The sequence below is a fragment of the Theobroma cacao genome, chromosome 7 (genome assembly GCF_053813885.1).
Source record: "Theobroma cacao isolate CCN51 chromosome 7, ASM5381388v1, whole genome shotgun sequence".
NCBI lineage: Eukaryota > Viridiplantae > Streptophyta > Magnoliopsida > Malvales > Malvaceae > Theobroma > Theobroma cacao.
The window spans coordinates 8,886,145-8,958,233 of NC_142645.1; the positions used below are offsets into that span (position 1 = coordinate 8,886,145).

Genomic DNA, 72,089 nt, shown 5'->3' on the forward strand with positions numbered 1-72,089 from the left:
TGTGTATGAGCATGAATCTTACCACTTCATTAGTACAATGAAGACTAGCAAGATCAAAATCAGAAAGAGTTGACTCTAATTATATAATTTACAGTCAACGTAATGAAATTTCTTAATGTAAAATAACATACGAGATCCAATCATCCAGTAAAATTTTTGCAGTAATAAATCATCTCAAACTTCCCTCTGCGTTGGAAGCAATAAGAAGGAAATGAGAAAGCAGAGCCCAACACCAATACTTTCAAAAGGATTTCTACCGGTACATGTATAACTTTCCATTGACTGGATTATGGAACAATGATAAACGATGATAAACCTTCAAGTTTGCTCCGTATTGATCACCTACACTTGATTGAATACCGGTTGGAAACTCTTTCTGGAAGTGGCTCATCAAGAACCAATAGCTAGTTAGAAAACGATAGTAAGGAGGCTTTTTTTTAATAATAAAGTGGGGTCAATTAAAATCTTTATTCTAAAATAATATGATACTTTAACCATTTTTCCTTTTTACGAAATGCTTTTCTCTCTACAAAGGTGTATGAAGAATTAAATTATATCTCCAGTCACTAACTTTCCATGATTTTTTTGCCTTATATATATATATATAGCATCAAAAACATGTATGGCTGCCTAACTTTCCATGATATTTTGTTTCCTTTTTGGGTATGGGACCAGGCGGCCAAACTTTGTGTGTTCAATCTCAAGTCTCTAGTTTCTGGTTTTTTAAAATTTGCATCCTATCAACGCTGTACAAACAACGAGGAGAGAAAAGAGAAAAAGAGGGAGTGGGGCTGTGGAGGAGCAGAACATGATTGTCAAAGCCATGTCGGCCAAAACATGATTGCATGGACACCCACCAATAAGTTCTCTATTCTTACGAAAAAACGATGCAATGTTGACAACAACCTAGAAAAAGAATCACCTAATTAAACAAGGAAAATTTTGCAGAGCTAAACCCTGATATTTGTAGAAAGAATACCAACTCACGTACTAATTTTGTACCGTAACCATAAACCACCTTGTTTTTCCTTCAAAACAGGGATTTACTGCCTTTTGATCATGATAATCAGGTAAAGATGTTTGAATTTTTTAGGGTAAATTTCACTTATCTTTTTAATTTTTTATCATAATTACACACTGATTCATTAATTTTTAAAATGAAAACTCCACTCTAAAAAAATATTTTATTTGGACGCATAAATTTTTCATTAATTTGATGACGTAACAATTTTTTTACTATAATTTTACTATTCATTAATTTTAAAAATTACCATTATATAAAATGCAATTTCTCTCTATCCAACATTCTCTCACCTTCTCTCACTAAATTTTCTCTGCCACGGATAGCGATGACAGCAGACGTTCTTTGAACCAATTCGGCTATAGGAACATTGGATTTGGCTAGAGAACGCCATATACAACATTCTTGCGATGCCGATAAGCATTGGAGGGGCTCCCCAATGTCAGGGAACATCGGATTTGGTGTTCCCTTGCTAGATCTAGCCACAGGAGCGCTAGATCCAATGTTCCCAAGTTTGTATCTAGTGGGGGAATGCCAGATCAAACGTTCTTGCAGTGTCGACGAGCATTGGAAGGGCTCCCAGTGCCGAGGAATGCAGATTTGGCATTCCCTAGCTAGATCTAACTACAAGATTGACAAGCATTGGAGGGGCTCTTTGACCAAATCTAGTGTTCTCGTGATGCTAGGGAGCCTTGGCAAGTGAAAGATGGTGCTGGGGTGAGGAGCGTCGTCAATCACTTGACAGAAAGAAAAAAAGTGGAAAAAGAAGAAAAACATTTTAAATATTTCACATTTAGACATTAACATCGTTTACAAGTTTGGGATAGAGTGTTAAATTTGAAAACTAATGGACTCGTATGTAATTATAACCAAAAGTTGAGGGAATTAATATATTTTGCTTCAAAAAAAGTTGTATCGCGTCTTATTAAAAAAAAGTTGTTATATGTCATATTAAAGAAATATTACAGTCATCTCTTAAGGCCTTCACAAACAGTAAAGAATATCTTTCCAGCAAAGTTCTTGAACATTTTCTTTACAAAATCATTAGGAAGTGACAAAAGGTTTTGTGATTCATCAACAAAATCATCTAGCAAAAACTTTTTTAGAATTTTTTATGAGATTTACCAAATTAAAGATGGATGGAAGTAACCAAAACACAAAAACCGTTTTCTTCCTTGTAGTTCTTTTTCACCTTCTTCTTCTTTCTTTTTTGTTTTTCACTTTCTCTTTATTTCAATTTTGCACCAAATTTGAAAAAATTGGAACATTTTGTTTATTTCAAGAGGGATGGAAAATCTTGAAACATTCCTTTCCTTTCCTTTATTTAAATTCTTTTTATTATTAAGATTTTTGGAAAGAAAGATGAGCAAACCAAAAACATCATTTTGAATGTTTAAAAGGCATGAGAGAGATGGATGGGCAGTGTTCTGGATGGCGTGAGAGAGAAATCAAGAGCATCTAAATTTGTCTCAAAGGGTTTTAAAGGTATTTTTGTCTTGTCCTAACCAAAGTTCAATAAAAACAGTTTACTTTATATTCAAAATTATTTTTGAAATGAGCTTATAAGGTTGACTATTTTTCACAATTTACTCTATTTTTAAATTTCATATTTTGACTGCCTGGTATGGTATTGCATCTGCATGCTATATCTGGAGATGTTGACTATGTGTAAGCAAGGGAGTTACCTTGTGCTATTTTGAGTTTTTCTGGTGTCTATATTTTAAGTAGCCCTGTGTGGAATTTTCCTTAGTTGCTATTCTGGTGGGAGCACATTACACTAGAACACTACAAAAAATCCTTGTATTTCCAACGAATTTGCAATGGATTTCCAACGGAGTATAGTTAAAATTTTTAATTGCTTGTTCCGACGGATTTCCAACGGATTTATATTGAAAATTTGACTTGTACAATATTTCCAACAGATTTCCAACGGAAATTTCCATTGGAAATTTCCAACGGAATATTCCGTTGGAAAACCGTCGAAACTGTAAAATAAAAAAAAATGTGTAATATTTACAGTTTCCAACGAAATTTTCTGTTGGAGAATAAAACTTTAAAAAAAATTTTACAATCTTTTTACAGTTTCCAACGGAAATTTTCGTTGAAAATCCGTTGGAACATATAAAGAGTCGATGATATATTAAAAATGTAACTTTCCAACGGAATTTTCCGTTGGAAATAATAATAATGTTAAAAAATTATATAATTAACATTTTTTAAAAATTTAAATTTTTTTTTCGAAAAAATTTAGATATCTCTTTAAGCAAATACATAGTTATTGAAGTAAAATTTTGGGCTCTGTTTAAATATGTTTTCCTTTGAGTAATTTTGTATAATTTTTTTAACTTGAATGAATCATACAATATTGATTAATACAACCAAATTACGGTAATATTATATTACTCCAAAATTGAAAAAAATTTCTATGTAAGATTTTATATTTTATAAAAAACCATGATAAGATATAAAAATCATATTAAAAAGTATATATTACTTTATTTACATTTTAATTGTAATTAGCTAATATATGTAAATTAAGATTGAAGTTTTATAATAAACTTATTAATATTTGTGCTTAAAAAATATCATTTTATTATATCTATGTACTCATGCAATTCTGACCGAGAGCTATAGAAATTAGTCTTGATGTATATATATATATATATATATATAAACAATTATGATTTAAGAAAAAAATCGATAAAAAATATGAGATATATTAAATAAGGGTCTATATATATATGTGAGGATATAATTTATGTAAGGTTATAGTAAATTGAAGTTTAGATGATTAATGTAATAGGATCCAAATCGCATATATATATATATACACACACTTTAGAGTTACTATAACTTGTAATGTCTTTTAACACACACACTTTCTATTATATATTATGTTACTATAACTTGTAATTACTATTATATAAATGAGTTACTAAATAATATATATACCTTTGTTTATATAAATTTACAATATATGAAGTTAATTATCTTAAAAAAAGTTGTGAGATTATAATAGTTTTGAAACTGAACTATTTTTTTAAAATTTCATGTAACTAAGAGCAAATTCATATAATTAATAAAATTGTAAGATCTTTTAATATCTATACTTTATATACATTGGGTTAATTTAAAAAGAATATAATTACGGCTTTCGTATATACACTATAATACTTATAATACATATACTTTATAATATAAAACTTATAATGTCTTTTAACACATACATTTTATATTATATATTATGTTTATTTATAAAAAAATATAATTACTATTGTCTTATAAAGTAATTACTAAATAATATATATACTTTTGTTTATATAAATTTTTAATATATAAACTTAATAATTTAAAAAGAAGTTGTGAGATTAGAATAGTTTTTTTACTTAGCAATTTTTTTAAATTTCATGTAAATAAGGACAAATTAATTCATATAATCAATAAATTTATGATTATTAGTTAAATTATAAGGTCTTTTGATAACTATGTTTTATATAAATTCGATTTATTTAAAAAAACATAATTACTATTTTTTAGATACACTATAAACATTTTAATATTTATTTATTTTTTATTTGATATTAATATTATGAAAATGATAATTTTAATACTTATAAAATTTATATAGCAAAATGTGTTTTTAGCACATTAATCCAAATGTTAAATATTTATGTAATAGTCTTTTATGTTAAAATAATTAAAAAAGGAATAAAAATTAAAAACCCATCCCACCCCCCCCCCCCCGACCCTTCTGTTTCCTTTTTTTCTTTTCTTCTATTCGGGTGTCACTCCTTCCCTCCTTCAGTCGACTCCTTCACCGGATGTTCTTCCCCGACCTACAGCTCTCTCTCTCAAGGCCTTCATTTTCCAGCCGGTGACACAAGGCTGAAGCCCCAGCTCTCTCTAGAACCGAAGGCACAAGAACCTAGATCTGGTCCGCTCTGGCTTCTTCCTTTTTCAGTCGACGACACAAGCCCGAAGCCCCAGCTCTCTCTAGAACTGGCGGCACAGCAACCCAGATCTTGTCTCTCTCGCTTCTTCCTTTTCCAACCGGTGACACAAGGCCGAATCGCCTCAGCTCTATCTAGAACCGACGGCATAGCAACTCAGATATTCTCTCTCTCGCTTCTTCCTTTCATCGGAAGCAAACCTGATGCCCCAACACTCTCTCTAAAATTGACGGTACAAACCCCAAACTCCCTAAACTCCCACTGATGGTTGGCATCCCTTCACCCAAAGCTCTATTTCTCTATATATATATTTTTTTCATATTCAGATTTTTTTTGTATTGTTTGGTATTATTTGGTTTGTGGATTGAGGTTTCTGGCTGCTAGACTAGGGAATTGATTTTGGCTTTGTGTGTTTTTGGGTTGCTAGGGATTTTTAGGAATTTTTACAATTGAGTTTTTGGCCCTCGGATCCCCTGTGCTACACTTGTGAATTTTGATGGGTTGTGGTATGTGCAAGGCTTCGTTCCACTACTCTGCCAGACGCGAATTTTGTGCATCTCGCATTGTAGTGGTGATATTGGTACTGGCAAGGCGTCCGTGCCCTAACAGTATTTTTTTTATTTTTTTATTAGTTAAGTATTATTGTTATTAATTTTTTTAACATAAAAAATATGGTGTTTACAGCTAGCTGCCGGCCTACCACGCCAAGCTCGGGTCTTTCATCTATTGATCTGCCTTTTCTCTCCAACAGCCCAGCCACAGCCAAGGTCTACCGACTGCGTGGGTGTCTCCCCAAGCTCCACGCCCTTGTTCTTCCCTAGTTGCTGGCCTACCACGCCAAGCTCGACTCCTTCATCGGTTTATCTGAATTTTCTCCCCAGTTGCCCAGCCACAGCTACTCCCTATCGGCTGCCTCTGTGTCGTCCCAAGCCCCATGCCATTGTTATTCCCCAGCTGAGATTTTGGTATAGGATTTTGTTAAACTAGGTTCATTCTTAATAATTGTTATGCAAACAAGATTTGATGCTTCAACCATGGCTGTATGTTTCTAAAAATTGATACCCTACAAATTAATTTTACATGCCAATGTCGATGTTGTCCTTAGTTTATGAGAGAGTTTTTCATTACCCCAGATTACAATTAGTACTTTCAGACTTGTGAATTTGGTGATAATGCTGTTGTCTGGTTCCCCATATATTTATTTTTAGTTATTTAATTTTATATTATTTAATTTTAAGTTTAAGATATTTCTTTTTGATTATTTAAATTTTAATTTAAATTTTTTTATGGAAGAAAAATTAATGTGTAGTTAATTTTATGAAATACGTAGATAAATATTATTGTATATGTATACAGATTCGGGTATACATTGAGAAATTGTATAAAGAAGATTTTAATAATTTTTTAATATAATCAGATTTTTAAACGGGTTAGAGTAATTATAAGGTAGTAAAAATGTAATAGGGTTAGGGTTCGGGTTTAGGAAAATTATAGGGTACATGAGCCGTTGACATTCCTAGCCCTAGGGGTTAATTTTGTACATCTTGTTTATTTGATGTTTATCATGATTTGTTTATCAATTGATGCGCCCTATGTATTTTTAATGATGTTATTGTGTTTTAATTATTTGATTTATGGTTACAAGCCTAAACGTTTCATTGCTTTAACTTCAGTCAAAGGCTAAGGTCGGCTTTGGAAGCATCAAACCTGTGTTCGGTCTACTTCAAAACAAGATTGGGTTTTGGTTTAATTTTCGAGGTGAGTAAGATAAACACACAAGCAATTAAATGTTGGTATTTGAGAACTGACCACCCCCGTTAAACTTCAATTTTATATATAAATGATACTAGCCTTTCCAACGGATAATAGTACATATATTTTGACCCATCCGCAATACTCATGCTGTTCAATCTGATGCTATCCTAATAATTATAAACCATTTTCCTAGGTTTAACGGATAATTCATGTACGCAATAATTTATACTATAAGGGATACTTTGCAAAATATATGTAATTTTGAATATATACATATATATATATATATATATAATACATATTGGAATGTAAGGTTTAACAAATTGTTCTGTTTCCATCAATACAAATTAGTCTTAATAATGATATTCTATGATACTTAGGATTATAAAATGTCGGGAGATCGCTCTTGGATGTACCGTCGATTACAGAATGGATTCATTACAGCTGAATTTGTAAATGGAGTTACTGAATTTATTAATTTCGCATGTTCGAAGACTACATTTATGTGGAAGAATAAAATTAGATGCCCTTGCACACGATGTAGTAACAACAAGTTCTTAGATAAAGATAAAGTCACAGAACACATCCTAAACCGTGGTTTTACTAGGGCTTACACAATTTGGAGTTTACATGGGGAAGATCATGTTGGAAAATCATCAAGAAGTAGATCTAGAGTTGAACCATCCCTTAGATTTGAGGGAGATGCTGCTTTTCGAGAACCTACATATGAAGATGAAATAGAAAATCCATATACTAGAATGGTTAGGGATGCTATGCGTCCCGAAGTTGCTTTCAACCATCGTTCTGAAAATGACTCTAGCTTTATGGAAGAAGATCCCAATCCAAATGTGTCTTCCTTTTACTCTTTGTTAAACAATGCAGAGGAACCTTTGTGGGTAGGTTGCACAAAGCACACAACGCTTTCAGCTATGTCGCAACTGTTAAATGTTAAGGTGGAGTACAATTTGAGTGAATCATGTTTTGATCGACTGTTGGAGATAATAAAGAATATGTTGCCATCTGATGAGAATTTACCTATCGACTTTTATAGGATGAAGAAGAAGGTAGCAAAGCTTGGTTTGGGATATATCAAAATTGATGCTTGTAAGAACAATTGCATGTTATTTTATGAGTGATTCGCTACATTTGAGCAATGTCAAGTATGTGGACATCCTCGGTATAAACAGAGGAATTCAAGTGTGAGAAGGCATAAGAAAATTCCTTACAAGATTTTGCCTTACTTGCCACTTATACCGAGGCTCCAAAGGCTTTATATGTCGTGTAAAACTGTTGAACATATGACGTGGCATGCACAACACCACAGTGATGATGGACTCCTTAGACACTCTGTTGATGGTGAGGCTTGGCAACTCTTCAACCGCACACATGAATTCTTTGCAATGGAACCTCGAAATGTAAGACTCGGGTTATGTGCTGACGGTTTCAACCCTTTTGGATCGATTGCCAAGCCGTATTCTGTTTGGCCAGTAATGCTTTGTGTGTATAATTTAACCCCATGGATGTGTATGAAACAACAATATATATTTCTTAACATGGTTATCTCGGGTAAGAAAAGTCCAAGTCAAAATATAGATGTTTTCTTGAGGCCTCTGATTGATGAGCTGACTTTATTGTGGAGAGAAGGTATTCTGACCTATGATGCATATAGGAAACAAAATTTTCATATGAGGGTAGCATTATTGTGGACAATTAATGATTTTCCTACTTATGGTATGTTGTCAGGGTGGAGTACACATGGACGATTATCATGTCCATATTGCATGGAACATTCTAAATCTTTCATATTGGAACATGATAGGAAACCTTGTTTCTTTGATTGTCATCGGCAATTTTTACCAACTAATCATCCTTTTAGGAGGCAGAGAGACAAATTTATTAAAAAAGGAGTTGAATATGACTTACCATTTCCTCGATTATCAGGCGCAGAAATATTGACACATTTGAATGAGCTTCCTCATCTCCCATTCGGAACAAAATGTGGTGAGCGAAAGAGTTCAAGATATGGTGTTTGTCATAATTAGGTGAAGAAGAGTATATTTTGGTCTCTACCTTATTGGCATACGCTTCTTATTCGTCACAATTTAGATGTTATGTATATTGAACGTAATTTTTTTGAGAATATACTCAACACAGTGATGGATGTTAAAGGAAGGACAAAGGACAACATAAAGGCACGACAAGATTTGAAGGTATATTGCAAGCGGCCAAAATTGGAATTGGTGGAAAATAATGGAAAACTGTACAAGCCCAAGGCTGCTTACACATTAAATAAGGAGGAAATAAGAAATGTTTGTGCTTGGGTTAAACAATTGAGATTACCAGATGGTTTTGTGTCGAATATTTCTCGGTGTGTTAATGAGATTATTGAAAAATTTTATGGGATGAAAAGTCATGATTGTCATGTTTTTATGCAACGATTGCTCCCAATTGCATTTCGTGATATGCTGCCTCAAACAATTTGGGATTCAATTACTGAGATATCTCAATTTTTTAGGGATTTGTGCACAACTGAAATACCTATTGATCATATGGAAACATTGCAAGGAAAAATATGTGAAATTATATGCAAACTAGAGAGGATATTTCCTCTAGGTTTCTTTGACTTGATTGAGCATTTGTCAATTCATTTACCTTACGAGGCCAAGGTTGGTGGACCCGTCCAGTATCGATGGATGTATCCATTTGAGAGGTAAAATAATTAATATTTGTTTTCATATATTTATTTTGAAGAGTTAAAAGTACATCATAAGATTGATGAATATTGTGGTTGTTAGGTTTTTGCAACAGTTGAAGAAGAAAGTAAAAAATCGTGCCTCTGTTGAAGGATCTATATGTGAGGCTTATGTTATCAAGGAAGTTTCCTCATTCTGTTCATGGTATTTTGAACCTACTGTGCGAACAAGAGTAAATCGAGTGCCACGTAATGATGATGGGGGATAGATGGACTTTATGGGTCGTCTTTCAATTTTCACTCACCCGGGGCGAGCTTTTGGTTCATGTGATAAATCTCGATTTTTAAATGACGATAAGTTTTATGCTGTGGAGTTATATGTTTTAATGAATTGTGAAGAGATGCTGCCATATATAAAGTAAGTACCATTACTTTTTTAACTTGTTAATATCCTATAATAAGATTGAAGTTAATCACGTAGTCATGGATATTATGATAGGATATTTGATGAAATTGTGAAGGGAGATGTTGTGGAAATTTCGGAAGAGGAATTGGAGAAAGTATGTGATGCGAGATTCGTTAAATGGTTTAAAAATTATGTAAGTTTCCTTAACATAGAAGTGAACTTTTAATTAATCCATTTCTTTTTTATTATGTAATTTATTATTTTATTCTCTTGTAAAATATCCTTGTAGTTTGCAAAGCATAATGAGGAAATAGACCAACGTTTAATTGAAATCTCTTATGGTCCCGGACGGATGATAAGGTGTTATAGTGGATATTTTGTAAATGGTTTCAAGTTTCACACCTTAGATTACGGCCAAAATCGTAAGACAATGAATAGTGGGGTTTGCATAAAAGGAAGTTTTTACAATGATCATGAGCATGACTTTTATGGCATCTTAGTGGTTATAATCGAGTTGGAGTATTTTGGTATAGGGAATAGAGTTGTTCTATTCAAGTGTCATTGGTTTGATACTGAAAAAGGAATAAAGGTAGATCGATTACATGGTCTTGTTGATGTCAATTACAACTCAATACTGGCTAGTAATGAACCATTTGTTTTAGCTGCCCAAGCTCACCAAGTTTATTATAGTAGTTATCCATCAAGAATAAGAGATCGACGTGATTGGTGGGCAGTATTTAAAACAAAAGCTAGGAGTAGATTTCAAATTCCTATTAGTGGTGATAGAGAAAATCAAAGTGATTTGAATGAAGGAGTATACCAAGAAGATGTGTCCAATTCAATTACTAGTACTCAATCAGAGGAAGTTGATTTAACAGAGTTAGCGAGTGGTGATTATGAAGAGGTTAATCTATCGATTGAGGATGAAGAAGATGATATCGATAAAGATAAAGATGAAAAAGACGACATGGAAAGAGAAGATAATGAAGATGATGATGAAGATGAAGATGAAGATGAATACGAAGATGAAGATGAAGATGAAGATCATGTGGAGCACGACGATTGTGAAACTTATAATGATGATAGTGATAATAATGTAGAACATGAGTTTGATTAATAAGGAAGTGAATGATGACTGTAGCCACGTAGGATATTGGTTTAATATTTTATTTTTACGGTATTGTTGAACTTAAATTTTACAATATTAAAGTATTTTGACATGATGTAAAATTAGAACGTTTGAGTTAAAATCGAGATTTAAATGTTGAAATTAGTTAATATATAATTGCTGCTTTGCTTCTAAATTTTAAGAATTATATGTGTCATTACTGTGAATTGATATTTTTATTCTGTTATAATAATAATCATATTAATAATAATTGCTAATGGGATTTTAACAATACGTTGGAAATTGTAGGAATGATGGTTAAAGGGAAGCAATCAAAACTGAGACCTAGGTCTTCATATGCAACGGGAAGTATGGCTATGCTTACAAGTTCCCAAGCGTGTGATGATATATCCATTCCACAACAGGTGCAGCAGCAGAATACTGATGCGCCATTTGAGACACAGTCTTTGTACGATGCATTTGCAGAGCAAGTAGAAAATGAGACATCTACACATGATATTACAAGATCCCCATCTATTGATCTTAGTGGAAATGCAAATGAGGAATCGTCAAGATCAAGAGGTAAAGGACCCAGTGTAGGACTACAGACTCCTGTAGATCCATCGAACAGACTGCGTATAACTCCTATTGGGAATAGGTATGTTATCTTGTTAAACTTGTTATATTTTTCAACTCAATTTATAATTTTTTTAATTTTAATATATACAATTATTTAAAATATTTTACAAGCACTTTTTTTTAGAGAGGGGTCACATCTACAATAACAAGGATCATCAAAAATCACTTTCATGGTCCATGGTCGACATGGAGGAAAGTCCCTAATGATATGAAAGAGTTAATATTTAGAAAATTTCAGGTATTATGTTTGTTATATATTTGTTAAGCGTACACTTTTCCATTAATTTGTATAACTTTGTTAAATTATTGTATTACATTATGTTGTAGGAAAAGTGTGTTTGGTCTGCAAATAAAGATGTTGTAGTTCGACGCATATAGGAAACAATTTGTTCCGATCGATTAAGAGACATGCTTTCAGAAGAAAGGCATAAAGCAATGACTGAAGCTAAAACTAACAACATTACAGAATGCAGAGGCATGTCGAAGGAATGGATCACAAATGAAATATGGGACACCCTGATCGATACAGTATGGGGTACAGAAGAGTGGTAAAACAAATCACGAAAAGTAAGGCAAAATTGTTTAACGCCAAAAGAAGGAAGCATTCCAAAGCACACTGGCGGTTCAATTCCATTTGTGGTTCATGCAAAAAGGATGGTATGAATTAATGTTACTCAGAATTAATATGTATGTTTTCCCATGAATTTCATTTAAATTGTTTACATATATATTGGATTTCGATTTTTCTATACATGTTATATATATGTAGAATAAAAAATATATATATGTATATATATATATATATATCGATTATGATTGACTAAATACAATTGTTAATAAATTCAGGCAATTGGGCTGAAACGAGATGTTACCTTCTTGGAAGTTTTCAACCATACTCATAAGCGCTCAAGGGGTCATGGTGATTTTATTGATAACAAGTCCAAGTCTAAAAGTGTAAGTAAAAATTCATTAATGTTGACTATTTCTTCTAAGTTGATGTTCTGCTTCAATATTAATCATTAATGATGGTTTTTATGTAGGAAATGTATAATTCTGTACTATCGCAGAAGTATGGCGATGAGTCATCTTCTCAGCCGGAATTTGATCCACATGGTTGGACTGAAGTAATTGGAGGGAAGGAGACTACACGCACTCATGTGTATGGGTTTGGCACTCGTGTCCCTGCGACAGCTTACTAACTGGAATACAATCCAATATAGCAACATCTGAGTCTGCATGTGGCCCTCTCAACTCAAACTTTAACAGTCCTGCAAATGCATTGGAAGAAAAAATGGAAAATCTTGCACAAAACTTGAATAAGATACGTGAGGAAATATGTGGGGAAATACGTGAAGAAATGAGAAATGTGATGGCGGAAGGCATGAGTGAATTTATGGCACGTATGGAAACCATGTTCATGAGTAATGCGCGTTCAACCCTTGGCGATGCGGGACCTTCAAAACTTGACAAGTAAGAAAAAAACTTCCCTCACATGATGTATAATTTTCAGAGCAAACACTTGGATAAATTTTAAGGATGTTATATTTAATATTCATATGTATCAAACTATATTATATATTGTGTGTTAAGGATAATTTATAATTAGATGTTAGGACTTGAATCTCAATTTTGTAATGTGTTTTTATTTAATATATTTTACAGTTGAATGCGGAATTAAATTTAGTATTGGAAACAAAAATGGTAATTTTTTCAGAAAATTTATTATAAAAATAATAGGTCAAACTATTACCAACAGAAAATTCCGTTGGAAAGCATATTTCCAACAGAAATTTTCGTTGGAAATGCCAACCGAATTTTCCGTTGGAAATATGTTTTCCAATGGAATTTTTCGTTGGAAACTTTCCGTTGGAATTGCCTTTTCCAACGGAAATTTTGTTGGAAATTTTCAACGGATTTCTAAAAAAAAGGGCAAAAATTCAAATTTCCAATGGATTTTCAACGGATTTCCATAAACATTTCGTCTGTGGGCTTCTTTCTTGTGAAGGTTTCCATAACAAGAACACCAAAACTATACACATCACCTTCTGTAGCAATAATTTTGGTGTAGGATAAACTAAGAACATAAGAATTTACGTGGTTTGATCTTTTGATGACCTATATCCACGGGCATAGCAATAAAAAAAAAATCCACTAAGAGAAAAATCCGGAGATTACAAGAACAATCTCAAACTCTCAACCCTTATCCCATGTACACTCAAATCACTCTCTCTAAATCTAAGTGATGATTATTCTTTAACCTCATAGGGTTCTTTTATAGTACAATAATCTTTATCCTAATATAATTAGGAATTGTTATTCTAGTCTAACTAGATTTAAAGACTATTTAATAAGGTATATTAGTTTAATTAGAATTAAACAATCCTAATTAAATCACAATTCAAGACTATCCTAACAATTGTCAAAGCTATATCTGCCAAAACATGATTGCACGGACACCCACCAGTAAGTTCTCTATTCTTAAGAAAAAACGATGCAATGTTGACAACAACCTAGAAAAAGAACCACCTAATTAAACAAGGGAATTTTTGCAGAGCTAAAGCCTGTAATTTCTAGAAAGAATACCAACTCACGTACTAATTTTGTAACGTAACCATAAACCACCCTGGTTTTTTTTTCAAAACAGGGATTTAGTACCTTTTGATCATGATAATCAGGTAAAGATGTTTGAAATTCACTTTTTTTTAATTTTTTTATCATAATTATACATGAATCTATTAATTTTTAAAATAAAAACTCCACCCTAAAAGAATATTTTCTTTGGACACATAAGTTTTCCGTTAATTTGATGACGTAATGATATTTTTAGGATAATTTTACTAGTCATTAATTTTAAAAATTATCACTATATAAAATACAATTTCTCTCTACCCAACATTCTCTCTCCGTCTTTCACTAAATTTTCTCCGACATAGATGGCAGTGACAGCAAACGTTCTTAGAATGAATCTGACTACAGGAACAACAAATCTAGATAGAAAATTCCAGATTTGGCATTCTTGCAATGCATATGAGTGTTGAAGGGGCTCCCCAGTGTTAGGGAATGTTAGATTTGGGGTTCCCTAACTAGATCTAGCCACAGAAGCGCTAGATTCGACGTTCCCAAGGTCGAATCTAGTGAGGGAATGCCACATCAAACATTCCCGCCGTGTTGACGAGCGTTGGAAGGGCTCCTACTGCTGAGGAACGCGGATCTAGCGTTTTTTGTCTAGATTTGACTACGAGAGTGACGAGCATTGGAAGGGCTCCCTGCCCAAATATAGTGTTCTTATGACACCAGGGAGCCTTGGCAAGTCCAAGATGGTGCTAGGGTGAGGAGCGTCGTCAATTGCTTTAGAGAATGAAACAGAGTGAAAAAAGAAGAACATTTTAAACATTTCACATTTAGATATTAACATCGCTTACAAGTTTGGGATGGAGTGCTCAATTTGAAAACTAAGGGACCTATATGTAGTTATGACCAAAAGTTAAGGGGATTAATGTATTTTGCTCCAAAAAAGTTGTATCACGTCCTGTTCAAAAACAAGTTGTCATATTAAAAAAATGTTGCAATCATCTCTTAAGGCCTCCGCATATAGTAGAGAATATCTTTCCAGTAAAGTTCTTGAACATTTTTTTTACAAAATCATTAGGAAGTGAGACAAAGTTTTGCGATTCATCAACAAAATCATCTGGCAAAGACGTTTTTAGAATTTTTAATGAGATTTTACCAAATTAAAGATGGACGAAAGCAACCAAAATGCAAAACCATTTTCTTCGCTATAGTTCTTTTTCACCTTCTTCTTCTTTCCTTTTTTCCAATTTCTTTTTTTTTTTCAATTTTGCACCGAATTTGAAAAAATTGGAACATTTTGTTTATTTCAAGAGGGATGCAAAATGTTGAAACATTCCTTTCCTTTCCTCTATTTAAATTCTTTTTATTATTAAAATTTTTGAAAAGAAAGATGAGTAAACCAAAAACATGGTTTTGAATGTTTAAAAGGCATGAAAGAGCTGGATGGCTAGTGTTTGGGATGGCATGAGAGAGAAATCGAAAGCATCTAATTTGTCTTAAAGAGTTTTAAGAGTATTTTTGTCATGTCATAACAAAAGTTGAGTAAAAACAGTTAACTTTATATTCAAGATTATTTTTTAAATAAGTTTATGAGGTTGGCTATTTTTCACAATTTACTTTATTTTTTAATTTCATATTTTGACTGCCTTTTATGGTATTGCATCTGTATGCTATATCTGGAGATGTTGACTATGTGTAAGCAAGGGAGTTACCTTGCCCTATTTTGAGTTTTTCTGGAGTCTATTTTTTAGTAACCCTGTGTGGAATTTTCCTTTGTTGCTATTCTGGTGGGAGCACATTACACAAGAAGGGAGGTTATTTTTGCTTTGCCATTATTAGACCTTTTCTGTCCTGCAGAGTCTCGAGCTGTTAATGTCTGTTATGGTGTTGTCTTGCTGCTTCATTTAAATTTCTGAGGAATGATGTTATGTACTGTAGTCATGTGTATGAACTGAGTATTTGTGCAAGGTGGTCAAATCCCTTTGTCTTTTCTCATGGTCTGGCTCTTTGCCAATGACCAATTTCATGTATCAATTCTTAAATACATAATACAATTTACTTTTGGCTGAGAAAAAAAAAATTCTTTACTTGCTTTTGTGTAGTATGCAAATTTTTTTCAAACTATTCAACATCATTTTTTTTTGTTTGTCTTAATTCAAGCCAAGTATATATTTAACCAATCCACATGATGCTTACAGACATTAGACATACACACACATATATATATCTTGACGAGTAGCTTACAGACATATATGACAATAAGAGAAACATGCTGGGAGATATTATCCCCAACTTTGTGACTACTGCACTTGTCCAATGCTTTATCTGAGTTCACATGGAGTGAAAAAAGAAAAAATACCTTCTTTATATAAATTGCATGGAAACTAGAAACCCTATTTGTGGACTTTTATTAATTAAATTTTTTTAACTTCTTGTAAGAACGTGACTTTGATTTTCATCAATCTAGCAACAACTTCTTTCATATCAATCCTCTTCTCTGGTACCTCCGTTGAACATTCCAGCGCCAATTGCAAAATGGATAGCGCACACTCATTCGCTGCTAAGCTTTCACTTTTTCCATTATTCAGCAAATTAGTGTCTACAACATGAACTACTGCATATGGTAATGACTCTTCCACCCAACACTTCAAGCTCGTCTTTTCCATAAACATTTCGTCCGTGGGCTTCTTTCTTGTGAAGGTTTCCATAAGAAGAATACCAAAACTATACTCATCACCTTCTGTAGAAATAATCCCTTCTGATCCATATTCTGTTTTGAAAATTAATTTAAATTCATCATAAAAAAATCCATTGTTTTTGCAAGATAATGAAAAAAATACTTAAAATTTAGTGATGAATCTAAAGACAACATATACACATGCATGTTCATGTAAACAATAAGAGGAGAAATATAAATCATCTAAGATTGAGAATAAAATAAAACCATCACCTGGTGACATATATCCGATAGTTCCTAGCGTCATGGTTTGAATTAAACCCTCTTCTCCTAAGAGTTTTGCAATGCCAAAATCACCCAAATGCGCAATCATATCTTTATCTAGGAGGACATTGTTAGGCTTTAAATCGCAATGAACTACAGGAGGGGTATGACCATGATGGAGATATTCCAATGCCAATGCGATGTCTATCATTACATTCAACCTTTGCGAAATATCCAGAAAAAAGTTGTGAGAATATAACCACTTCTCCAAGCTTCCATTAGGCATGAACTCAAGTACCAAGGCTTTAAAATCAATGTTAGAGCAACTACTGATGATTTTGACCAAATTTCGATGACGAATACTGCGAAGGACCTCACACTCAACATCAAAACTTTTAAGGGCTCTATCTACATTTACATTAAAGACTTTTACCGCAATGCTCATACCATTTGAGAGAGTCCCTTGATATGCTGACCCAAAACTCCCTACTCCAATTAAATTGCTTTCAGAAAATCCATCTGTAGCTTGATCCAGCTCATGATAAGAAATTCTTCTCCATTCAGCTAATACTAGCAAATTTTCTTCAGTTGGCACTTCAGCTTTCCGATTTCGACTTCGTAAAAAAATTATAACCATGGCCAATATCAATATTGTTGAGCCAATTGCTGGTAGAATATATTTTAAAAGCTCAGTACCCATCTTGGACCTTCTAGAGGGATTCGTTTTGCAAGGTGGGACTTGCAATCGAGGTGAACCACACAAGGCTTTATTCCCCATAAATGATTGAATTGAGTAGTTGCCAAATGATCCTCTATTAGGAATTTCCCCTTCTAGTCTATTGAAAGAGACATTGAAATATTTGAGATAGGAAAGTTGCTCCAAGGACTTGGGGATCGTTCCTGACAGATTATTTCTTGACAAATCCAAGAGTTCCAAACTTATTAACTCACTTACAGACTCAGGAATAGAACCCTGTAAGGCATTACCAGATAAGGAGAGATGAGTTAAGTCTTTGAGATCACCAATGCTGCTTGGGATAAAACCTGAGAACTGATTATCTGACAAATTTAAATTGGTCACGACCTTCCACTTTCCAATATCTGGGAGAGAGCCGCTTAGAGAATTTGAAGACAATTCCAGGAACAAGATACCATCAAGTCTTGTCAAGGTTGACGGTATTGAGGTAAAATTATTGGAGCCTAAGAAAAGATTTCTTAGAGAAACGACATCACCTAAGCATGATGGAATCGGTCCAGATAGTTTGTTACCTGTGAGAGTCAAGTACGCCAACTCCTCCAGATGACATAACTCAAATGGAATGGATCCTTCAAGCCTATTGTTTCCAAGATTGACATCTTGCAAATCTCTCAATCTTCCGATTGTAGTAGGTATTTTTCCAGTCAAGTCATTGTGGTCAAGACCCAACCATAACAACCTGGTTAAGTTACCAATTTCTCTTGGGATGCTGCCCTTAATGTTGCAAAGAGAAGCAAAGAAAAGGGTTAGAGAAGCAGATAAATTTCCAACAGCAGCTGGAAGTTCGCCTCTGATTGAGGGATTACCATCAAATATCAACGCGTTCAAATCTTTGCAGTTTGTCAATGATGGGAGAAATCTCAATTCTGGAGATGAAGGAATGCTACTTAAATTGTTATGACTTAGGTCGAGGCGTTTTAAATATCTTAGATTGCCAAGGGTGTCAGGAATAACTCCAGAAAAAGAATTATTCAACAATTGGAGAAAAAAAAGCTGAGAGGCATTGGAGATAGAGATCGGGATTGGCCCACTCAGTTCATTTACTGCAATGGAAAGCTCTTGCAGTTTGGGAAGTCCAAGGCCTGTGGTTGATGGGAGCTGGCCTGAGAAGCGATTGAAATCAAGACCAATAGACTTTGCAGTTGAGATGTTAAAGATTGATGGAGGGATGAAACCAGTGAAGCTATTATTTTCCAACAGTAACACTTCCAGATTCTGTATATATACTATTATTACAGGCAAAGCTATTATTTTCAAAGGTTCTCATGTGAACATAATATCTTACATCACTTAAAAGTGGGATGTATATATATATAAATATACTCATTAACTTAGACTTTTTAATTTAAATAGTGACCGACATGTATGTATGAGTTTTTTTGGTGCGCTGCTCATAGTCTTTTTGAATTTGTCCTATTACATAGCTTTTAAACACATTTAAAATCAATGAAACTGAATATTCTTATTTGAATCCAAATTAATACAAATATATTTTAATTTATAATTTTTATTAATGCTCTCCTCTTTTATAATTAGTGTGTAAATTGAATGTAAACTAAAATTTAATCTATCAAAATGATTAAAGAATTTACAGGTAACAATTAATATTTGAAATTTTAATATAGAAACATTTCTCTCAATAATAGATACATATATTTTCTAAATAAAGAATCAAGCTCAAAGTTTTTTTTTTTTTTTGAATAAAAAAATCTCAACCTAAAAGTTTCAGATTCAAATATTACTCTGAGGAAAGTATGGGATATACAGGCTAACCTTTCACAGATTAGTCCATGAGTCAATAGAATTAATGAAATAACATAGAGAGATATTGTACCTGACATGCTGCTAGACCGAAAACTGAGGCGCTTAAGAAGTGTTAAATTCCCAATACTTGAAGGAATGGGTCCTTCTAAGTTATTTTTTGAACAGTCGAGGCTCTCTAACTTTAGAAGAGAACCAATCTGCCATGGGATTTGACCTGTAAAATATACTTAACCTCTTTAAATTACAAAGGAAAAATAGAAAATGGCAAAAAGTTTGGGCTTCTAGCAAGCCCATTTCTATAGAAGTTTAGTTGCTATTTATAGACAAAAAAATTTAAGAGATTAACAATGTCAAGCAACTTTTTTTCCTTTTTTCTTAAAAAAGAAAAAAAGTTCATTCGATGGATAAATCATGTAATTTCATCCTACAAAAAATAAGAAGGAAAAACAGAGGCCTATTCAGAAAAAACAAATCTAAAGACATACTCCAATGCATACGTACCTTTGAGATTGATCTCCTCAAGCAGCAATTTCTTAAGCATAGTCAAATTTCCAATTTCCAAAGGCAAACTTCCATCAAAATGATTATAAGATAAGGTCAATTCCATTAACTCTTTGCATTTGAATAAACTAGTTGGAATTTTCCCCGTAAGCAGGTTCCCACCTAAATAAAGCCCTTGCAAATTAGGAAATCTATTACACAGATCTGACGGGAGATTACCACTGAGAAGATTAACGGAAAGGTCAATGAGTTGCAGCGAAGAAGTGTTGACTGGAATGGACGGTATCGAATCAGAGAGTTTGTTGTTACTTAGATCAAGTACTTGCAACGAAGATAAGTTGAAAATTGAGGGAGGTATGGAACCCGAAATCTGATTATTTTGCAAGACCAATCTCTCTAATTTGGGTAAAAAGCACAAAGATGATGGGATTACACCTGTGAAGTTGTTATCATACAGATATAAGTCTTGAAGTTGAGTAAAGGAACCAAACCATGACGGAATTTCTCCACTGATGTTGTTGTTGTTGAAATCTATAAAGTTCAACCGGTGCAAATTCGCCAATTGGTTGGGTAATGAGCCAGGAAAACTATTGTTTCCCATGTTCAGCCGGGAGAGGAAAGATAGATTTCCCAAATGAGGTGGGATGGTGCCTATTAGACCCATACCAGAAAGATCTAGAGCTGTGACCCTAAGATGCCGGGTTCCGCAAGTGACACCGATCCAATTGCATACCGATGTAGCAGTCGACCAATTGGTCTCCAAAAGGTTTTGAGGGTCAAAAGTTACATGGGATTTCAATGCAAGAAGAGCCAATTGGTCTGTGGTGATATTGGGTGATTGTGCAGACAAAGAAGTAACAAAATTATGAAACAGAAGGACAACAATAAGAGGGAGGATAAAGCGAGCATTTCTCATGATGAATGGGGAATGGAATGGAATTCTCAAGGCAACTGCAATTGGTCACGTATGAATTCTTGGTTGCGAAGAAGCACTATGATGTTCTCCTAGTTTTATTGTTAACCAAGTCTGCTTTTGAAAGTCAGTGAACTAATTAAACCCAAACTGTAAAACACATTTAACACAAAGCCTGCCATAGTGCTCGTGGGTGATTTTCCAGGCAAACAAGCAAGAACGAATAAAATCTGTGTCCAACCTATTGGTAGTGAAACAAGCAACCCATTGGCATAGACTTTGACAGACTCATACTTCATGGGGAAAATGGTGCGGTGTTTCTTTCTCACTTGTCTTCGTTCGAAAAGTCAGTCAAGTCAACTAACTAAAGCCAACCACTTTAACACAAAGCCAATCATAGCTCTTAGCTGATTTTCTACTCAAACAGAAATAAGTGAAGAAATATCGTATGCAACTGTTTGATAACGAAACTGCCATAAAAGGAATCTTACTTCATAATTTGTCTAAGTTGAGAGATTAATATAAGCCTCCAATAAGATATAAATAAAATCACTCGAGTAATCCAATAAATTCATTGTGTAGTCTTAAAATTTCACCGTCTATCTATTAAGTCTAAAAGGACTAATCAGTCCATATTTTAGATTTTTTTTATATGTATAAAAAGTTTAAAAAGAAAGATTAAATAAGAACTAAGATAATCTTATCTTGATTGCTCTGCTTATGGTTCTGTGGCCGCAAATGAAAGCAAATCTTCCTTTGAAAATTCAATAAGCTAAAGTCTAGAGCCAAAGGGAAAAAACTCACTACAATAAATATGGTATTTAATTTTCTTAACTTGTGTTATTAAAAATATTTTAATTAGGATAGAACTTTGCAAATTACTTTGGCTGCTCTATACAATCTTTTATTAGAAGTTTTTTGGACAAACAACATGCATATAGAGTGACAAAGACTGCACTTTTGTAAAAGCTGTTAATTATATACGAAAATGAATTGCACCCCAAAAGTTTAAACAACTAATACTATAAACATACATACATAAAAATATAACATTAGATATAATACATTTTCTTTGTAAAAAATAAGGGAAAACTAAAATTCACATTTTCTTGCAATTTTTTATACGTGCGGAAATGATTCATTTCATCAGAGGTCGCATTAAGGGAAATAGAGAAGTAGCAGAAACAAAACAAACCAAGGTAGCAGAGAGAATCCAAACACTAAATGCAGAAAAAACTAAATACAGAAAAAGCAATCGACTTAAGGGCATCAGATTTAGCAAGACCACGATGTAGATGAGGAAGGCCGATTGCCACGTGTGCGGCGAGAATTTTTACTATATTTAGTTGACATTTCCAGAGAAGGAAGGCTTGGGAGGCATTTCTAGGAGCTCAACTTCACTTTCAAGCATCTTCAAGACTTTGCTTATTGAAGGACGATCTGTGGGCTTCATCTGTACGCACCATAAGGCTACTATTACCATTTTCCTCATAATTTTGTTTTCAATTTCTGTCACATCTCCAAGCTCCATGATATCTCCTTCGTCTAATTGATCATAAATCCACGATAAAAAATAAATTTGACTTGAATGTTCGGTAAAGATATTCAAATTTTTTCTCCTTCTGATAATTTCCATTACCATTGTTCGAAAACTATAAACATCGGTTTTACATCATATACCTCCGGTATTTTTATAAAACAATTCAGGAGCCATATATCCTAATGTACCTTGTGCTGCTGTGAGAGAAATAATATCATCATCCACTGAATACAATTTTGCAAAGCCAAAATTTGAAACTTTTGGAGTAAAATTCTCGTCTAGAAGTATGTTATGTGGCTTGATATCAAAATGTAAGATTTGCATTTCACAGCCTCTATGTAATATTCAACACCGTGAGCCACTCCCAATGCAATCTTAAACATTTTTTGACAACTCAAAGTGTTATTTTCAATTGAAAATATAATTTTATCCAAGGACCCATTCTTCATGAAGTCATATACAAGAGCTTGTTTTGATCCCTTCATGCAAAATCCAATAAGTCTTACCACATTAACATGATGAATCCTTCCAATAGTTGCAACTTCATTGATGAAATCTTAGCCATTAGCTTTTGATTTGTTTAACAATTTTATCGCAACAAGTTGACCACTTCAAAATTTTTCTTTAAACATAGAATAATATCCTCCTTGACCTAATTTATTCTTGAAGCCATCCGTCATTCTTTTTATTTCAGAAAAAGAATATCTTATAGGCATTAAATTGTTTTGATTTTGAAGAAAATTCTCAATCTTGTCATCCATCGATAAATACCTCCTATTTATCGTGTATAACAAATACAATCAAGCAAGTTATCCCCAAAAATGTTCTTAATAATATAATTCCTGTTTCTCGAAAAAAAAAAAAGAGAGTACAAAACAAATATATAAATCAATTAGTTGGACAACAAGATTGTAGAATATGTGCATGCTAGTTACTAATTTAATTTGTGTATATGCTGCCAAATTTCACAAGCAAACTTCATAAAAAAATTTGAGATAAGGTTCAAATTTATCACCACCGGACCTATGGTAATGGATCAAATTTACTATTTATTTTTTCAACAAGTGTAATATTTATCATTGTACATTTTCGTTCATTTTGTAACTTTTGATCACTTTTAACAAATTTAAAAGTATATTGACAAAATTGTATGCATTCAAGTATGGTGATAATTTGGTTCATCACCCAAAGTAAAATGATAAACTTGGACATAATTTTTATTTTGACCAAAAAACATTGTAGCAACATAAAAATGCCTAACTGAAAAAAACCCAATGAATGTAGTTCAATATTATTCATGAATTATTTATAGTATATCATCTCTTATTTAATAATTTTATCCTTTATTGGAATCTCTTTATACATACATATACTTTATATACAATACTCATACAAACTATATAAATTTGAGGGCTCAAGTTGCAAATTAATTAAGTTTTACACCTTTTTATAATTTCATATACTATTCGTACTCATCATTACATATAAAATTTCAAATCAATGTGATAATCCATATCATACATATACAACGTCAATATCTCTAACTTGGGTAAAAAGCGCAGAGATGATGGGATTACACTTGTGAAGTTGTTACCGTACAGAAATAAGTTTTGAAGTTGAGTAAAGGAACCAAACTATGATGGAATTTTTCCACTGATGTTGTTGTTACCGAAATTTATAAAGTTCAACCGGTGCAAATTCGCCAATTGGTTAGGTAATGAGCCATGAAAACTATTGTTTCTCATGTTCAGCCTGGAGAGGAAAGATAGATTTCCCAAGTGAGGTGGGATGGTGCCTACTAGACCCATATCAGAAAGATCTAGAGCTGTGACCCTAAGATGCCGGGTTCCGCAAGTGACACCGATTCAATTGCATACTGATGTAGCAGTCGACCAATTGGTCACCAAAAGATTTTGAGGGTCAAAAGTTAGATGGGATTTCAATGCAAGAAGAGCCAATTGGTCTGTGGTGATGTTGGGTGATTCTACAGACAAAGAAGTAACAAAGTTATAAAACAGAAGCACAACAATAAGAGGGAGGATAAAGCGAGCATTTCTCATGATGAGATTATGTGGTTTGAGGAATGGGGAATGGAATTCACAAGGCAACTGCAAAAGGTAAAAAGTATCAAATATATGGCATTTCCAAACTTCATTCCATTCACACGCACGTCCCATTTTTCCTTTTTCTTTTCTTTTGTTACGTCTTTCTTTTCTATTTTTTTTTCTTAATTGATTAACTAAAATTGTGACTAATTTTGGTGGATAAGACAATCAAAAATATCTATATAACTTTCAGGGTTGCGTTTATACACCGTTTGCTTAGAACCACACAGTAGGCAACCTAAAAGTTACGTGTAATTAATGACACCACCTACAGCAGAGAGAAAATGAAGAGATGGAATATATTTTCTTTTAATGCGTTCGTGCCCACAACCTATTGTTCCACCTACCCACCACGTTATCAATGTTAAATCTGTAAAGCGACTTGATGAATCCAAGCACAACGAAAGGTTCAAGGCGGTAATGCACACGGATTCCATCGACTGCTATTGTAGTTCCTTTAGATATTTTTTGGAATGTCTCAACATATCTTTAATCTATTGCTATATTCATAGTAGTTACCATTTATATCGTAATATCAAACTCATTGAGGAAAATGTTGGTGATTTATTCTCTATAATCTGTTTTCTAAACCTTCTTATTGGACAGAAAGACACTTTGGAGAAAGCCTAGTAATCAATTTGTTTTTAAATTGACTTCAAAAAATTTCACGTTATCTTAGCTTGTGAGTTGTTTTTAACAAAATGTGTTTTCAAATTTGGAACTTAAAGAATGCAGTCCAAGTGGGAGATTATTAGATTTTTTTTCAAAAAATAAAGGGTAGACTTAATTTATTTTACCTTTTTTTTTTTTATCAAAAATGGGTTAAGCTTATTTGATATTGATAAAGAGACAATATTATAATTCCTAATATGATCTAATAAAGAGGAGTAGACTCCAATATTAAATATGAGCTTAAGAGTATAGACCTGTGTAGAAAATCTTAAATTTTATAATGGGTAGGACTAAGGATTTATCATATAAAAGTAAAGCATAGGTTCTCTCTCTTTCGACACCAAAAATATTAAGTTTCTTATCCATTCAAAAGTTTTTAGATTAAAGGAGGAAGATTTTAGGGCATTGAATCTCAGCAATTAATTTAGTTAGTATTATTACCATTGTGAAATCATGTATCATGAATCAAATGCACTTTTATGTTCTAAATTCCGTATGGTATATTCTGAGTTAATTAAATTAATTATACTTCAAGTTTAACATTACACACAATGCACAGAACCCCAAAAAGGAATAAAGAAATTTAATAAAGGATATTGAATATGGAAGAAAACTACCTTGGTATTTCCATTTCACAATGATGTATTTATAGTACAAAGATGATAAAATAAGATAGTTATCAAAATTCTAATTGAAAGATAGGTATCGAAATTCTAGTTTAGATAAAACATATCTCATCTATAGATTTAAATATATCATCCTTAATATCTATCTATGTCATCCTTTATACTTGTCTTTTGTTCTTAAATTGACCTTTATCTGCGTGTTGATTGAAGATTGAGCTTTATCTATATGTTGAGTTAACTATTGCTATTTGTAACTCCAATATGCCCTCGTAAGATGGTGGCACTATTAGTGACTCCAATATTGGATAGGAGGAACTAGAACCTTGCTTTGGTAGCGATTTAGTAAGTGCATATGCTAATTGATGTTCTATGGGAATATAATTGTCGTGAAGTTGCCCTTGTTTCACTTTTCCTTTTACAAAAAATTTCTATCGCAAATGTTTCATCCTCGTATGAAAGATTGAGTTTTTGCAAGTGTGAGTGGCACCTATGTTATCACAGTACATAGTGGGACAACTATGTAAGACTATCTGAGGTTCTTGAACGAGAGATTGAATCCATGTTGCTTTTGAAACAATAGGTGCAATAGCTTGACATCTAGTTTTTGTAGAGGACTTAGCTACTGTCTTTTGTTTCTTTGAACTTTAAGAGATTGAAGTGCTTCCAAGATATATGATAAAGGCAAAAATAAAGGTCCTATCTTTAGGATTTCCTACCTAGTCAGAATCTGTGAAGACTTGTAAAGATAGAGTAGTTTCCTTTTTTAATGAATAAACTATAGAACAAGGTTCCTTTAAAGTATCTTAGTACTCTCTTCAATGCTTGATAATGTAGCATTGATTGTTTATGCATAAATTGAGAGAGTTTGTTAACAACAAAACAAATATCAAGTCTAGTAAGAACAAGGTACTAGAGAGAACAAACAATTTTCCTGAATTCCTCGTCGTTGGTTGTTGTAGAACTATCATGTAAACTAAGTGGAGCTATAATAGAGATTGGTGTATTTGATTCTTTTGCACCAGACATACCAACTATGATTAGAATATTTGAGATATATTTATGTTGAGATAGAAAAAGACCTTTTGGTGTAGGAAAAACTTCAATGCCAAGAAAATAGCTTAAGAAACCAAGATCTTTGATTATAAATTGTGATAAATTTTGGTGTAAGATAAACTAAAAACACAAGAATTTACGTGGTTCGATCTTTTGATGACCTACGTCTACGCGCACAGCAATAGAGAAAAATCCATTAAGAGAACAATAAGGAGATTGCAAGAACAATCTCAAACTCACAACGTTTATCCCATGTACACCCAAATCACTCTCTCTAAATCTAGGTGATGACTATTCTTTAACCCTATAGGGTTCTTTTATAGTACAATAATCTTTATCGTACTATGATTAGAAATTGTTATTCTAATCTAACTAGATTTAAAGACTATTTAATAAGGTATATTAGTTTAATTAGAATTAAACAATCCTAATCAAATCACAATTCAAGACTACCCTAACAATTGTCAAAGCTATATCGGCCAAAACATGATTGCATGGACACCCATTGGTAAGTTCTCTATTCTTAAGAAAAAACAATGCAATGCTAACAACAACCTAGAAAAAGAATCACCTAATTAAACAAGGGAATTTTTGCAGAGCTAAAGCCTGTAATTTCTAGAAAGAATACCAACGCACTGTAACACCCCGTATTGTCGTTTAACCATCAATAAGACCCTATCGATTAAACGAAGAGTCACTTGATGTAAATTAAGGGTCAAAAAACGGTTACGAGTGAAAAAAATATTTTAAAATAAAATATTATTTTATGAATAAAATAATATTAAAATATTAATATTTTATCTATTATTGAAATTAGTCATGAAAAAGGATAATATGATTGATCTAAGTTGGGGAGAAGAAATAAGAAAGAATTTCGAAGAAAAACGATGATAATTGTGCCTGCGTGATTTTATTAAATCGAGTTAGCGCGGGTAAGTAAATATTTAAAATATTATGGTGACACCGCGTTGAATCGCAATTTCGATATTCTGATTGTACACGTGTAAAGGAATAGAGATAGATGGAAATTAGAATTTTTAAATGCATCGAAAAGATCAAATTTTAAAATACGAAAGTTGAAAGGTTGTGTAGTAAATAAAATGAAATTGAGGACTTACATGTAAATTTTAATAATTAAAGGAAATAAAATAAATACTAACAACAATAAAAAAAATTATTATAAAAGATCACATGGGCAGCCGCCCATGTGTGGGATAAGGAGGCCAAAATGTAATATTTTTTTTAAGTTAAATGATGGTAAGGGCCGACTTAAGAACACGAGGGAGAGAAAACAAAAAAAAAAAAAGGGCCGGTCAAGTGATATAGAAGAGATAAAAGAGAGAAAGGTAAAGAAAAGTCAAAGCCATTTAAAGGAGTAGTAGCCGGATTTTAGGGAGAAAGAAAGAAGAAGAAAGGAAAAAAGAGTGGGGGAACATTGACAAGAAACTTGTCATTGGCGGCCCCACCATGAAGCCATATCAAATAAAACTTTTCTTTGTCTCTTTCATTTTATCCTTAGCCATTTAGGGAGAAAAAGAGAAAGGGAGAAAGAGTCGAAATGTGAGAGAGAAAGGAAGAAGTGTCACGGGTTGAAGGGAGAGTTTCTTGGGTGGTTGCAACCGGTCTTGAGGGGAGAAACAAAGTAGAGATGAAGCCATTTATGGAGCTAAATAAAAAAGGGAAAGAAGCTAATTTTTGAGAGGAAAGAGAAACCTTGTGCTGTTGGATTTTTGGGAAGGAAAAGAGAGGAAGCTGGGCTGTTATGGTGACCGGCTGTGAGAGTGAAAGTAGAGAGCTTGCTGCCGGCGTTGGGAGTGAAGGAGGAAGGAGGAAGGATGAAGGCTGTAGCAAAAAGGGTGCGAAAGAGATCGGGTGAAGGAAAGGTAATGGGGGCATAAAAGGAAAAATATATATAATAAAATAAAAATAAAATAAAATAATATATATATATAGTGGGTTTCAATATTTAAGAGAAATGAGTAAAGGTGGTACATTGTGGTGGCAGGTCGGCGGAAATAACGAGCGACCGGTAAGAAGGATTAAGTAGATACATTTTTGAATTAATAGCGACGTAACATCCCTCTATTATGAGGTGAGTAAGGGGTGTCAATTTTAAAATTCTCATAATAGTATAAAAGTATGTATATTTTATTTTAGATGCAAAATTGTTGATAACATGTGTTGGTAGAAATTTTAGGAAATTGTGAATGCAAATTATTTTCAAAAATTGTTTTGAATATATATATGTATAAATTATATGTAAAGTGTTTTCAAAATGGGAAAACAAGCCCTTCACACTGTTTTACCCTAAAATCTGTGCCTTATATTTGTACAATGTGCATCCATGGTTATATTGCTTATCCACCATGCAAATTATTGTTTTGAAATTCATGCATAAATTCATTTTGAGAAAATGATAGATTTTATCATACCCTATGTTGAATGCTTTGGAAATAATTTTGAGACGAGCTTTTAAGGACATAAAATGATTTAAAAAAAAATGGTTTTACAAACTGAGGGCGTCGAGAGTAGGTCGGATGTCACATCGGTTAAGTGTGACTCTCGTGCACGAGTGAGCTCTAGCTAGAGAACCTTTGGGTCACCGACGAGCGGTTACGCGTGGTGGGGACCACGACCTGTGATGTATGTATGCGTGGCTAGCCCACCAGTAATTTACGCGGTTGCGACCGCCGGATATCTCCGATGTCGGCCAACATCATGAGACTGCCATGGCATGTGGGATCCGGTAGAGCGAGGCTCCAGAATGTTATTACGTGGTAGCGGGACCACGGGTTTATTTTCATTTCCTACTCGAGAGTGGCATCTCTGGGTTTTCAAATTTATATTTCTTTGCATGGTGAGAGTGGAATTTAATGGTTTTTCTGCAGCTCCCTTATTTTTATGGTGAAATGAATTTTTAACTCCTCGAGTGCAAGACGATTTGTGATTTACGTATGAGTTTGATTAACATTTGATTTCCTGAGAGCTTGCCGAATATATTGGTTTGATTTGAGAAAAATGTCAATTGATCTTAACGACGAAATTTTCTTTACGTAAAAAATTATTTTAATTCAATATTTCAAATGATTGACTTGAATAAGGTTATTGATCTATTTTGTAGCGAAAATTTTTGTCTACCTTGGTTAATTTACCAATTGAAGTGTTTATAATGCGTAAGAAATTCTCAGTATTTCATATAAGGCACAAACGTCCGTTTGAAATAAATTGTTTTTATAATCTTGCATTTTTAATATCAACTGATCTGTTGTTTGCTTGTTTCACATCTACGCCCTACTTACGGAGCCGATGATCACTGAGTCTATGAGACTCACACCCCTTTTTATTTCCTTTTTTGTAGACAGTGATCAGCCTAGTGAGTAATCATCGAAACGTATGGTCCACCGCAGATAGGTAAAGGCATCTCATAACATTTTATCCCGAGTCGCTCCGCTGTTAGAGGTTGAGTTGTAGTACTCTGGTTTTACTATGTAAACAAATATTAGTTTTGATATAAACGAAGATTTGGGATTTTTGAACTCAATGTATTTAATTGTTATGTCATGACTTAAAGTCAAAATTTAATGGCTATGCTTATTATTGAATTCATGTTATAAATATATATGGATAAAACATTAATACGGTTTAGTATAACTGTACAATGAGTTATTGAGAAATTTCTTTTAGGCTTCTTCGGGACTTGACGGGATCTCCCGGAGGTCTCGGACATCGGTAGCGACCGAGGAGGGGTCGTTACATGCACGTACTAATTTTGTACTGTAACCATAAACCACCTTGGTTTTTTTTTTTTTCAAAACAGGGATTTAGTGCCTTTTGATCATGATAATTAGGTAAAGATGTTTCAATTTTTTAGGGTAAAATTCACTTTTAAAAAAAACTTTTTTATCATAATTATACATGAATCTATTAATTTTTAAAATGAAAACTCCACCCTAAAAGAATATTTTCTTTGGACACATAAGTTTTCCATTAATTTGATGACGTAATGATATTTTTACGATAATTTTACTAGTCATTAATTTTAAAAATTATCACTATATAAAATACAATTTCTCTCTACCCAACATTCTCTCTCCGTCTCTCACTAAATTTTCTCCGACATAGATGGCAATGACAACAAACGTTCTTAGAATGAATCCGACTACAGGAACACCAAATCTAGATAGAAAATGCCAGATTTGGCATTCTTGCAATGCGGATGAGTGTTGAAGGAGCTCCCCGACGTCAAGGAATGTTAGATTTGGCATTCCCTAACTAGATCTAGCCACGGAAGAGCTAGATCTGATGTTCCCAAGGTCGAATCTAGTGAGGGAATGCCAGATCAAACATTCCCACAATATTGACGAGCGTTGGCAAGGCTCCTACTGCTGAGGAACGAGGATCTAGCGTTCTTCAGCTAGATTTGACTATGAGAGTGACAAGCATTGGAAGGGCTCCCTGCCCAAATATAGTGTTCTTGTAACACCAAGGAGCCTTGGCAAGTCCAAGATGGTGCTACGGTAAGGAGCGTCATCTATTGCGTGAGAGAAAGAAAAAGAGTGAAAAAAGAAGAACATTTTAAACATTTCACATTTAGACATTAACATCGTTTACAAGTTTGAGACAGAGTGCTCAATTTGAAAACTAATGGACCTATATGTAGTTATGACCAAAAGTTAAGGGGATCAATGTATTTTGCTCCAAAAAAGTTATATCACATCTTGTTGAAAAACAAGTTGTCATATTAAAAAAATGTTACAATTATCTCTTAAGGCCTCCGCAAACAGTAGAGAATATCTTTCCAGTAAAGTTCTTGAACATTTTTTTTACAAAATCATTAGGAAGTGAGACAAAGTTTTGCGATTCATCAACAAAATCATCTGGCAAAGACTTTTTTAGAATTTTTTATGAGATTTATGTCACGACCCGAAATTCCCATCGAGCCCGTGACAATCGTCGCGACGTCTCGATAGGCATTCATACCCCGAATACTGACCGAAACATCGCAAGGCTTTCGTACCAGTTTTCTTATTTCCCCTGTGAGTAATCATTCCATAGATCAGATTTTAAGAGGAGTATTTTATTTTTATTTTTTAAAAAACAATAGAAAAACGATTTACACCTCACAGGGGCACTTTTTTTTTTTTGCCAAGACTTTCGAAAATTGATCAAATTATAAATATTCAATAACAATATTCTATTTTCTTGAAAGGTAATATTTATAGAAATAACAGTACATAGTTTTTATAACGTGAAAGCAAAGTAAATTTACACATAGTGTAATACAGTAAATCAAAGCATGAACTTAAATTACAAAGACACGTGAGCCCACAAATTAACAAAAGTAGTAAAGACAGTGAACCTACTACTGATGAGGTTGCAGAGCCAACTGTAATCCATGACCAACTCAGTTATCTACACACTATGTAACTACCCCTCTTCAGTTGCTACCGACGTCCGAGACCTCCGAGAGATCCCGCCAAGTCTCGAACAAGCCTAAAAGAAATTTCTCCATAACTCATTGTACATTTTTACTAATCTGTACTAATATTTGAACCATATATATAATTTTATAAATTAAAATTTCACAAGAAGTATAGCCATTAAATTTTGACTTTAAGTCATGATATCACAATTAAATACATTGAGTTCAAAAATCTAAAATTTATGTTTTTATCAAAACTAATATTTGTTTACATAGTAAAATCAAAGTACTACAACTCAATCTCTAATAGCGGAGCGACTCGGAATAAAAGGCCATGAGATGCCTTTACCTATTTGCGATGGGCCGAACGCGCTGATGATTACTCGTTAGGTCGATCCTTGTCTGCAAAAGAGGGAAAAGAGGGGTGTGAGTCTCACAGACTCAGTGATCATCGGCTCTGTGAGTAGGGCGTAGATGGAAAACAAGCAAATAGCAGATCAGTTGAATATAAAAATGCAAGATAAAAAAAATAATTTATTTCAAATGGGAGTTTGTGCCTTATATGAAAAACCAAGGATTTCTTACGCATTGTAAACACTTCAATTGATAAATCAACCAAGGTAGATAAAAACTTTGCTATAAAACCGATCAATAACCTTGTTCATTTGAAATATTGAATTAAAATAATTTTATATAAAGAAAATTCCGACGTCAAAATCAATTGACATTTTACTCAAATCAAATCAGTATATTCAGCAAGCTCCCATGAAATCGAATGTTAATCAAACTCATACGTAAATCATAAATCACCTCACACCCGAGGAGTTAAAATTCATTTCACCGTAAAAATAAAGGGAGCTGCAGAAAAACCGTTAAATTCCGTTTTCACCATGCAAAGAAATATGAGTTTGAAAACCCAGATATGCTACCTCGAGTAAGGAATGAAAATAAACGTGTGGTCCCGCTACCACGTAATAACATCCGGGAGCATCGCTTCCACCGGATTCTCATGTGTCATGGCAGTCTCACGATGTTGGCCGACATCGGAGAATCAAACGATCGCAACCGTATAATCATCTGGTGGCCTAGCCACGCATACATATATCACCGGCCGTGGCCCCAACCACGCCTAACCGCCCGTCGGTGACCCAATGGTTCTCTGGCTAGAGGTCACTCGTGCACGAGGGTCACACTTAACCGATGTGACATCCGGCCTACTCTCGAATTTCTCGATTTTAAAAAAATTATTTTAGAATTGCTTTATGTCCTTGAAATTTCGTCTTAAAATTATTTTCAAAGTATTCAACATAAGAATTGATAAAATCTATCATTTTCTCAAAATATATTTATGCATGAATTTCAAAATAATAATTTGCATGATGAATAAATAATATAACCATGAATACACACTGCACAAATATAAGGCATAGATTTTGATGTAAAACAGTATAAAGGGCTTGTTTCTCATTTTTCTAAACACTTTACATATACTTTATACATATATATATTCAAACCGATTTCTAAACATAATTTGCAACCACAATATCCTAAAATTGCTACCAGCACATACTATTCACAATTTTCGCGTTTAAAATAGTTATACGTATAGATATATATATTTACGAAAATTTTAAAATTGGCACCCCCTACTCACCTCAAAATAGCGGGATGTTACGTCGCTATTAATTCAAAGACGTATCGAGCTACTCCTTCTTACCAGTAGTTCGTTATTTCCTTCAGCCTTTCACCATAATGCACCATTTATTTATTTCTCCTAAATATTAAAACCCACTTAATTAATATATCTATTTTTTATTCTAACATCATTATTATATATATTTTTATTATTTTCTTACCTTTCTTTCCCGTTTCTTCCTCTCTCTTCTACTCGTTTTTCTCTTCCTTTCTTCTCCCTCCTTTCATGCATCAATCGGCTGCACTTTCTTCCTTTATTTCTCTCACCGTCGGTAGCTCTCAACCTTCACTATTGGCGGCTTGAAGCCTCCTCTCCACTTCCACCGTTGGTCAGCCCTAGATCAGTCCAAAGAACTCAAATTTTCTCTCTTTTTATTCAGCCATTTTGTCACCAAAAACCAAGCTCTCTCGCTCTCTTTTTCCATCAACCACCACAACCCAACTCTTTCTCTTTTTCTTTCCTCAAAATCCAGCAGCAACTTAGCTTTCTTTTCCCTTAAAATTTATAGCAAAAATCTCCTCTTTTGACTCCTCTAAGTGGCAGCACAAATCTCTCTTTCCCAGCTCACTCTTTCTCTCTTTTTTCTTCCTCCTTTCTTTCTATGCTTCTCTCGTTTTTGGCCGGCCTTCTCTCTCTTTTTATTGCTCTCCATTTGCTGCTGTTAAGAAGGAAGAAGAAAGAATGATTTTCACGTGGAAGGGAGAAAAGAATGGACATGACAACTTTTGTCCTTATCTCCCTTCTTTCATTCAATCATTCTTTCTTTTTTTGTTACTCTTTGCCGACCCCTACCATCATTCACCATAAAAAAGAGATAGTTTTTATTATTTCACTATTACTTTGACTCTTAATAAGTCACATGCAGCCATCCATTCTTATCTTCTCTCTTTTCATCTTTGTTTCTTCTTTTCATTATTCTATTCTTTCCTCTTTTAAATGACCGGCCCCCCACTCTTTTATATCTTCCATTGCTTGTTCAATTACTTCACACAAATAATTTGCTTGACTTTCCATTTTGCTTAGTTGACCGGCCTTTCCAACATTTGTCTTCATCATCATTTTAATTTCAATTCCAATTCCTTTTGTTCCTCAAATGGCCAGCCCCTACTACCCAATTCATTACTTAAAAAAAATATTCTTACTATTATTATATATATATTTTTATCTCATAGTTTAATTATTTTATTTTCTCAAAATAATAAAGTTTACATATAAACTCTCCCCCACTTAAATTAAACATATGCCCATTTTTCAGACTAATTCTCGTAATTGATAATATTTTATTTTTAAAATATTTTTTTCGTCCGTAATCGCTCTTCGATACCTAAATTTACACCAATTGTCCCTTTATCTTATTGATAGGTCTTATTGACGATTAAACGAGGATACGGGGTGTTACATACTACTTAGGGCCTGTAATGGGTGAAAAGGAAGGTGGTGAGATTAAATAATCTCAGTGAGTAAACAAACATCATCTAAACTATCTAAAGTCGAGTAAAGGGAGACAATTAAAAATAATTCATTTCAGTAAATTTTTCACAACACGAATATTCATTTCAACCAAATAATCAATATGCCTCGTGGATTTCTCAAAACTTGGCTCATGCCAAACCCTGCACTCGGGGACACTTGGACCAGGGGTATCCAACCGAGTCCGCAAAGACTGTTAAAAATTTATATTTTGCATAAAACACATTTTTCGTTGAACATCATAGCCGTTCCTTGGTATTGGCCGAGTCTTACTCTCAAGCGGTGGTCCAAGTGAAGTGCACTCAAAAAGCCCACCTCAGGAGATACCCTACGCGCTTCTACGACCGAGGTGAGAATATAAAAGAGTTTACCGTGCCCCTCTGATAGGCTGGTACACGAAACCCCGCCACTGTAGTAGCTAATCTTTTATCTACCACCTGATTTATAAAATCTTTTTCTGCATGACATGACAATTTATCGCAACCTAGCCTCTCAAGGCTGAATACATAATACAAATAATTCTAACACCAAAAATCAGTTTAGCCATTCATGCTCATATATTGTCATAAGCCATTCAATTTAAAACCATAAATTTACAACACAAGCAGGCAGTCTCCAATTACTCTATTTTCAAAACCAGTATTCGATTTTCCAGAAAATTTATAAAATCGTAATTTCTCATAAAACATAGCAATTTACCATTTAAACCCATTTTCTATAAAATCACACAATTGTATAAAACTACTATAGATAATTAAGACGATAATAAGTTCACTCACAGTTCTAGGAGTCGATGTACTCCAAATCTCAGTCTTCAAGCTCAATCTCTGTACTTTTACCAGTGTAATTTGCTCACCACCTATCCACAATGTACAATACATAATTCACCACATTAATGCTTGACCATTATAAAATCAATTCAGGCTCGGTGTATATGCATGATTTGAAGTGCAAAATGTCTAAATTTTGCCTAAACGCGATGTTAGCCTATTTCGGTCATTTACCCGATAAATCGATATACGCGTTCGTTTAAACTCCAAATTAATTTTTTTCAATTTTTATACCTCAATTGCACCCAAATTGACTTAATGTCCCTTAGTGTGATGCAAATTATCAGTTTCGACAGCAAATTACGAAAATACCCCTAGTGGGTAAAAATTCGTATTTTTGCTCCAAAAATTTTCATTATTTTTCTAGGCTCATAATTCATCATTATTCATTATAATTCCTCAATTAAACATCAGGATCAGCAGCCAATATTCCCCTAGAAAATTCGGCCAATAATGGTAATGGAGGAAAATGAATTCTTTTCTTGTTGTTTTGTTCCTAAATATGCTAAACTAACTAAAAACACTAACATAACTTAAAATCAAATTAATCTAACTTCACTCTCTCTCCATACCCATTTGGACAGCCATGAATTTACCATGAAAACATGAAATCTAACCATGGAAAATAAGGAGAAAAGCATGGGAAAGGTAGATCACAAGTCAAAATCAAGAAATTTTACCTTTGATTTCTTGATTCCTTGAAATCCACCAATTTTCCTTTAATTTTCCCACCTAGGTTTCTTGTTTTTTTTCCTTTCCTCCTTTTGTTCTTCCTTTTTCTTTGTTTGGCTGGCCATATGAAAGAGAATTTTCTGATTTTATGTCTACTTTAAAGTTAAATAATTAATGAATATAAACTTGACACATGTCACCTTATTATTGATCCATGTGTCATTTCTTAACTATTAAGCTTTCTCTCTCCACCACACATTATTCAAGGGTCAAAAATGATGATGAGTGAAGACCTTGTGCTGGAAAAATGCTCTGGGGGTGCAAAATTACCGTTTTACCCCCGAGGTGGCAAAATTACATTTTTACCCCAAAAACTGAAAAATTACCCATAGATATATTTTTCATCCCTTATACTCATACCATTCTCCAATTTGTCAAATGTGATCTAAATTCTCTCAAAATCTCAAATTTTATCCAAGGGTGGAAAAATTACGATTTTGTCCCTACACTCCAAAAATCACCGGAATTAAACTTTTTCACTTCTAAACCTCAAATCATACTCCAATAAGTCAAATGGGGCCAAAAAAATCTTTTCTAAAATTCTCATTTTATCCCCAGATGGCAAATGACCATTTTGCCCCTAGATAGTGAAAATTTTGGTTTGACTCCAACTTGCTCCTCGAACTCCTAATTACCATTTTGAGTCATCCCTGAGCTGTGAAACTCTTAATTTCACCTTAAAATTTCTATTTGAACTAGTTTGAGGCTTAATCGACTTAATGGTACTATTAGGGGCAATATCGTCTTTTAACGATTTCTCGAACTTCCTAAATATGCAAACATTTTATTGAGTATGTAAATGACGTCGTAATTATTTTATAGAACAGAGTTTGACATTTTACCAAATTAAAGATGGACGAAAGCAACCAAAATGCAAAACCATTTTCTTCCCTATAGTTCTTTTTCACCTTCTTCTTTCATTTTTTTCGCTTTCTCTTTCTTTCAATTTTGCTCCGAATTTGAAAAAATTGGAACATTTTGTTTATTTCAAGAGGGATAGAAAATCTTGAAACATTCCTTTCCTTTCCTCTATTTAAATTCTTTTTATTATTAAAATTTTTGAAAAGGAAGATGAGTAAACCAAAAACATTTCGTTTTGAATGTTTAAAAGGCATGAGAGAGCTGGATGGGCAGTGTTTTGGATGGCATGAGAGAGAAATCTAATGCATTTAATTTGTCTTAAAGAGTTTTAAGAGTATTTTTGTCATATCATAACAAAAGTTGAGTAAGAACAGTTAACTTTATATTCAAGATTATTTTTGAAATAAGCTTATGAGGTTGGCTATTTTTCACAATTTACTCTATTTTTAAATTTCATATTTTGACTGCCTTGTATGGTATTGCATCTGTATGCTATATCTGGAGATGTTGACTATGTGCAAGCAAGGGAATTACCTTGCCCTATTTTGAGTTTTTCTGGAGTCTATATTTTTAGTAGCCCTGTGTGGAATTTTCCTTTGTTGCTATTCTGGTGGGAGCACATAACACAAGAAGGGAGGTTATTTTTGCTTTGCCATTATTAGAACTTTTCTGTCCTGCAGAGTCTCAAGCTGTTAATGTCTGTTATGGTGTTGTGTTGCTGCTTCATTTAAATTTCTGAGGAATGATGTTATGTATTTGTAGTCATGTGTATGAACTGAGTATTTGTGCAAGGTGGTCAAATCCCTTTGTCTTTTCTCATGGTCTGGCTCTTTGCCAATGACCAATTTCATGTACCAATTCTTAACTACATAATACAATTTACTTTTGGCTGAGAAAAAACAAATTCTTTACTTGCTTTTGTGTAGCATGCAAATTTTTTTCAAACTATTCAACATCTTCATTTTTTTTTTGTTTGTCTTAATTCAAGCCATGTATATATGTAACCAATCCACATGATGCTTACAGACATTAGACAAACACACACACACACACATATAGCTTACAGACATATATGACAATAAGAGAAACATGCTGGGAGATATCATCCCCAAACTTTGTGACTACTGCACTTGTCCAATGCTTTATCCGAGTTTACATAGAGTGGAAAAAGAAAAAATGCCTTCTTTATATAAATTTCATGGAAACTGGAAACCCTATTTGTGGTCTTTTATTAATTAAAATTTTTTAACTTCTTGAAAGAACGTGACTTTGATTTTCTTCAATCTGGCAACAACTTGTTTCATATCAATCCTCTTCTCTGGTAACTCCATTGAACATTCCAGCGCCAATTGCAAAATGGATAACACACACTCATTCGCTGCTAAGCTTTCACTTTTTCCGTTATTCAGCAAATTAGTGTCTACAACATGAACTACTGCATATGGTAATGACTCTTCCACCCAACACTTCAAGGTCGTGTCTTCCACAAACATTTCATCCGTGGGCTTCTTTCTTGTGAAGGTTTCCATAAGAAGAATACCAAAACTATACACATCACCTTCTGTAGAAATAATCCCTTCTGATCCATATTCTGTTTTGAAAATTAATTTAAATTCATCATAAAAAATATTCATTGTTTTTGCAAGATAATGAAAAAAATACTTAAAATTTAGTGATGAATCTAAAGACAACATATACGCATGCATGTTCATGTAAACATATAAGAGGAGAAATATAAATCATCTAAGATTGAGTATAAAATAAAACCATCACCTGGTGACATATATCCGATAGTTCCTAGCGTCATGGTTTGAATTAAATCCTCTTCTCCTAAGAGTTTTGCAATGCCAAAATCACCCAAATGCGCAATCATATCTTTATCTAGGAGGACATTGTTAGGCTTTAAATCGCAATGAACTACAGGAGGGGTATGACCATGATGGAGATATTCCAATGCCAATGCGATGTCTATCATTACATTCAACCTTTGCGAAATATCCAGAAAAAAGTTGTGAGAATATAACCACTTCTCCAAGCTTCCATTAGGCATGAGCTCAAGTACCAAGGCTTTAAAATCAATGTTAGAGCAACTACTGATGATTTTGACCAAATTTCGATGACGAATACTACGAAGGACCTCACACTCAACATCAAAACTTTTAAGGGCTCTATCGACATTTACATTAAAGACTTTTACTGCAATGCTCATACCATTTGAGAGAGTCCCTTGGTATACTGACCCAAAACTCCCTACTCCAAGTAAATTGCGTTCAGAAAATCCATCTGTAGCTTGATCCAGCTCATGATAAGAAATTCTTCTCCATTCAGCTAATACTAGCAAATTTTCTTCAGTTGGCACTGCAGCTTTCCGATTTCGACTTCGTAAAAAAGTTATAACCATGGCCAATATCAATATTATTGAGCCAATTGCTGGTAGAATATATTTTAAAAGCTCAGTACCCATTTTGGACCTTCTAGAGGGATTCGTTTTGCAAGGTGGGACTTGCAATCGAGGTGAACCACACAAGGCTTTATTCCCCATAAATGATTGAATTGAGTAGTTGCCAAATGATCCTCCACTAGGAATTTCCCCTTCTAGTCTATTGAAAGAGACATTGAAATATTTGAGATAGGAAAGTTGCTCCAAGGACTTGGGGATCATTCCTGAGAGATTATTTCTTGACAAATCCAAGAATTCCAAACTTATTAACTCACTTACAGACTCAGGAATAGAACCCTGTAAGACATTACCAGAAAAGGAGACATGAGTTAAGTCTTTGAGATCACCAATGCTGCTTGGGATAGAACCTGAGAACTGATTATCTGACAAATTTAAATTGGTCACGACCTTCCACTTTCCAATATCTGGGAGAGAGCCGCTTAGAGAATTTGAAGACAATTCTAGGAACAAGATACCATCAAGTCTTGTCAAGGTTGACGGTATTGAGGTAAAATTATTGGAGTCTAAAAAAAGATTTCTTAGAGAAACGACATCACCTAAGCATGATGGAATCGGTCCAAATAGTTTGTTACCTGCGAGAGACAAGTACGCCAACTTCTCCAGATGACATAACTCAAATGGAATGGATCCTTCAAGCCTATTGTTTCCAAGATCGACATTTTGCAAATCTCTCAATCTTCCGATGGTAGTAGGTATTTTTCCAGTCAAGTCATTGTGGTCAAGACCCAACCATAACAACCTGGTTAAGTTACCAATTTCTCTTGGGATGCTGCCCTTAATGTTGCAAAGAGAAGCATAGAAAAGGGTTAGAGAAGCAGATAAATTTCCAACAGCAGCTGGAAGTTCGCCTCTGATCGAGGGATTACCATCAAATATCAACGCGTTCAAATCTTTGCAGTTTGTCAATGATGGGAGAAAGCTCAATTCTGGAGATGAAGGATTGCTACTTAAATTGTTATGACTTAGGTCGAGGCGTTTTAAATATCTTAGATTGCCAAGGGTGTCAGGAATAACTCCAGAAAAAGAATTATTCAACAATTGGAGATAAATAAGCTGCGAGGCATTGGAGATAGAGCTCGGGATTGGCCCACTCAGTTCATTTACTGCAAGATGAAGCGCTTGCAGTTTAGGAAGTCCAAGGCCTGTGGTTGATGGCAGCTGGCCTGAGAAGCGATTGAAATTAAGCCCAATAGACTTTGCAGTTGAGATGTTAAAGATTGATGGAGGGATGAAACCAGTAAGGCTATTATTTACCAAGTCCAACACTTCTAGATTCTGTAGATTGCCCATCTGAAATGGAAGTGTACCTGCCAATGCATAAATTAATTTTTTTCACAGCCTTACTTTCATTGTTTCACAGGTCTTACAAACTATAACATTCATATTAAAAATGTTACTATAAAAAAATTGAGTTTTAATCACACTTATTTAGGTGATATATTTTTTTGTATAGTAAAATTTTAAAAAGTGCAGTTATTTAAACTTTTAATTTCACTTTTGTCACATTTATTAGCAATATAAAATAGTGTAACTTTTGTTGGTGTATGCAATTTCTATTTTTACATTTTGTTCATAATATATTTAAAAATTTATATAATAAAATTAAATCTACAAAATTAAAATGTTTCAAAAAATATAAAAATATGTTATTAAAAATTTTTTTAAAATTTTTTTTGAAAATGTACTGTTTTAAGTTAAATTTGTTGTAATGTGTTTTGAGGAAAGAAGCTGAGTAGTCCAACAAAAGTTTCAGTCCTCCTATTAGGACCACTAAAATTTCCAAGGTTCTCATGTGAACGTAATATCTTACATCACTTAAAAGTGGGATGTTTATATATATATATATATATATATATATGTAAACTCATTAACGTAGACTTTTTAATTTACATAGTGACCAACATGTATGTATGAGTATTTTTGGTGTGCTCCTCATAGTCTTTTTGAATTTGTCCAATTACGTAGCTTTTAAACACATTTAAAATCAATGAAACTGAATATTCTTATTTGAATCCAAATTAATACAAATATATTTTAATTTATAATTTTTAATAATATTCTCCTCTATTATAATTAGTGTGTGAATTGAATGTAAACTAAAATTTAATCTATCAAAATGATTGACCAATTTACAGGCAACAGTTAATATTTGAAATTTCAATATAGAAACATTTTGCTTAATAATAGATACATATATTTTCTAAATAAAGAATCTAACTCAAAGTTTTTTTTTTGCATAAAAAAATCTCAACCTAAAAGTTTCATATTCAAATATTTCTCTGAGGAAAGTATGTGGGATATAAATGCTAACCTCTCACAAAGTAGTCCATGAGTCAATAGAATGAAATAACTTAGAGAGAGTCAATAGAAGGAAAAAACATAGAGAGATCGTGTACCTGACAGGCTGTTAGACTCAAAATTAAGGACCTTAAGAAGTGTTAAATTCCCAATACTTGAAGGAATAGGTCCTTCTAAGTTATTTTCTGAGCAGATAAGTGTCTCTAACTTTAGAAGAGAACCAATCTGCCATGGGATTTGCCCTGTAAAATATAATTAACATCTTTAAATTACAAAGGAAAAATAGAAAATGGCAAAAAGCTTGGGCTTCTAGCAAGCCCATTTCTATAGAAGCCTAATTCTATTTTTAGACAAAAAAATTTAAAAGATTAACAGTGTCAAGCAACTTCTTTTCCTTGTTTTTTTCAAAAAAAAAATGTTCATTCAATGGATAAATCATGTGATTTCATCCTACAAAAAATAAGAAGGAAAAACAGGGGCGTATTCAGATAAATAAATCAAAAGACATACTCCATACAACATTGAGTTTCAAAAAGCATTTTTCTAGAGAAAAAATAGTTGCAAATTTTTTATTTCTTTATTTGAGAAGTAGATTCTTACAACGCTTCATCAATTTTTTATTTTGCCTGAACAAACAAAATAAAAATAGAAGTCTCAATCCAAACGTGGAGAAAAATGATTTTGTAATATTTAAATTTATGTAAAAAAAAATACACTTGAATATTTGATTTATTGATTAATGAATGATCTTCTTATTTAAAGAGTATGGACTTAAATTCTCTTTTAAAAAAACAATTATGTTAAAAAACAATGGACAAAGAAACTTTAGATAGTCTATCAATGCATATGTACCTTTGAGATTGATCCCCTCAAGCAGCAATTTCTTAAGCATAGTCAAATTTCCAATTTCCAAAGGCAAACTTCCATCAAAATGATTATAAGATAAGGTCAATTCCATTAACTCCTTGCATTTGAATAAACTAGTTGGAATTTTCCCCGTAAGCAGGTTCCCACCTAAATAAAGCCCTTGCAAATTAGGAAATCTATTACACAGATCTGACGGGAGATTACCACTGAGAAGATTAACGGAGAGATCAATGAGTTGCAGCGAAGAAGTGTTGACTGGAATGGAAGGTATCGAATCAGAGAGTTTGTTGTTGCTTAGATCAAGTACTTGCAATGAAGATAGGTTGAAAATTGAGGGAGGTATGGAACCTGAAATCTGATTAAAGGAGAGGTCAATGAGTTGCAGCGAAGAAGTGTTGAGTGGAATGGAGGGTATCGAATCAGAGAGTTTGTTGTTACTTAGATCAAGTACTTGCAATGAAGATAGGTTGAAAATTGAGGGAGGTACGGAACCTGAAATCTGATTATAATCTAAGACCAATATCTCTAACTTGGGTAAAAAGCACAGAGATGATGGGATTACACCTGTGAAGTTATTACCATACAGAAACAAGTTTTGAAGTTGAGTAAAGGAACCGAACCATGACGGAATTTCTCCATTGAGGTTGTTGTTACCGAAATTTATATTGTTCAACCGGTGCAAATTCGCCAATTGGTTGGGTAATGAGCCATGAAAACTATTGTTTCTCATGTTCAGCCTGGAGAGGAAAGACAGATTTCCCAAGTGAGGTGGGATGGTGCCGACTAGACCCATACCAAAAAGATTTAGAGTTGTGACCCTGAGATGCTTGGCTCCGCAAGTGACACCGATCCAATTGCATACCGATGTAGCAGTCGACCAATTGGCCTCCAAAAGATTTTGAGGGTCAAAAGTTACATGGGATTTCAATGCAAGAAGAGCCAATTGGTCTGTGGTGATATTGGGTGATTCTACAGACAAAGAAGTAACAAAGTTATGAAACAGAAGCACAACAACAAGAGGGAGGATAAAGCGAGCGTTTCTCATGATGAGATTATGTGGTTTGAGGAATGCGGAATGGAATGGAAAGGAATTCTCAAGGCAACTGCAATTGGTCACGTATGAATTCTTGGTTGTGAATGTCATGGATCTAGAAAGGAAATATCAAATATATGGCATTTCCAAACTTCATTCCATTCACATACACGTTCCCTTTGCCCTTCTTCTTTTCTTTTGGTACTGCTTTCTTTCTATTTTTTTTTCTTAATTGATTGAATAAATTTGTGACTAATTTTCGTGGATAAGACAAGCAAAAATACCTACAACTTTCAGGGTTGCATTTATACACCGTATGCTTAGAACCACACCATAGACAACCTAAAAGTTTCGTATAATTAATGACACCACCTATAGCAGAGAGAAAATGAAGAGATGAAAGATATTTTCTTTAACACGTACGTGCCCACAACCAATTGCTCCACCTACCCACCACGTTATCCATGTTAATTCTGTCGAGAGACTTGATGAATCCAAGCACAACGAAAGGTTCAAGGCTGTAATGCACGCTGATTCCATCGACTTCTATTGTAGTTCCTTTAGACATATTAATATCTCAACATCTCTTTAGTCTATTGCTATATTCATAGTAGTTACCATTTATATCGTAACATCAAACTCATTGGGAAAACAGTTGGTGATATATTCTCTATATTTGCCTTTTAAACTTTTTTATTCAACAGAAAGATATTTTGGAGTAAGTCTCATAATCAATGATGGAGTGAGGATTTCGCGTTTGGGGTGAAGACAATGTTTATAAAATTGTCATATTAGAAGTTCAATATTTGACAAAAATATAAACTAATTTAAATAAAAAAGTTTCAAGTGAAAATTATACAAATCACTCCAACTGCATGTTAAGTGCAAAATAAAGATCCTTTTTACTAACTATTGCATGCTAAGATTGGGCATCAGAATTTTACAAGAAGCTATTGCTTGCTTATGTGAAGAATTAGTTACTTTGCCTTCATGGACTATAAAAGTACACTTCTCTTTGCAATTCACTTTCTTCCAATTGCAAAAACCTTCTGATAGGAATGCACTTTGACCTTTCCATCCAAGTGGTTTGTGAAAAATAAAACATGGAAGGCAATATGCAGCCTTTGTTGTTGGTGAGAATTCCAAAAAAAAAAATAAGAGGTGGTGGTTGTGAGGAAGTGAGGTTTGGAAATAATTCTATTGCAATAGGTTTTATGTTAGTCTTTAAGTTTATTAAAATTAGTTGTTGACTAATTGTTGTGGGGCATCTCACCAAACAAAAAATTATTATAGAGCTAAAATTATAAAACTTTCAAAAAATAAAGGGTTCTTTTCAAAACTATCGCTCATGTATAAGTTGTTTTTGAAAATAGCACTCTCATAATTTTAACTATTTTTAACCAAGAGAACTTAATTTTGGATAAAATTACTGTTAATAAAATCGACCCATATGTTTATGTCCACGCTTCAAACCAACCCATATGTTTGGGTCAAAATTTTTACCATTATAATTTCTCCGCTTTCCTCGATAGACCATTCATCTCAAGAGCATTCCTCGCCAAGTCAAGTTTTGAGCATTTTAAGCATTAATAGAAGCATTTTGGAGTGGTTTGAGTATAAAGGTAGGCATATTCGTTGATTATGTTATTAAATGGAATATAGTATATTGTTTGAAGTTATTGACTTTGTTAAATGGAATTTGGTAGTGTTGGTGGTTTTTGGGTTGAATGTTGGTAGGGCATGTGTGACTGGTTTTAGGCATTGGGTTTAGGGGTTTTAAGTATTGCGTGACTTAGGTTTTGTGTGACTAGTTGCATGACTAGTTTGAGTCATTGGGTTTAAAGGTTTTAGGCATTACATGACTTAAGGTTTGTGTAATTGGTTGATAGGACATGCATGATTTATTTTAGGCATTGGATTTAGGGGTTTTAAGTATTGTATGATTGGTTAATAGGAAATTGCATAACCAGTTTTTAGACATTGCATGACTAGTTGATAGGGAATTGTATGATTGATTTTTAAGTATTGCGTGACTAGTTAATAAGATATTGCATGACTGATTGATAGGTATTGCGTGATTGGCTTTTAGTCATTTCATGATTGATTTGCAGGACATTTTAAATAATCAATTTTTAAACCTATTTTGAAATGGTTTGACTTATTGCAAATTTGCACCAATAGCTGAGCAAGTGACGAAAATGTTTTCCTAGTCAATTTGCATAATTTATCAATGAATTTTTTTCCCTCTATGAAAGCACTTTGTTTGAAATTAAAATTTAAGATAAATTACTCATTTGATCCTATCTTAATTTCTCAAAAGTTTTTATTTTGATTACCGAACTTTAAAAAATCACATTTTGATTACTAACATTTATAAAAAGCTACTGTTTTGATCACACAACATTTTCACTGTAGCTAACTTTGGCAACTTCTCATGTCTATATCAACTCATTTGTCATGTATTTATATGATCAAAAGTAGTTCACATGAAAAACCAAGTCAGATAGTCGTTAAATTTTAATAGCTAAGTGATCAAAACATTAACTTTTATAAACTAAAAACTTGATTTTTCAAACTTAAGTAACCAAAATAAAAAGTCTAAAAAATCTTACCTACTTTCCGCCCTGACTACTTGAGCTATTAATTCATGATAGCGGGAGACGTTAATTACTCTCGCTTTCTTGAATTGGTTGTTCATATTTGATTTAATTGACATGAAAATTAAGAAAAATATTTTGATTTTAAGTTAATTTATATTAAAATTTTAATATCCTACTATATTGATGTTTGATGCCCAAAAGAATGTCAAATATTGAAAGAGTAATACTGTGAATGTGGACAGTTTTGGAATTACGCCTCAGAAGAGTAGAAGGAGAAAGACTAAGGGATGGAGAAAGTAATTCTGTAGAAAACCTTAAAGCTACGGATATTAATTAAACCTTTGCTAAATGAAGAAGTTGATGGCAGTAGAGAACTGGTTCGAAGAACGTGAGTATGAAGAAGATCCTCGCTTTCCACCGTACTGGTTGTTTTTCCGTCAAAGGCATAGCTCCTTTTTGAAGAGCAGATCAGAAGGAAGAGAAAGAAAAGAGAAGCAGAGTGGAGGATTATAAACAAGTTGGAGAACGGGGAAGTGGCCGTGGACCCTATTTCCAGCTAAATCTTTGTAGTATTGTTTCAACTTGGAAACATGTGCTACTTCATTACCTTTATATAGAAAACACTAATACTCTCCGTACTTGTTTTCTTCTACTTCCAAAGCAATAAAAAAAATGTTAACTTGTAAACAAATATTAATATTTTCCTAAATTAAGATTTAATCTTTGTTAACGGCCATGGACTGTATATTCAGAAAGGACAGAGTGGGTTAGGTAAGTCCCCTCTTATATTTGAATGGTATTGCGATTTTTACCTATTAACTAGTTTTTAGTACACCCACTACATGGGTGGAAGAGGAAAAAAAATTAATTTTTCCTCGGCTTTTAATTAAGTAGGAAGATATATGTATGTACTATTTGTTAAAATAACTATATAAATTATCTAGTTAAGATACACTATTACCTATGGGCTGTTTTGTGGTTTGGGAATGTTTTGATTGTTGGTCCGGGATGGAGGGTATGAGGGAGGTGATGGAAGTCATTGCAAGTAAGGAGTTTAGGTGGTGTCTTTTGTTGCTCCTAAGGAGCTGGAGATGAGTTACTGGGAGGTGGGGCGATAATGGGAGGGTATGAGGGGTGGGAGGAAGGAGGAGTATTGCGCATAATTTTTCATGGAGGATGTTTGAGATATTTTGATGATGGGATTTTATGTGTTATGCTTTGAAGTACTCTTCATGGTCTTTGAGCGATTAAGGCCTTTATCTTTATCTTTGAGCGATTGAGGATAAAGCGAGCATTTCTCATGATGAGATTATGTGGTTTGAGGAATGGGGAATGGAATGGAATTCTCAAGGCAACTGCAAAAGGTAAAAAGTATCAAATATACGGCATTTCCAGACTTCATTCCATTCACACGCACGTCCCCTTTTTCCTTTTTCTTTTCTTTTGTTACTTCTTTTCTTTTTTTTTTTCTTAATGGATTGACTAAAATTGTGACTAATTTTCGTGGATAAGACAACAAAAAATATCTATATAACTTTCAGGGTTGCATTTATACACCGTATGCTTAGAACCACACAATAGACAACGTACGTATAATTAATGACACCACCTACAGCAGAGAGAAAATGAAGAGATGGAATATATTTTCTTTTAATGCGTACGTGCCCACAGCCTACTGTTCCACCTACTCACCACGTTATCAATGTTAATTCTGTAGTACGACTTGCTGAATCCAAGCACAACGAAAGGTTCAAGGCGGTAATGCACACTGATTCCATCGACTGCTGTTGTAGTTCCTTTTAGACATTTTTTGGAATATCTTAACATATCTTTAATCTATTGCTACATTCATAGTAGTTACCATTTATATCCTAGTATCAAACTCATTGAGGAAAATGTTGGTGATTTATTCTCTATAATCTGTCTTCCAAAACTTCTTATTGGACAGAAAGACACTTTGGAGAAAGCCTAGTAATCAATTTGTTTTTAAATTGAGTTCATAAAATTTCAAGTTATCTTAGCTTGTGAGTTGTTTTTAACAACATGTGTTTTCAAATTTGGAATTTAAATAATGCAGTTCAAGTAGGAGATTATTACAGTTTTTCAAAAAATACAGTGTAGACTTAAATTTATTTTGTTATTTTTTTATAAAAATTGGGTTAAGCTTATGTGATCTTGATAAAGAGACAATACTATAATTCCTAATATGATCTAATAAAGTGGAGTAGACTCCAATGTTAAATATGAGCTTAAGAGTATAGACCTGTGTAGAGAAGCTTAAATTTTATAATGGGTAGGACTAAGGATTTATTATATAAAAGCAAAGCCTAGGTCCTCTCTCTTTCTACACCAAAAATCTTAAGATTCTTATCCATTCAAAAGTTAATAGATGAAAGGAGGAAGATTTTAGTGCATTGATTCTCAACAATTAATTTAGTTAGTAGTATTATCATTGTGAAATTATGTATCACGAATCAAATACACTTTTATGTTCTAAATTTTGTTATGGTATGTTGTGAATTAATTAAATTAATTATACTTCAAATTTAACATTACACACAATGTGCAGAACCCGTAGAGGTACAAAGAAATTTGATATAGGATATTGAATATGGAAAAAACCCACCATGGTATTTCCATTTCACAATGATGTATTTATAGTACAAAGATGATAAGATAAGATAGTTATCAAAATTCTAATTGAGAAGATAGTTATCAAGATTTTAGTTTAGATAAAACATATCTCATCTATAGATTTAAATATATCATCCTTAATATCTATCTATGTCATCCTTTATACTTGTCTCTTGTTCTTAAATTGACCTTCATTTGCATGTGATTGAAGATTAAGCTTTATCTGCATGTTGAGCTAACTATTGCTATCTGTAACTCCAATATGCCCCCGTACGATGGTGGTACCATTAGCGAGTCCAATCTTGGATAGAATGAACTAAAACCTCGCTTTGGTAGCAGTTTAGTAAGTGCATATGCTAATTGATGTTCTATGGGAATATAGTTGACGTGAAGTTGCCCTTGTTTCACTTTTTCTTTGACCAAAAAATTCTAATTGCAAATGTTTCATCCTCATATGAAAGATTGAGTTTTTGCAAGGGTGAGTGGCACTTATGTTATCACAGTACACAGTGGGACAACTAGGTAAGACTATCTGAAGTTCTTGAACGAGAGACCGAATCCATGTTTCTTTTGAAATAATAGGCTCTGTAGAGGACTTAGTTACTGTCTTTTGTTTCTTTGAACTCTAAGAGATTGAAGTCCTTCCAAGATATATGATAAAGACAAAAATAGAGGTCTTATCATCAAGATTTCCTATCCAATCAGAATCTGTGAAGACTTGCAAAGATAGAGTAGTTTTATTTTTTTAATGAATAAACCATAGAACAAGGTTCCTTTAAAGTATCTTAGTACTTTCTTCAATGCTTGATAATGCAGCGTTGATTGTTTATGCATAAATTGAGAGAGTTTGTTAACAGCAAAACAAATATCAAGTCTAGTAAGAACAAGATATTAGAGAGAACCAACAATTTTCCCGAATTCGTTGTCATTGGTTGCTGCAGAACCATCATGTAAATTGAGGTGAGCTATAATAAAGATTGGTGTATTTGATTCTTTTGCACCTGACATACCAATTTTGATTGGAATATTTGAGATATATTTATGTTGAGATAGAAAAAAACCTTTTGGTGTAGGAAAAACTTCAATGCCAAGAAAGTAGCTTAGGAAACTAAGATCTTTGATTCAAAATTGTGATGAACGACTTTGAACAAACCTAGAGAGAAATGTCTTCTTATTTCTTGTCAGAATCAAATTAGTAACATAGATAAGTAGATATGCAGTTATGTCATTACAGTGATAAATGAATAAGGATGCATTAGCTACTGATTGAGTGAAGCTAGATGAAAACAGAAAACTGCTTAAGACTTGGTACCACGCTTGAAGTGCCTGTTTAAAGCCGTAGATCACCTTCTTAAGCTTGTAGACAAAATAAGGCTTGGCCTTGTCATACTAGACTAGGGATTGCTTCATGCATATCCCATCTGTTAGTGTGCCTTGTAGGAAGGCATTGTTTACATCCAATTGATGCAATGGCAAGCTATTAGAGACTGCCAAGCATAAAACCAACCTTATGGTGACAAGTTTGACTACAAGAGTAAACGTTTCATTGAAATCAAAACCAAGCCTTTGGGTGAATCCTTTTGCCACCAATCTAGCTTTGTATCTGAAAATGGAATCATCGGAGTTCTTATTTGTTAAGAGGTGGAACCAATTCCCATGTGTCATTATTGGTAAGGATAGTATATTCATCAAGCATAGCTTGCTGCCAACGTCGATATCGGATAGCTTGTGTAGCACGAGCTGGTTCATGGGATTCTAAAAGAGGATGAATGGTGGCTAGATGAAGGGCATTTAGGTTTAAAAATATTATTTTGTGATCTGAGTAACCATAAGATGTGTTCTTTGAGGTTGAGGTGGCACAAAATCCTATAGATTTTGGTTAACAATTGAATCAGGAAGAGGTAATTACATGTGTGGAAAAACTATCACGCACGTCAGCCACTTGCAGAGCTGAATGAGAAGTGGGTCTGGAAGACAAAGTTGCATTTGAGCAAGTGTTGCATAGGTTGGATCAATTATAGGTGTGTCACGAATGACATTGTGAGTAAGAAATATTAGAAACTAAAGTGTTGGATGCATACTTGGTAGCAAATGAAAATTAGAGTTCATCAAACAAAATATGTCTTAAGGTGAAAATTTTGTCAGATTAAGGATCAAGACATAGGTAAGCACTTTGATGCTTATGGTAACTAAGAAACACACAAGCTATATATTTTCTTTGAAGTTTATGTGTGTTATTAGGTTTAATCCATGGATAACATAAACAATCAAAAATTTTGAGTCTAGCATGATTAGGATCCTAATTAAAAAGTAATTGATAAGGACAGTTGTTTCTAATGAAAGGAGATGACAATCTATTTAAAAAATAAATTACAGTGGAAACAACAAAAGACCAATATGATAATGATATGGGTGATGAATGTAGTAAAGTAAGTATAGTTTCAACAATACATCAATGTCTACATTATTGCATTGTGTTAAGGGGTATATGGAAGTCTCCGTAAATGTTGTATCCCAAATGAACTGAAGAAAGATTGTAATTTTGTAAATTCACCCCTACAAATAGAATATATTATAATAATAGAAATTTTAAAATAACTTTCAACTAAACTCTTAAATTTAGGAAAAAGAGAAAATACATTCAAATTTAAATTTCAGTGAAAAGAACTAGATATATCTAGTATAGTGATCAATAAAAGAGATATAATATTAGTAACCTTTAGTAGGCTCCCAAACATCAGCATATATGATATCTCAAGAGCCTCTACTAACTAAACTAGACTTATGAAAAAGGAGGTGAATTTTATTACAGCAACAAGCATCACTAGAAATTCAATCTATGATATTGAATATGGAAGAAAACTGCCTTAGTATTTTCATTTCACAATGATGTCTTTATAGTACACAGATGATAAGATAAGATAGTTATCAAGATTCTAATTGATAAGATAATTATCAAAATTTTAATTTAGATAAAACATATCTCATCTATAAATTTAAACATATCATTCTTAATGATTATCTATGTCATTCCTTTATGCTTGTCTCTTATTTTTGGATTGACCTTTGATTGAGGATTAAGTTTTATCTTTATGTTGAGTTCACTGTTGCTATCTGTAACTCTAATAAAAGATAGATTTCTCAAATGAGGTGTGATGGTACCAGCCTGGCCCATGCGAAAAAGATTTAGAGCTGAGGCTCTAAGGTGCCTTTATCCGCAAGTGATACCTATCCACTTACAAGCGGAGGAAGCAATAGACCTTAGGTTGCTAAAAGATTTTGAAGGTCAAAAGTTTCATGCGATTTGATAGTCAATTGGTCTGTGGTGATGTTGGTGATGCACTTGACAAAGAAGTAACCAAAATATGAAATAGAAGCACACATCTATAACATAAGTAAAAGGAATTCTCAAAGGGGCTTCCTCCTTTACCCACGTGGAGGCATAAGAAAAAGAGAAAAAGGAAAGAAAAGAGAGGTAGAAAGAGGAAAAAAAAAAACAGATAAAGATAAAATGAGGTCCGTGTGCAACGCACTGGCCATAGTCTAGTATCCATTAAAAGAAAAACTATAAAAAAAGTTTGGATGAATCCGTAAAGAAACTATGGCTTTCGAACTCCCATCCGTAAAGCAAATATTGTTGACCACTCAAAATTCACATTATCATCACCTATTCACACGACAATTAGTATGGCGCTTGGCCCTACATGTGCCAATGTTCAAGCCCATTTAATTTCACTTTATTGTTAAACTATAAAAAATATTTTTATACTATTATTTTAATAGTTTTAAATAAATTTTAAAATTAAAATTAAATAAAAAATAACTCTCATTGTAATGATATCTTGGATGGAGTTTAAACATTATAAATCTTGTCCAAGACTTGACCTGAGTCAAGTCCAGCCTGCAAATGTGATTGAACATCTAAATATTACATTTGTGTATGCGTATGTGTGTGTGAGATAGTAAGATAGAAAAACATGCCAAAAGAAATCATTCCTAAAATTAATTTGTGACTCTTGCACTTGTTAAAAGCTCCATCTGAGTATTTTGTATAGAGTCAAAAAATTAAAATAAAAAAAAAACTTTATTTGTATTAATATTTGGAAAACTAGAAACCATATTCTTTTGTCCTTTATTATTTAAATTCTTTTTTAAAAAAGTAAAATTTTTAATAAGTTCAAAAGCTTGTATGTTATAACAACTCTTGAATCTTGTAGATCAAATATTTCTAATAGCATTGGAAGTCAAGCTATAGAGAGAAAAAGAGTAGTACAATTACAAAAAGACTTAACTACTCAAAACAAAAAAAGTGTTATCATGGAAAAATCGAGCCCCTAACAAACTGAGGGCCTATCTCATTCATCAAATTAACAACATATTAACCTGATGTCAATACATACATATATCAAAACAATATGAAAACAAAAAAAAAAAACAATATCACTCCAAATTACACAAAAGAAATTATAACCCAAACATACTGCCTTCACTTAAAGCATCTAGTAAACGCTCCATCCCAAAGTAAAAGCCTGTGGTTGACGTCCCTTAGCCTGATCATCTCAATTCAGGAATCGTTCACTATCTCCAAAAGCCCTGGTTGCATTCTTGCATCCATCTCCTAGCAGGCAGCCTGGTTCTATTCCTTAAAAACTTCTCCATGCTAAACATCTTGACATGAACAAAACGCACAAAGCAGCTGTTTAAAAATGCAACTCGACTCCTCTATCCGCTGCTTCTAACTCCGTTATCTCTTGAATCACCTCCTCCTTGTTCAACTTTCTTTAAAAACATGACTTTGATTTTCTCCAACCTAGCAACAACTTCTTCCATGTCAATCCTCTCCTCCGGCAACTCTGCTGAACATTCCAAAGCTAATTGCAAAATAGAGAATATACAATCCTTTGTTGCTAAGAGTTCTATTTCTCCGGTATTTAGCAAATCGTTGTCTACAACATTAACTACGGCAGATGGTAATGACTCTTTCACCCAACACTTCAAGCTCATTTCTTCAGTGAACATTTCATTTGTCGGCTTTTTTCTTGTGAAGGTTTCCATTAGAAGAATACCAAAACTATACACATCCCCTTTTATAGAAACAATTCCTTCTGAACCATATTCTATATAGTAAATTAATTTAAATCAGTCATCAAAATGTATATTTGTTTTTACAAAATAATGAAAAATAAATGCTTAAAATTTAGTGAAGAATTTAAAGACTACATATGTAAGTGCATGTTCATGTAATCATATATGAGTAGAAATATCATCTAAGATTGCCAATAATAATATAAAACCATCACTCTTCAAAAAATGTATATATATAAAACCATCACCTGGTGACATGTATCCAATAGTTGCTAGCGTCATGGTTTGCTTCATTAAATCCTCTTCACCTAAGAGTTTTGCTATGCCAAAATCACCCAGATGCGCAGTCATATCTTTATCAAGCAGGACATTGTTGGGCTTCAAATCACAGTGAACCACGGCGGGGGTATGACCATGATGGAGATACTCCAATGCGGATGCGATGTCTATCATTATATTCAACCTTTGTGAAATATCCAGAAAAAGGTTGTGAGAATAGAGCCAATTCTCCAAGTTTCCATTAGGCATGAACTCAAGTACCAAGGCTTTAAAATCAATATTAGAGCAACTGCTGATGATTTTGACCAAATTTCGATGACGAATGTTGCGAAGGACCTCACACTCAACATCAAAGCTCTTAAGAGCTCTGTCTACATTTACCTTGAAGACTTTTACTGCAATGTTCATCCCATTTGAAAGAGTCCCTTCGTATACTGACCCAAAACTCCCTTCCCCTAGTAATTTGCTCTCAGAAAATCGATCTGTAGCTTGATCGAGCTCATGGTAAGAAATTCTTCTCCATTCAGTTGATGGTAGCATATTTTCTTGATCAGTTGTCACTTCAGCTTTCCTGTTTCGACTCCGCAAACAAATAATAACCACGGCCAATATTAATATTGCTAAGCCAACTGCTGGTAGAATATATTTTAAAAGCTCAGTACCCTTGGACCTTCGAGAGGGATCAGATTTGCATGGTTGGACTTCAAATCGAGGAGAACCACACAGGGCTTCATTTCCCATAAATGATTGACTCGAGTAGTTTGCAAATGATCCTCCATTAGGAATTTCTCCTTGTAGTCTATTGAAAGAGACATTCAAATATTTGAGATGTGAGAGTTGTTCTAAGGACTTGGGGATCGTTCCGGAGAGGTTATTTCTTGACAAATCTAAGAATTCCAAACTTATCAAATCACCGAAAGACTGAGGAATAGAACCTTGTAACATGTTACCAGATAAGGAGAGATGAGTTAGGTCTATGAGGTCACCAATGCTGCTCGGGATAGCACCTGAAAACTGATTATCTGACAAATTCAAATTAGTCACGGACTTCCACTTTCCAATATCAATTGGGAGAGAGCCGCTTAGAGAATTGGAAGACAATTCTAGAAACAATATACTATCAAGCCTTGTCAAGGTTGATGGGATAGAGGTAAAATTATTGGAGCCCAAGAAAAGATTTCTTAGAGAAACGACATCGCTTAAGCATGCTGGTATTGGTCCAGATAGTCTGTTCCCTGTCAGAGTTAAATAAGTCAACCTCTGCAAATGACATAACTCAGATGGAATGAATCCTTCTAGCTTATTGTTCCCAATATTAACATCTTGCAACTCTGTCAATCTTCCAAGTGTAGTAGGTATTGTTCCCGTCAAGTTATTGTGGTCAAGACCTAACCATAGCAACTTGCTTAAATTACCAATTTCACTTGGTATGTTGCCCTTGATGTTGCAATGAGATCCATAGAAAAGTGTTAGAGAAGATGATAAATTTCCTACAGAAATTGGAAGTTCACCATTAATCAGTGGATTATCATCAAATATCAATACTTCCAAGTCTTTGCAATTGGTCAATGACGAGAGAAAGCTCAATTCTGGGGATGAAGGTTCGCTACTGAAATTGTTATGACCAAGATCGAGCTCTTGTAAATATCTTAGATTGCCAAGGTTGTCAGGCAGAGATCCAGAAAATGAATTATTGGACAATTGAAGATAAATGAGCTGAGAGGCATTGGTAATAGAGACCGGAATTGGCCCACTCAGTTCATTTAATCCAAGATAAAGACCTTGCAGTTTTGGAAGTCCAAGGCCTATGGTTGATGGAAGCTGGCCTGAGAAGCGATTCAATCCAAGCCAAATGGCCCTTGCAGTTGAGATGTTAAAGATTGAAGGAGGGACGTTACCAGTGAAACTGTTATTTCCCAAGAATAAGATTTCTAGGCTCTGTAGGTTACCAATCTTGAGTGGAAGTGTACCTGCCATATTCAATTTGTTCACAGCCGCCTTATATATTTTTCAATATAAACAATAAAAAAAATTTCAAAGAATATGTAATCAAAGCAAACAACCTCATTAGCCCATTAAGGTTTCTATCCTTCTATTTGGGCCACCACTGTTAAAATAATTTCGCTGTCATGAAAAATTTTTAATTAATTATTTGCCCTAATTTGATGTCTTGAGCTTACAACTAACGTAGTTGGAATTTTGTCTATTAATTTCATTTTAATCAAAGCCTTTTATCTTTGATGAGGTGGCCTTCAATTAAGAATTGTCCTCACTTGGAACAACTTTAATAGTGGGGACAAATTTAATAGTAAATGAATGTATGCATTGATGCATTGATGATTGTGTACCAAGTTATAAATATATAATAAATTAACTTAGCATAAAATAAGATAGAGAGATATTGTACCTGACAAGCTGTTAGAGGAAAAATCAAGGTTTTTAAGAAGTGTCAAATTCCCAATACTTGACGGAATAGGCCCTGCTAAGTAGTTTTCCGAAAGGCTAAGCGTCTCTAAATTTATAAGAGAACCAATCTGCCATGGGATTTGACCTGTAAAATATAATTAACCTCTTCATTAAATTTAAAAAGGAAAAAAACTGACTTCCATTAATTGAATTTATTATCTCATCTTAAGTATATAATTAGATGAAAATAAGAGTTCAATGATTTGATTAAATCAGACAAATGTACAATAGCTTAAGGCCGGGGAACATATTAAAAATTCATTGTATATAACATTGACTTCCAAAAAGGCCTACTCCTATAAATCAAAGACGTATACATATAACATTGACTTCCAAAATGCATTTTTCTAGTGAAAACAAAATTGCGAAATCTATTTTGTAAGAAGATAAATCTATTTATACTATTTTTAAAGCCAATTATAAATTGAGAGAGTGTAATGAGTTAACTAGATACCAACTCATTTAATGAGTTGACAAAAAAATTATTAAAAGCTCATTAAAAGTATAAAATTGAAAGGATATATATCTTTTCATTTCCTCTTACAAAACAGCTAGTTCTTTTTATCAAACATGCATTAAAAAAACACCCTCTATTTCATTACTATTTTCATTTTTCAAAATAGAACTTCAACTTTTTTCATTACTATTTTTTTAATTATATTTTGTAGGTGTGTGCTAATACAATAGGAGCTGTAGGTTTTTATAACTGCTGCTTCATAAACTTTTTTTACTGCATGGACAATCAGAAAATAGAAGTACAACCCAAATATCAAGAAACATTATTATGTGGCGTATAATATTAAAAAGAAAAACTATCTTAAGAATATATAGGTGCTTACCTCTGAGGTTGTTTGCACCGAGTTGCAATTTCCTAAGCATGGTCAAATTTCCTATTTCCATAGGCAAACTCCCCTCAAAATGATTATTAGATAAGGATAACTCTGTTAACTCTTTGCACTTGAATAAACTTGTTGGAATTCTGCCCGAAAGCAGGTTCTCACTTAAATAAAACCCTTGCAGATTAGGAAGTTTATCGAACATATCTGACTGGAGACTACCACTGAGAGCATTAGTGGTGAAATCAATGATTTGTAGTGAAGAAATGTTGAGTGGAATGGAAGGTATCAAACCAGAGAGTTTGTTGTTGCTAAGATCAATTATTTGCAATGAAGATAAGTTGAAGATTGAGGGAGGTATAGAACCTGAAAGCTGATTAGTATCCAAATAGAATGTTTTTAAGGCAGAAAGATTTCCTATCTCGACAGGAATCTGCCCTTGCAGATTATTTTTATCCAACCTCAAGATCTCTAGCTTCGGCAAATAGCACAAAGATGATGGGATTATACCCGTGAAGTTGTTACCATGCAGAAATAAGCTTTGAAGTTGAGCGAAGGAACCAAACCATGCTGGGATATCTCCACTGATGCTGTTGTTGCCGAAGTTTATAAAGTTCAACAGATGCAAATTAGCCAATTGGTGGGGTAAGGAACCATGAAAACTATTGTTTCCAATGTTAAGCCTGGAGAGGAAAGATAGATTTCCCAAGTGAGGTGGGATGGTGCCTACCAGACTCATACCAAAAAGATTCAGAGCTGTGACCCTGAGCTGCTGAGATCCGCAATTGACACCAATCCAGTTGCAAACCGAGGTTGCGCTAGACCAATTTGTTGCCAAAAGATTCTGAGGGTCAAAAGTTACATGAGATTTCAATGCAAGAAGAGCCAATTGGTCTGTGGTGATGTTAAGTGATTCCATAGACACAAAAGTTACAAAATTATGATACAAAAGCACGACAATGAAAGGGAGTAAGAAGCAAGTATTTCCCATGAGGAATATGAAATGGAACTGGTGAGACAACTGTGCTTGGTCATGAACTCTTTAAATACATGCGAAGTCAGCCGCCAAGAGATCGTTTTCCATATGTCTACTGCATAGCCCAACAAATATGACTTTGACATCCCGATTTAGTTCTCCTTTTTTAGCCTAGCTTTAAATACTCATCCTGCATAAATGGAAAGATATATATGGATCTAAAGACTCTGTCAGCTAAGGCATATCCAACTTGTTGTCCATCCACGTTCCTTTCTATTGTGACTTTTATTGCACTCGCATTAACGTGTACTGAATTAGTTGCATTTAAATACCGTGTGTATCCTTTATACACATTGATACCTACGGTTCCACACAACAAACAATACTATATACATATTCAAACACCATATGCACGCTTTATATATAAATATTTATATCTACGGTTTCACACAATAAACCTATATTGGATAGTTGGATTCAAATGCCATGTGTCATTTTTATTGAATACAAGGTTGGTCTCTCTGTGATCTCCAAGATTTAATCCTTATACCACAATTTAATGAAATTTAATCTCTACATTTTCATTAAATATAAGATTGAATATAATCGTTAACAGTGTGAATTTCTAATGGTAAAATTTGTTGACATGATATTCTTTTAGCCACATGAACTTTATTGGCCTGTCTTCACTATGTTCTAAACAATTATGACTTTTTCTTTGTTGATTATATTCATCTTGCAACAGCAGTTGTTGAGGCTTGAGCCATCAACTCAGTCGACTCTGTATACTCAGCCATCAGGTTCTAGATCTACTAGTGAATGACCCTAAATCTGTTCGATTTAATGCCAAGTAGAACTTGCTAATCAAACAATGAGAAAATAGATTCCAAGAGAAACTTACAGATGAAACAAAGAAGAAAGGAAGCAGGAAATCCAGAAACCTTTTTATGAGCTAGCTGTGCCTATTCTCTGCAGAAACCCTCGACCCGCTCTGATACCATGACAAAATTGATGAGGCAGGCAGCGCAGAGGCACAAACAAAAATGGGAGAATGTCAGATGCATTTCTCATCACAGAAAAATCAGGGTACAGTGAGTTTTATATACAGCCCTGTAACTAATCAGGGAATAAAAGGAAGAAAAGCAATTAACTAATCTGTGTCAACTAACTAACTAACATTTAAAAATAGTGAGTAAAGGTAACTCTTTAACAGTAACTTGTGGTAAGACTAGTAAATAGCAAAACGTTGCGTTTTGCTTCTCTCATTTATTTCTTCTTGATATGGTGCATTTGACTCTACCTTCTTTGCCCATCCATTTGCAAATTCGAGTCTCTGTCTCCTTCTTTTCTGTTTATTCTCTTGAGCTTATTTATTCACATTGTTCAGCTAATGTAATAATTTATAATTAAAACTAAAACCCTGATTAAAAAATATGTTATCAGTCGAAAGACAATTCTAAAATTTAACGTGCGTACAAAATAAGTAATTAATTGACCAAAAATTAAGCAAGTGTCATGTCTTGTGATAAAACGATTGTCTCGTCACTCAATTTAATAATTAGATATTCACATTATTATCAATTGTTTTTAATCCAATATTTGATAATAGTACAAAGATTAAATTCATTGAAATTGTGATGAAAAGATTAAATTTTTAAAATTAAGATAATACAAAGATCAATCTTCAACTTTGATCTAGATTTTTTCAGATTTAAAGGAGGTGAAATTGACATAATTTTAGCCCATTTCTCATATAAACCTTTATAGCACGTGACAAATGTCCTATAGCGCTAATACACTTTTTTTTTTTTTCTGAAAGTTCTATAGCTATTATATTCTAACTTTTCAATTCCATTTTCTGTGGTCCAATGTGACGTTTTTCTAGCTTAACAAATAGCAACTACTACGACTTGGGGATGGTTTTTGCTAACCTTTTCCATGTGAGTGTCTTTATACAGGCATCTGATCTGTTTGGTCAAAAGATGTAGGAGTGTCTTCTAGCGTTGCCGTTTGTTCTTTCATGAGGCTTCTTTGTTCTCAAAGTTTTGGATTCTGCTACCGGAAGTGTGTTTTATGAGCCGGTGCCTGGATGCCCGTTGAGTAGGTGGAATCATTGAAGGCTTGTTTGGATGTCGTCATGCTGCTAATTTGATGTTTGGTTTTCAATTGGTATATTTTGTGTTTAGGGTCTGCTGTTGCCCTTTTGTGAGTCTTTCTAATTAGGATATGTGAAATGGAGCTCTGTGTTGTTAGTTCAGAGGATCTATTCTATATATGAAGTCTAGTCTTTTGTATTTGCACGACCAAATGCTTTTTGTGAAGCTTAATCATGTTGCTATTGTACACGAGCTCCTTAAACACCGTTCTTCACTAAATTGAATTTTATTCATAAAATTATCATGCCTGCAAACTTAACATTTTGCTAGTCCTTGAACAAAAGAAAAGAAAATAAGGAAAACAAAGAAAATTAATGAGAAACTTTTCAAGAGATAAAAATTCACCAAGTCATGCTTTCTCAATTTTTTCTTAAAAATTATCCCACAATTTCAACTTAAGGTAAAATACATTTAATCTTCAAATACATGCATCAAATCAAATGAAAGCTCACTTTCAAATGGACTTCCTCTGTATGTGTGAATAATCTCTTACAAAAAATATTATGCAATTTGGATTGATGCATGCTAATTCTAAGCATAGATTAATAATAGAATCCCATAAGTTTGCTTTTCATTGCTCTCTCTACTAATGTAAACTAACACTTATTCAAGAATCAATAGGTCTTTTATTGAGCTTATAATGTAAGGCTAGGGTCAAGGTATGATCAAGGATATATCTAAGCTCAAATTCACCCTAAACACATAATCAATCTAAAACATATGTAAAGCTAAAAAAAAAAAAAAATTCTTCCTCACAGCACCCCCAAACTTAAAATAAACTTTTCTTTTGTACAACACACTTTATTTCTTTTTCTTTTCTCTTCTTTTTTTCACCCCTAAATTTGTTTTTGACAATTATGAACAAGAGGTAGATTTCTAGCACCAAGCACTTTTTTTCATCAATTCATCTGTCTCCCTTAATTTAACTCTAAGCTCAAGGTACTTTCTAGAAAGATCAAAATTAGGGGTAAAAGGTTCAAAATTGGCAATATATAAAAAGGCTTAGGCTAACATAAATATGTGTTTACAGAGAAACAGAAAGTTAGGCCCAAAAGGGGTTATTAGGGATAAAATTATATAACAAAGTAAGCTGGAATAGGTTCAAACGGTTCAAAGATAGCATATATCATCTCTTATCCTAAGTCTTATCTAAGATTTCGCTTCAATAGAAAATCAAACAAATTCTAGAATCCTTGACTTCACTACACTTTTATTTACATAAACTTTTCTAAATCACATGACAATTCTAGGTAAAAGAATATAGTGCTCAAATTATTGAAAGTCACATTATATAATGAAGCTATCGCAAGAATATCAACACAAAACTTAAATCATACCCATATTCTTCCCAAATTCTAAAATCATAAAATAATCAAAATATCATCCTAGAATATGGAAAATCATAAACAAGATGTCAAAACATCTCAATTTTCTTTATGTTAATAAATTTTTTTAAAATATAGAAGCTAAAAATTAAAGCTAACAAAACATGCAAAACAAAAGATAAATTTAGAACAAATAAAATAAAGCTAAGAAAATAAAAATAAATAAAGACACACAAATAGAAGTAAATAAAGGCACACAATAAAATCTAAAGACATCTCTCAACTTAAAACTAAACATTGTTCCCAATGTTTAAGGGAAAAGAAATAAAAATAAAATAAAGAGAAAAGAAAATGAAAACCCCCCTATCAGTGAAGCCACAAAAAAGAGAATATTTAAACATCCTCATCATCATCATTATCATTAGCTCCAGTAGTAATGGTGGGACATTTGGCAAGACAGGAAAAGTAGCCATATACATGCCTACATGTTCTACGTAAGCTTTCATCATATGCTCAATAACGCGAGTGCACTGTGCTTGATGGTCCGTGCGAGTCTCAAGTCTTTCCATTCTCTGCACCATGGACAAAATCTAAAAACGTGGTGCTCGAGTCCTCACAGCTAATGAACTACCTCCAACAGTCGATGACTCTTGTTGCATAAATTTTTCCATTATTCCATCATTAATCGAACCCTTAGGATAGAGCAACTCTTCCCTAAATTGCCATTCCACACCAACTCTTTTACACAACTCAGTGATCAAAGAGGGAAACTAGATATCCTCACAAAGTGTATTAGCAAATCTAAGTATGGTGAGGTAGATCAATCGACCAATATTAATTGCGTTAGTAGTCAAAAAACAATAAAAGCAACAAAGTTTTCCTTAGTAATACCACTCACAAACTTCATCGAAAGCAAACCTAACAATAATAAAATAGAACCAACACTTGTACGCACCATGAAGTTGGCTACTCTTAAAGGAAACAAGTAACGCTTTAAACATCTTCCACTCCCCATTACCCTTAAACAAGTAATTAATCACCTCTTCATAATCCAGCTCCCAAGTAAAATATTCATCATTCACAATCTCAGAAATCTCAAAATAATCATTAATAGTATCAACAATAAAGGGCACAAATTTACCACAAACAAAAATAGATCCATTATTATGCTCATTCGCATTAGCATAAAATTCTCTAACTATGGGCATCACAACTGCAAAAGACTATTTACAAAATATGGTCCATTGCCTAGCAAGAATAATTGCATGAACATCTAGAAACCAACCTTCACTAACATGAAATCCCTTTTTAGGCACCGAGGTTTTATAAACTACCTCCTCAATTTTTTTTTTGAAAAGCGAATTTATTAAGCTCACCACCAGTATGTCATTACAAGTTTGTAGCCTTGTCAACTAAAGACCCTTATAGCATAGAAGACTAGTTTAAGCGTAGGAAAATTGTACAATTACCATAGGCAACCTCTCAACAAGCTTTTGTCTGTTTTAACAATCCCAAATTACACCAAAAAGAACAAATAGCAACAAAAGCCCTAGAACAAAAAGATGGGCATAAAGGGTCAAACAGAAGTGCCTACAACATAGGTTGCAAACCAACAAAAGAGCAACCCATCAAACAATGACAAGTAGCCCAAACCACACTTGGTAGCTAAGTGAACCTACAAGGAAAATTTAATGAAGCGGCACTTAAAGAGAATGACTCCCTCAAAACATTGGTGTCAACAAAAGAGCCCAGTCAGCCTTTCATGCATAATTCCATAAGTAGCACAAGGAAAAAAACCATCATACCACTACTGTTACCAAGATCAACTAAAAAAAACCCGCACAAGTGAAGAAGCACTCTCATGAAACAAACCGCAACCACAAAGCCAAAAAGAGCAACAACAAAACCAATTTACATATCTGAGCCTTCCAAAACAAATCAACTAGGAAGTTTCCTTGCTCATCCAAGCACAATAGAGAATCAAAATTCCATGACCAGTTGGATGCCTCAAGTAAAACTCTATCTCTTCCCCGTCATCTGTAGCTCCCTACTATTGTTCCTTTCTTGGCTTAGGCTTCTACCACTGCCTTCCTTACCATGTCTACCAGCAACTTATCTTCGTCTTCCTCACAAGTGAAACCCAATTTCTTCCCAATGGACAAATCAACCTCCATATCTATCATTAGCACTTCATTCTTATTCTTAAAATCCCTATCTGATAAAGATTTGTTGCAATTTTCTCATCTTTTCTTTTGTTCTTCCCTTTATTTGATATTTTTCTCTTTCTTTTTGAGTCTATCTTACTTCACTCCCCTACTCCTCACTAGTTGATCATCAACCTCCTCATACCATTTCCATCTTATCAACTTTCTCGATCTTTCCAAGCCTATATTACTTTTATTTTTCCTTTTCTCTTCTCCATCATACACCATTTTTTCCTTTGTATTAAACTGCCCATCCTATAGGAAGTTTTTGTCTTTTCTTGCCCTAATTTTCCTCTCCCAAATTCTACTCCCTATCCTCTTAGCTTTTTGTCTGCTAATTACTTCTAAGCTTGATAAGTTTCCATTCTACTTGTCAACCTCTTTTGGTCCAATATCAATTTTTTTTCTTTTGCATAATATCACCATTAAGCTTGCAATTTGACAAATAATTTGATAAATTAGTTGAGTTCTCTCCCAATAGCTTGTCAATATCTTCATCATCTATAGGGCCTTCCTTAACCTTACCCACCCTTTGTCCATTTGCTCCATTAATCACTTCTGGGCTTCCTATCATTTTTACTTCTTTTGAGCTTACCATTTTCCTACTCCTCCCTTTTCCATCATTCACATCATCTATCTCTTTCAAGCTTTTATTTAAATTATGTCCTTTATGTTTCTCACCATTCCCATTTGTTTCCAATCCCATGTCTTTTCCCTGATTTTTTCTTTCTTCTTTTGGCCACCCCTCTTCCATCATCTTTTCGTATATTGAGCTTTGAACCCCTACCCCCTCTTTCATACTTTTCTCTTGATTTGATATTGTATCTTTCCCACTCCCTTTTATCATTTTCCTATTTTGTACTTCATCTCGTTAACCATCATCTTCCTCTCATATACTGTTTTTACTTTTATTCAAAATCTTTTCTGTTTCACTCTTCTGGTGTAGCTTTTTCTCCTTACATCTAATCTCCTTTGTCATATTTATGTTAACTTCCCTTTCCCCCTAGACTGAACAAACCTTTTCTCGTACTTCCTTGGCCTAAAGCATGTTGTCATGTCTCTTTTTTAGATCCACGTGCCTTTCTCCCTCGTTGCTTTCATTGGATTCTCTTCTCTCACGATTAGACCACCATGGCCTACTTGAATTTTGAGATAAGTAGCTTGAATACTGTGCTTTCCTAAATTCTTTTAGTTTCTTCAAACTTAAATATGGCTTTTTGTAGTGCATTGATAGAGATTCACATTACAATCCTTGATCTTTACTAAATTTACCTTAAACACCTTTTCACCCACCTTCAAGTTCACAATCTCTGCCATTCTAGTAGGTTTTGTGGTAATTAATTGCATCACCCCTTTTGTAAATAACTATGATTTTAATGTTTTTCCATTCATGCATACAAAATCTCCTATTGTATTTGCTATATTTTGGAACGTAAAAACGTTCCACACATGAAATGGAGCTCCATGACAAGCCACCCATATTCTTTTGCTTTTTACTTCCAGTTCATCAAACCATTCTTCTATTTCATCAAACCATTCCCTCAACCATACCCAACCCAATCCTTGCACAGCTTCAAATGAAACCTTATCATTGAAAGATATGATAAGTTGTCTTCCACTCCATCTTCTAACATCAATACCTAAACATCCATCCCTCTTTATATGTTCTACAACTATTTCTAGTTTTGACTGGCTTTTGCATATTCCAACAACACTCTGTCTCAACCACTGTAATTTGTCTTTCTCCACCAAGCCTTCACATGCTAACTGCTCACCCTTCACATCCTGTTTTTCTATTATTACATTTTTTACTATCTTTTTTCCTTCCTTAACTACCTTAGCATAAGATTTCTTCACTATTTGAGCAGATTCCCCCTTTAACTCCTTATTTCTTTCCTCTTTCTTCTTCTCTCTTTGTCTCATCACCTCATTATTTCCATCATTCCCTTTTATTTGATCATACTTCTTTTTCCAATATACATCTCTCCCCTCAAATCTAGCTATATTCATTCCTATCTTATGATCCAGCAACCACGATCCATCCATTTTCCAAATCGCATTATTTACCGTTGCCATGGATCCAAAGCGTACAAAACCTATTTTCCTACCTACATGATTCTTTTCAACGGTATGAAGACATCCACAACCTCTCCATACCATTGACATATTGCTCTTAACTCTATCCACCCAACTTGTGGCGGTAAGTTGTTAACAAACACCATCACTATTTCTCCATTACTTGCTCTTATTATTTGTGAATTGAAATCTTCATCTCGAATCCCCTGACTGCCATACCTTCTTGCCTGATATGACATATCATGCCTTGTTGTTGGATTAACTCAACGGATCCATTTTACTAGCTCTAGCTCTCTTAGGTGCCATATTCAATAAATCAAACTCCACACAATAAACCAAAAATCAAACTCTAAATAAATACCCCAACAATTGGCCATCAGACACAATCAACTCAAATAGTAAAAATCCCATAATCCACAATAGCACAATGCATAATATCTCAAAAATGACTAGCATAGGAAAGTTAACTTACTTGAATAGAGAAGATCAATTGTTGAATGATTGAAGGTAGAGGGTGGTTTGAATGATGATTTGAGTAAGAGTTTGTAGAGAGAAATAAAAGAAAAAAAATTCTAAACAAATAGTGAGTGTGTGGCTAATGAAGAAGATAGGGGGAGAAAGATGTGGGTTATAAGTTTTTTTTTTCATTTTTTTATTATCGGTTGGGCATTGTGGCACTCTAACCGGGCACCGTAGTATCGAATGAACTGCTTTAACCATCATAATGCTGAACTCGGAGCACTGCATTTCTCTTTCTCTTACTCCATGGCATTGATGATGTTCAGGAATTGGCGAAACTCCAAACTCGGGACGATGTGGCTTCCTATCTCTCACTCTGCAAGATCAACACATGAAAAGAGTCTATATATTGGACTTCGACATAGCATTGTAAGAAAAATAATTATTGATGATATAGTCACCATAAGTTATGTGAAGTCTTGAAAAAACTTAGCAAATCCATTTAGCAAAGGTCTAAAAAAGGAATTAGTAATAAAGACCTCAAGAAAGATAGGTCTCAAGCCTATCAATTAAATCTCTAATGGTGGGAGCTCACCTCAACACTTGTAATCGACCTGCAAGTCTTAGGTACTGACCATTCTACTACATGGATAATTACAAGCATTAATTTATATTTTATCTCAAGGTGTGTGGTGCTTGGTTCTCGTAATGTGTAAAGTAAGGTTAAACAAAAGTTCTTAATAGACCCATAACATGTATATATTGAAGTTCTATAATTACGAGGTACTTTCAATTGGGCTACCTATTTGAGTGGAAGTGTAGTCGCTTGTAAAAGCTAAAGGCTTGACTCTGACAACACTCATGAATGAATGCAAACACAAGGCCATAAAAATCGTGTTGGCAAAACTAGATACAAATTGAGCAAGAAAGCTTGTGCTTGTTTAATGGCTTAACTAATCAAATGAAGAATTGATGGTTCAATACTTGATTAACCACTCAATTCAGACAAGAACCAACTACACTCACTAAGTGAAGGTTTAAATCTATGAGATACCTTCATTTATGCACAAGATTCTCAAAGTTGTTGGTATTTAGAAATTTTGAAAGTGATTAGATGTTGTTGGTGTATTTTCAAAATAAAAAAAAAATATCTCTTCAAAATGAAAAGTTATCTTTGAAGAAAAACTCAACAAGGAAGGTGAGAAGATAGGAAGTAAAGAAAATAAACAAAGAAGAAGGTTAGAAGTGCAAATGATGAATTTGTTAGTTTTTCTCTTGATGTTTGGTGCAGAGAAAGTCTATCCTTTTATAAAGTATAAGAGTTATTTGTATGGAAAGCTTTCAACGATACAGAGATAATTTGTGTTGAATTTTAGCACATGTAAACTATGATTTGGGCTGCTATTTGTACATGATTTGGTGCTTTTTTAGCACATATTGGCTATTATTTTGGGCTATTGCTTGTATATCTGTGAGGTGATTTTGTGTTGATTTTCAGTACATGTGAGTTGAAACAGTAGTGTTGTTACTCTTTGCTTCAGATGGTGATCTACTTCTACACTCCCCTTTAAACTAGTCATGGGAAGATCCCATAAACCGAGTTTGATACAAATACCTTTAAAGATATTACGGGGTAAAGCTTTTATGAAGATGTTAACTACTTGGTGAGTGGAGGGAACAAATTGAGTGACAAGTGAGCCTAATGCCACCTTTTCGCAGACAAAGTGATAGTCAATTTCAATGTGTTTTGTTTGAGCATGAAAGATAGGATTGATGGTGAGATGAATGGCTGATAAATTATCACAGAGAAGACATGGTGGTTTGTCCATGTAAAGGCCAAGGTCATGAAGAACATAAGATATCCATGTAAACTCAGCTGCAGTGGAAGCTAATGCACGGTACTTTGCTTCTGTACTAGATCTCGCAACAGTGGACTGCTTCTTTGAGCTCCAAGAAATACAATTGCACTGAGAAAAGTACAATAGTCAGTGGTGGTGTCATGACCCAAATTTCGGGCCATGATCGACGCATGGGCCCAATGGACGTAATCCACTAAACCCAAGCAAGCCTATTATTTATCTTACTCATAATTCCATCTAATATCGCTAAATCATATTTTATAACTTTGAATCAAAATAGTGATATACATTGCCAACGTGTACTGGCATTACTCATTTAAAATTTACATACGATGTCTACAACATGTATTCTAATAATTTACATTAAGTTCGTCTATACAAAACAAAATAATACTTGACTTCCAGCGGAAGGACTCGGATGAATATATAGCTACTGAATGCCGAGACACCTACCAAAAGATGGACATAAATCTACAAGGACACCTCGTCCTAGCTACCGGCTACCTCGTGATCCGAAAACATGAAGTTTAAAAATGGTGAGTATAAACCCAGTGAGTGAACAAGGAAGGGAACAAGCAACAATTAGGGAGAATTTAAAATCATGATGCACTTGTTTCAAAACAATGCAATTTAGTTCCATTCATATTAAAAACCCCTCATCAAACCCTTAAATGATTAATCACTTGGTCATGAGGAACCCATACATAACCAATAATTTGAAAAATGAAAGTTTCAGTGATACACCGATAAGTCAAATTTGGGGACGAACCTTCGTTGCAGCGAGAATGAATTTTCGTTGCAGCAACGTTGGGATTTAGTTGTTAGCCGAACGAGGGCTTCTCAACTGGTTGAGGGTTTCTCACTAAACCTCTTCATTTTTAACTTAACTCATTTAGTCCTTAATGTTGGAAGTCCATGCTCAGATATGGTAGCAAAGAAGTGAAAATAGAGCAGCAATTGGACAATATAAGAGACAAAACAGAATGTTTTTCGTTGCAGTGAATCTCGCTGCAGCGAAATTGTAACCCAAAATCAGAAAGTTTCTCGCTACAGCGAGATTCAATCTCGTTGCAGCGAAATTGTAACTCAAAAAATAGAAAGTTTCTCGCTGCAGCGAGAATGAATTTCGCTGCAGTGAGAAGCTACAATGTCATTCTCACTGCAGCGAAAATGCATCCTCACTGCAACAAGTTTTCGGCCAGTCTACCCCTCCAAACCCGAGAGTTTCTCACTGCAGCGAAAATGATTCTCACTGTAGCGAGAAACAGAGCACCAATGAAAAACTTGCCCTTCTTCCCAAAGAAAAACCACCCTGCAGAAATGTCCAAACCAACATGAAATGCATAACAATTTTTCACAGTTTAACATGTCAAATTTCACAAGCATATCAACCATATACCATAATATGAACTTTCTATAACTCACACATTTACACATACGTATATATGTATACGTATACCCATCATCATCATGCACAACATCCCATCATCATCATCACCAGCTCATGCGCACTCCCTACTAGCACATGGCTGGGTCATCACCGGGTTATGCGCACTCCCTACTCGCACATAGCCGAGTTAATGTCATTACACAACAATCTATTCATATATATATATCAACACCATGTGGTAGTGCATGAATCAATAATAGTCACATGTCACAACATAAACCATTTTTCAAGAGCTTGTTCCCAAGGCACTCATTTTCTAAGAAAATTTAAATAAAATCATTCAAACACTTTGTACAAAACAGTCACAAATCTCAAAATAATTTTGATAGGCAGTCCACTCACCGATTTATTGTTGAGCATTTAGTTGACTCTAATTCCCCTAATGATCCAATTGGAATGATGGGACTTCATTAGAACCTAGGATCACATTAGCATAAACAATAGGTCAATTCACACACTATGAACCCTAAAAGCTATCTCTTAGCTAGCTTTCAATTGCCACATTAAATGACTATCTATGTTCACTATCTTAATCACTAAAAAAGTAATGAACATACTCAACAATAAAACAGCTCTTAATCTAAATTACTAGCCATTATTCACAGCTAAAAAACCAAATTTAATTCATCACTCACCTTTGGGTTCCTTTATAGTTGAATTCTCTTCCAATAGCTTTCAAATAAATGGGATAATTCTCTCTTTCTTTCTCTAGAATGCCCAACTAGTGAGAGAAAGTCTAGAAATAAGCTTTATCAATGATTTTGAAGTGAGAAAGTGAAAGAATTAAAGAGTTCTAGTCAAAAGGGCTTAAAGGTATGAAAACAAGAGCTAGAGAGAGAAAATTATACAAGCTCCATATCAAGCTTCCATGGAGTTTTGAAGAAACGTGAGAGAGGAAAAGAAGAAGAAGACAAGCTGCTGGAAAATGGGAGAAGAAGCTGCTGGAAGGAAGATATTTATAGCCAATCTTATCCATTCCCTTAAACTTAGGAAAATGGCC

General features: G+C 33.7%; 4 protein-coding genes, 1 long non-coding RNA gene and 1 pseudogene across 8 annotated transcripts; 1 reads left to right on the forward strand and 5 right to left on the reverse strand.

Moving 5' to 3' along the window:
• Positions 1-7,115: 7,115 nt before the first annotated feature.
• On the forward strand, positions 7,116-8,768 carry LOC148761626 (uncharacterized). The gene is made up of 2 exons (XM_088808671.1): positions 7,116-7,790; positions 7,914-8,768. The coding sequence occupies exons 1-2, from the start codon at positions 7,116-7,118 to the stop codon at positions 8,766-8,768; spliced, it is 1,530 nt and encodes a 509-aa protein (XP_088664797.1).
• Positions 8,769-16,343: 7,575 nt separating this feature from the next.
• Positions 16,344-21,280, reverse strand: LOC18594311 (uncharacterized). Of its 2 annotated transcripts, none has more exons than XM_088808553.1 (4): positions 20,106-21,280; positions 19,675-19,818; positions 17,093-19,084; positions 16,344-16,912 (listed from the first exon to the last, which is right to left on the reverse strand). In XM_088808553.1, the coding sequence occupies exons 1-4, from the start codon at positions 21,019-21,021 to the stop codon at positions 16,557-16,559; spliced, it is 3,408 nt and encodes a 1,135-aa protein (XP_088664679.1). In that variant the 5' UTR covers positions 21,022-21,280; the 3' UTR covers positions 16,344-16,556. The 2 variants fall into 2 exon arrangements, with proteins under 2 accessions (XP_088664679.1, XP_088664678.1); XM_088808552.1 differs by having other exon boundaries at positions 17,093-18,943; positions 20,106-21,279.
• Positions 21,281-22,293: 1,013 nt separating this feature from the next.
• Positions 22,294-23,334, reverse strand: LOC148761627 (rust resistance kinase Lr10 pseudogene; annotated as a pseudogene).
• A 9,305-nt stretch (positions 23,335-32,639) lies between these two features.
• LOC148761628 (uncharacterized) lies at positions 32,640-34,848 on the reverse strand. The gene is made up of 3 exons (XR_016027572.1): positions 34,293-34,848; positions 34,091-34,210; positions 32,640-32,838 (listed from the first exon to the last, which is right to left on the reverse strand). It is a non-coding gene; the product is annotated as an uncharacterized LOC148761628 (long non-coding RNA).
• A 4,279-nt stretch (positions 34,849-39,127) lies between these two features.
• LOC18594310 (uncharacterized) lies at positions 39,128-44,976 on the reverse strand. The gene is made up of 4 exons (XM_088808496.1): positions 43,637-44,976; positions 42,883-43,026; positions 39,799-41,793; positions 39,128-39,616 (listed from the first exon to the last, which is right to left on the reverse strand). The coding sequence occupies exons 1-4, from the start codon at positions 44,793-44,795 to the stop codon at positions 39,261-39,263; spliced, it is 3,654 nt and encodes a 1,217-aa protein (XP_088664622.1). The 5' UTR covers positions 44,796-44,976; the 3' UTR covers positions 39,128-39,260.
• Positions 44,977-54,205: 9,229 nt separating this feature from the next.
• On the reverse strand, positions 54,206-60,640 carry LOC18594309 (uncharacterized). 3 transcript variants are annotated; one of them, XM_088808492.1, is made up of 5 exons: positions 60,462-60,640; positions 58,588-59,428; positions 57,690-57,833; positions 55,252-57,252; positions 54,206-55,035 (listed from the first exon to the last, which is right to left on the reverse strand). In XM_088808492.1, exons 2-5 carry the CDS (start codon positions 59,321-59,323, stop codon positions 54,641-54,643), a joined length of 3,276 nt encoding a protein of 1,091 aa, XP_088664618.1. In that variant the 5' UTR covers positions 59,324-59,428; positions 60,462-60,640; the 3' UTR covers positions 54,206-54,640. The 3 variants fall into 3 exon arrangements, with proteins under 3 accessions (XP_088664618.1, XP_088664619.1, XP_017980315.2); XM_088808493.1 differs by having other exon boundaries at positions 60,502-60,635; XM_018124826.2 differs by lacking the exon at positions 60,462-60,640 and having other exon boundaries at positions 58,588-59,895.
• Between the last annotated feature and the right edge of the window lie 11,449 nt (positions 60,641-72,089).

Bases quoted from the DNA above. Each gene is read 5' to 3' on its own strand.
- LOC148761626 (XM_088808671.1), top strand. From the start codon at position 7,116: ATGTCGGGAGATCGCTCTTGGATGTACCGTCGATTACAGAATGGATTC. The intron at 7,791-7,913 runs GTAGCAAAGCTT...CGGTATAAACAG, and splicing joins TTTATAGGATGAAGAAGAAG to AGGAATTCAAGTGTGAGAAG.
- LOC18594311 (XM_088808553.1), bottom strand. From the start codon at position 21,021: ATGAGAAATGCTCGCTTTATCCTCCCTCTTATTGTTGTCCTTCTGTTT. The intron at 19,819-20,105 runs GTACGTATGCAT...TATATTTTACAG, and splicing joins TGAGGAGATCAATCTCAAAG to GTCAAATCCCATGGCAGATT. The intron at 16,913-17,092 runs GTGATGGTTTTA...TTTTCAAAACAG, and splicing joins TATCGGATATATGTCACCAG to AATATGGATCAGAAGGGATT.
- LOC18594310 (XM_088808496.1), bottom strand. From the start codon at position 44,795: ATGACATTCACAACCAAGAATTCATACGTGACCAATTGCAGTTGCCTT. The intron at 43,027-43,636 runs GTACATATGCAT...TATATTTTACAG, and splicing joins TGAGGGGATCAATCTCAAAG to GGCAAATCCCATGGCAGATT. The intron at 41,794-42,882 runs GTACACGATCTC...ATGCATTGGCAG, and splicing joins TGAGTCTAACAGCCTGTCAG to GTACACTTCCATTTCAGATG.
- LOC18594309 (XM_018124826.2), bottom strand. From the start codon at position 59,575: ATGGGAAATACTTGCTTCTTACTCCCTTTCATTGTCGTGCTTTTGTAT. The intron at 57,253-57,689 runs GTACAATATCTC...TGAATATGGCAG, and splicing joins TTCCTCTAACAGCTTGTCAG to GTACACTTCCACTCAAGATT. The intron at 55,036-55,251 runs GTGATGGTTTTA...TTTACTATATAG, and splicing joins TATTGGATACATGTCACCAG to AATATGGTTCAGAAGGAATT.